Below are 72,089 nucleotides of genomic sequence, written 5' to 3' on the forward strand. Positions count from 1 at the left end.
TATATATATATATATATATATATATATATATATATATATATATATATATATATATATATACTGTATACATACACACACACATATATATATATATATTGTGACGTAATTGTGCAGATTACGATCTTTAAAGAAAGTATCAATCGGACTCTTCACTTGACACAGTGACTTCGTGTCAATCCAGAGCGACTAATTGACACTCAAAATTCTTTTATATGACTGAACCTGTTAATATTATTAACGGTTCAAAAACACCCGAGGTCATTTATTTATTTTGGAGCTGCACCTCGTTGGAATAGTTTTAATTCGTGTAGGAACAATTTGGTTTCAACCTTAGTCTAACTCACGGACAAAAGAAACTCTGTTGTAATAATCGAAATACAATAGTTTAATTTAAGTCAAACAAAAAAAAAAAGAAAATGATCGTAAAACTCTTAAGGAGATAACTTACAATTGACAAATAAAGCAAAATGTGTTTTCGAGTTTATGGTTAATAAATCAAGAAATGATTACAGTAAAAAAAACGAAAAAGACAAAACTAAGCTTAATTCTCTCTAGCAATCCAAATACATTCAGATGCACAAATAACAATAAAAGAAAGAAGGTATCACTTAATTTCTATTTTCCGAAATCACTCAGTAAAATAAACTGCAGAACATAAATGTCAAATGAATAATTATGGTAAAGAAAAGTGCACTGGTAATAGCGTAAAACAAAAGAAAATAATGTTGGCAATCTGTCTATGTGCCCCCGACAACAAAAGAAAAAACCCTCACTTCACACTTCAATTTTTATACAACAAAAAAAAAGAAACTGTTGTTACTTGAACATAAGAAAACTTGTAACATAAAACAAGAAAAACAAAATGATGTTGGATGCGAATAGGGTGTCACATTATTACGAGAAACTATTCCCCACAATTATCCCTCAGCTTCACTCCCTTGGAATTCCCATCAATGTAACTTGATAACTTAGGCACTTTTCTTTTTAATTCTCTCCCTCGCACAGGGGTCAGTACTTAGCTTCTAAAACTTCGGCACAGCAGGTGTTCTTTGGGACGTCAACGCAGATGGTTCCTTTCTTCGTCCTGAGTGTGTTCTTTGACTCAGACGGAGTTCGAGCCTCTTGGAGGTTTCAGGGGGAGAGCCTTTCCTGGGGGACGCAGGCACTGGCTGGCTCCTGGGACTTCTTGTTTCTATAGCCTCCGGACTGGAACTGACTTCTTCTCCCCTCACAGCCTTAGGCTCCGCAGTGAAGATTTTTTTGGGCCATCCCCTTTTTCTCTTGATTGGGTAATCTTGACTTCCAGGGGCGGTCTTCATCTTTTGAGGGCCAATGACATCTTGTGACCCCTCCTTTTTTCCCGTGTGTTGGCCAATCATGACCAGGGGTCTTCTTCTTTGTGGACTTCGATGCCCCGGTCTATGAGAACCTTTATTCTCACATCTGGTGTATCTCTTGTGGCTGACCTGGGAAGAGGTGAGAATTAAGCGCCTTGACAAGTTAATGGCCAAGGAGGTCTATGTAACGCAGTCCAGACCTCCTTTGTTAGTTGAGGCTTGTTCTTAAGTTACACAGACGAGGAAATCCATGAGAGCAAAGCTTTTTACCAAGAAAAACAAACAAAAAGAATTATGACTGTTAAGTTGTCCTTTGGAGGGTAGAACTCCCTCGCACAGGACTTCACACTTCCCCCCTTAAAAAAAAGATTTCCTGCTCAATGAAAAGGAAATCGTCTCCCATCTAATCTGTAACTGAACTCACAGCTTGGCTCTCACGAAAAAGGTGAAATTACAACTAACAAACAAAAAAAAAGAAAACTGGAAAAAAAATAATCAAATGACAGTTATAACTATTCCCAAATTACTTTCATACGCCCCAACTCTAATTCATCCTTGAAAGACAGTCTGCTAGCATGTTCTGAGTCCCTGGAATATGCAAAATGTTCAAATTTACTTCTTGTAACCGTAGACTCCATTTGAGTAGTCTGCGGTTCTTGTTTTTCATTGCATGCAAGAATGTTAAGGGATTGTGATCTGTAAAGATGTTAGTGGGCAATGAATTAGATTGAAGGTAAATAGAGAAATGTTCTACGGCAAGTACTAAAGCCAATAGCTCCTTTTCTACAGTGGCATAGTTCTTTTCATGCCGGTTAAATTTCTTAGAGAAGTATGCCACAGGGTGTTTCATGTTTTGATCATCTTCCTGCAATAAGACTGCACCAGCCCCATGATCACTGGCATCTACTGCTACTTCAAATTCTCTGTCAAAATCTGGTGCTTTCAGCACAGGTGATAGACTTAGCAACCTCTTCAGGGAGTCAAATGCATCTTGACAATGGTTAGACCAAACATACTTGTTATTCTTCTTGAGAAGATTAGTGAGAGGCAAAGCAATGGTAGAGTAATTCTCACAGAACTTTCTGTAATAGCCGGTCATTCCCAAGAACCGACGCAATGCTCGGCGGCTTTGCGGGACTGGAAATTGTTGGATGCTCTCAACCTTTGCCTGTACTGGGCGAACAGATCCTCGACCTACTATATGACCCAAGTAGGTGACTGTCGCCTGTCCAAAGTCACACTTGGAGAGGTTGATTGTCAAGTTGGCCTCTGCTAAACTCTGGAAAAGGGCTTTTAGTCTCTTCAGGTGTTCTTTCCAAGAGTCACTGTAGATAACAATGTCATCCATATATGCGACAACACCTTCTATGTCCTGTACCAGACTGTTGATCATCCGCTGGAATGTCGCAGGAGCATTTCTCATCCCAAAGGGCATCACATTATATTCAAATAATCCTTGAGGTGTTACAAAAGCTGAAACCCTTTTGGCTCTCTCAGTGAGCGGAACACACCAATATCCCTTCAACAAATCACACTTGGTGATATATCTAGCATTCCCGATGGTATCCACGCAGTCATCAATACGTGGCAAGGGAACAGAATCTGGCTTTGTGACGTTGTTCACCTTCCTATAGTCAGTACAGAATCTGACTCCACCATCAGGCTTTTCCACTAACACACACGGTGAACTCCACTGTGAGGAACTCTTCCTAATAATCCCATGCTCGAGCATGTAATCAATTTCTTTCCCAAGCAGTTCTCTCTTCTTTGGTGATACTCTGTACGCGTGTTGACGGACTGGGCGTGCATCTCCCACGTCCACATCATGCTCCATTACATTTGTCCGGCTGGGAACATCAGGAAACAGCACTGCGTACTCTTCCACTAAAGCTTGGACATCCTCTTGCTGCTGGGGAGCTAGGTGAGAGACCTTGGTCTTGAAGTCTCTGAGAACCTCCGAATTCTTAAGTCGGGCTTCGAGTGGCATGCCCTTGAAACTGGTTTTTTCCTCTTCTTCCCCAGAAGTATCCTGTTCTTCCTCCTCTTCTTCACCTTGAGGGTTCTGGTCTTCCTCCTCTTCTGTTTGCTGTACCTGTCTCCTTATTACTGATACATGAACAGGCACAGTGACTGGTGATGGGTTTTGGGCAGTGGCATTACCACTGGTATTCCGAACAACATATGGTTTCATCATGTTGACGTGACACACCTGGTGTTCCTTTCTTCGGTCCGGTGTCCCTACCACATAATCCAATTCGCTGAGCTTCTTCACGACCTTATATGGCCCCTGGTACTTGGCCGCTAAGGGACTACCAGGCACAGGTAGAAAGATGAGCACATCATCTTCCACTTGGAATTGTCGTGCTTCTGTCCTGTTTGCTTGGTCATACCAGGCTTTCATTTTTTCTTGAGACTTCTTCATTTCTTCATGAGCCAATTGGCCGACCTCGTGCAAGCGTTGTCGGAACTTCACCACATAGTCTAGCACATTAGTACTTTGTTCCTCATGGGTCCATATCTCCCTCAAAAGTTTGAGAGGTCCACGCACTTGATGTCCAAAGACCAGCTGAAAGGGGGAAAACCCCAGAGATTCTTGCCATGAATCTCGGATAGCAAACAACAAGAACGGCACGCCTGTGTCCCAATCTCGTGTTTTCTGGTCTTCACAGTATGCACGTAATGCATTTTTGAGCGTGCCATGAAACCTTTCCAAAGCACCTTGAGACTGTGGGTGATAAGCAGAGGACATTATGTGCTGCACTCCTAACTCCTTAAGGGTGCCTTTAAAGATTTTCGACATGAAGACACTACCTCTGTCAGTTTGAATAACCTTTGGTAACCCGAATGTGGTCACGAACTGTATCAGAGCCCGCGACACATTGGGACTCGTCGCTGTCCGCAACGGGTACGCTTCAGGGAAGCGCGTCGACGCACACATTAGCGTCAACAAATGGGTGTTTCCCTTCTTTGTCTTTGGCAGAGGTCCGACAATATCCATGATGATCTTGGAGAAGGGTTCTTCCACCACGGGGATGGGTTGCAATGGTGCCTTTCGATGATTTGGATCCTTTTTACCTATCACTTGGCACGAGTGACAACTACGGCAATATTCTGCAACTCCTCTGTTCAAATTTGGCCAATAAAATTCCCGGGAAATTTTCTCACGCGTTTTGTGTACTCCTAAATGTCCTCCCATTGGTTGTTCATGAGCCAACCTTAAAATCTCCTCTCGATACTGTGGTGGCACTACCACCTGATATAGAATGGTCCATTCAGCATCAGCAGGCACTTTCTTAGGCCGCCATTTGTGCATTAGGACATCATCCTTTAAATAGTAACCAGAGGGTTCAGCCTCAAGTTCGCTCAGGGATCCAGCTTCATCCCTTATCCTTGCAAGTTCTGAGTCTTGTTTCTGAGCCTCAATGAGCGACTCCCTCGAGTATTCTGAACATAATAAACCAGGCTGCACCACTCCCCTGAGCATTTGGGGAAAAGTACCCACAAGCGCTCCGGTAGGAACATTATCTCTGTCCTTTTTCTGTTGAGTGGTACTAGCACGGGTAATAGCACATGCTGGATATTCATTTTGTTCAATCTTCACCTCCCCTTCATTCTTGTCAGCATGAATTTGTCAGGATGTTGTGCAACATCGTTGTCCAGCTATGTCATTTCCTAACAATAACTGTACCCCTTGCATGGGTTCCTCATCCACCAAAGCAACTGGAAATGTACCGGAAATAAAAGAAGAGCTTAAAGTCACTGCATATAAGGGCAATTCCTCTCTTCCCTTAATGTAGCGAACCATGACAGTTTCTCCCAAGGTGGACGATTCATCGAAGGGTAAGACTGCTCTGTGCAAGACAGTCTGCTCAGCTCCAGTATCACGCATAATCCTTATCTGTACAGGCTTGGTACCTTGGTCCTGCAGAGACACAGATCCTGCATGAATGAAGGCTTCCTGTCCTTGCCTTATGGCCATGTCTCTCTTCTTCATCATCCCTTGGCATGATGTCTGTCTTCTCATAACCTCATTAACATTAAGTGCTTGGTCGTCCCTCTTGTGATTTTGATTAGAGAACTTCTTTCCCCCTGGTCCATAATTTCCTTTGAGCCAGCAGCAGCTAACGTCATGTCCGAGTTTGTGACAATAGGAACACTGTCTTACTTGGGGAGCCGAAGGGTAGGCTCCATTGTTCTTACTTCCAGTGTTTTTAGCACTGCCATGTGTAGGGTTTCCGCCTACTCCTTCCTCTGATGGAGGATACGATGGTGCCGGCCCCCTGGGGCTCCAATTACCCCGAAATGGCCTGGAAGGCTGGTTTGGCTGAAATGAAGGAGGGCACCATCTTGAGCCAGAAGAGCCCCTGATCTTTTCCCTCAGTGTATACTCATCTGCCAGTATAGAAGCCTCATCAGGGTAAGTGATATGTCGATCTTCGATATATTGCCGAGTGGCTGGTGGCAACATTAGCAGAAACTGTTCTAATCCCATGAGCTCCATTATCCTGTCGAAAGTCTTGTTATTTCCAAGAGAGGCCTCCACCCACCTGTCACGGCTAATCTTCATTTGTCTCCAATATTCTGCATAGTTTTCTGATCCTTTCCTCAAGTTCCTGAACTTCTGGCGATAAGCCTCAGGCACAAGTTTGAAAGCTTTCAAGATCCAGGCCTTTACCCGGCGATAATCGTGCGCAACAGGGTCGGATACCGCATTGTACGCATCCACTGCTTTCCCGGTTAACTTTATGGGCAACAGGCGAGCCCAGGCGTCCTCTGGGATCTGGTGACTTTTCAGTACTCTCTCAAACGACAGGAAGAAGCCTTCAGGATTCTTTTCTTCATAGGATGGAAGGAGTCCCGCCATATCTTTTTCTGAAAATCCTCCCATGGGTTGTGCCCTTGGGGGTCTTGAATCCTGACCTTGTCTCCTCAACTGAGCTCGCAGTGAGTCAATTTCGAGCTCAGCTGCTTTAAATTTCATTCTCGTACTCAACGACTCTTCTGACCTCTGAACTACTTCATGAGATTCAACTTCAGCTGGACTTGAAGTTCGGTAGGCAGTCTGGCTTGATGACATGGCTGATGGTAACATTGGCACTGCTGCTGCTCCTCCCATAACAGAGTGTTCTCGAGTTATGGAGTGATCTTCGTCCCTATCTTCAATTGCTATCTCCAACTCACGCTCTTCCTGACGCCTATTAAATTCTCTCTCTAAGGCCTCTTGAATCTGTTGTTTTCTACCTGCATTTTGGATATAATCTGCACGTGAGCTCACTTCAATTAGCTCTGCTGGGAAGAGTTGCCTTAACAAAAAGTCATTCGGTTCCTCTAGGAACCTATAAACTCTATCTGAATTTTCGTCTCCCATGACTGAAACGATTGAACCTTGAACCTTGAACCTTGAACCTTGAACCTTGAATGTACTTACTGCTGCTTGATAAAAGAAAGAGAGAAAGAAGAGAGAAAAAAAAAATCAAGACTTCTGGTCAGCCAATTTTACACTATGAAATCAACAGAACACAACAAATCAAGTTGCATAACAACCGAGATCAAAGATCACCACACTGATTTCGAAATCAAATTTCCGACCAACCAAAGAAACTCCGAAACAAAACTGTTTCCGGAGCAATTAGCAAAAGCTAAAACAAACTATATTCCAACATAAAAGAAAATGAACAAAAGTTACGTAAAAAAAAATATATCCCGGACACAGGCCCCCACTTTAAAGATGTGACGTAATTGTGCAGATTACGATCTTTAAAGAAAGTATCAATCGGACTCTTCACTTGACACAGTGACTTCGTGTCAATCCAGAGCGACTAATTGACACTCAAAATTCTTTTATATGACTGAACCTGTTAATATTATTAACGGTTCAAAAACACCCGAGGTCATTTATTTATTTTGGAGCTGCACCTCGTTGGAATAGTTTTAATTCGTGTAGGAACAATTTGGTTTCAACCTTAGTCTAACTCACGGACAAAAGAAACTCTGTTGTAATAATCGAAATACAATAGTTTAATTTAAGTCAAACAAAAAAAAAAGAAAATGATCGTAAAACTCTTAAGGAGATAACTTACAATTGACAAATAAAGCAAAATGTGTTTTCGAGTTTATGGTTAATAAATCAAGAAATGATTACAGTAAAAAAAACGAAAAAGACAAAACTAAGCTTAATTCTCTCTAGCAATCCAAATACATTCAGATGCACAAATAACAATAAAAGAAAGAAGGTATCACTTAATTTCTATTTTCCGAAATCACTCAGTAAAATAAACTGCAGAACATAAATGTCTAATGAATAATTATGGTAAAGAAAAGTGCACTGGTAATAGCGTAAAACAAAAGAAAATAATGTTGGCAATCTATCTATGTGCCCCCGACAACAAAAGAAAAAACCCTCACTTCGCACTTCAATTTTTATACAACAAAAAAAAAAAGAAACTGTTGTTACTTGAACATAAGAAAACTTGTAACATAAAACAAGAAAAACAAAATGATGTTGGATGCGAATAGGGTGTCACATTATTACGAGAAACTATTCCCCACAATTATCCCTCAGCTTCACTCCCTTGGAATTCCCATCAATGTAACTTGATAACTTAGGCACTTTTCTTTTTAATTCTCTCCCTCGCACAGGGGTCAGTACTTAGCTTCTAAAACTTCGGCACAGCAGGTGTTCTTTGGGACGTCAACGCAGATGGTTCCTTTCTTCGTCCTGAGTGTGTTCTTTGACTCAGACGGAGTTCGAGCCTCTTGGAGGTTTCAGGGGGAGAGCCTTTCCTGGGGGACGCAGGCACTGGCTGGCTCCTGGGACTTCTTGTTTCTATGGCCTCCGGACTGGAACTGACTTCTTCTCCCCTCACAGCCTTAGGCTCCGCAGTGAAGATTTTTTTGGGCCATCCCCTTTTTCTCTTGATTGGGTAATCTTGACTTCCAGGGGCGGTCTTCATCTTTTGAGGGCCAATGACATCTTGTGAGCCCTCCTTTTTTCCCGCGTGTTGGCCAATCATGACCAGGGGTCTTCTTCTTTGTGGACTTCGATGCCCCGGTCTATGAGAACCTTTATTCTCACATCTGGCGTATCTCTTGTGGCTGACCTGGGAAGAGGTGAGAATTAAGCGCCTTGACAAGTTAATGGCCAAGGAGGTCTATGTAACGCAGTCCAGACCTCCTTTGTTAGTTGAGGCTTGTTCTTAAGTTACACAGACGAGGAAATCCATGAGAGCAAAGCTTTTTACCAAGAAAAACAAACTAAAAGAATTATGACTGTTAAGTTGTCCTTTGGAGGGTAGAACTCCCTCGCACAGGACTTCACAATATATATATATATATATATATATATATATATATATATATATATATATATATATATATATATATATATATATATATATATATACACACACGCATATATATATATATATATATATATATATATATATATATATATATATATATATATATATATATATATATATATATATATATATACACACATATATATATATATATATATATATATTAATATATATATATATATATATATATATATATATATATATATATATATATATATATATATATATATATATATATATATGTATATATATATATATATATATATATATATATACATATATATATATATATATATATATATATATATATATATATATATGTATATGTAAATGTATATATACACATGTATATATATATATATATATATATATATATATATATATATATATAACATGAATGTATATACAATTACTAGATCATCATTTATATCATGCTTATAAGTTAGATATTATAGCCTCTGAGATAAAACATATATTAACATAAAGTATATAATGAAGGCTGTAACAATTGAATACGTACAAAAATAGCAGGAAGACGAAAATAAAATATTTACATAATATCAGCCCTAACTATTTTACTGCAGAACAAAGGCCCAGACATGTCTTTCGACCAGGGTCTGTTTATGGTCTTTCTGGACCAGTGTACACCACAAACTTTCTTAGTTCGTCAAGTTATCGTCTTCTGTTCCTTCCTCTTCTTCTTTTGCAATATCTAGGACCCATTCTGTTATTCTTAATGTCCATCTATTGTCTGTCAATCTCATTATATGTCTTGCCCATGTCCATTTCTTTTCTTATGTGTTTATAGAATATCCTCTACCTTAGTTTAATTTCGTATCCATGTTGTTCTTGTTCTATCTCTTATTGTTATTCCCACCATTATTCTTTCCATAGCTCTTTGAGTTGTAACTTGGTTATGTTCTAAGGCTTTGGTAAGGCTCCTAGTTTCTGATGCATAAGTTAAGACTGATAGGACCATTTGATTAAAGACTTTCCTTTTAAGAGAAAGATGCATTTTACGTTTCATAATTTCATTTTGTTTACCAAATGCTCTCCATCCTATGCTTATCCTTTAATCTAGGTCTCGTTTCCTGGGGAATCACTTACAGTCTGTCCTCAATAAATATTGTATATCCATTAACAATCTCTATAACTCATATTTGATGTGTGTCTGCATTTTAATTGGACATTAATTTTTACTCATTCATATTCAGACCTACATTTCTGCTTTTTCTATTTTAGATCTTCTATCATCTCTTGTAATTCCTCCTATGATTCACTAAACACATTTATGTCATCTGCAAATCTCAAGTTGTTAAGGTGTTCCCCATTAATAGTAATTTGTAAATTTTCCCAATCTAAAATCTTAAAAACATCTTCTAGGTATGCTGTGAATAACTTAGGATAGATAGGGTCCCCCTGTCTAAAGCCCTGTCCACACGATCGTGCATACCCGACGGGAAAAGAGTGATACCAGACCAGAATAGTTAGTAAGAATGAGGGTTAATGACGTCAGAAGCGTGAAAACCACAGACAGGGATCTGCCATCATAGAGTGTTGCCAGATCTCTGCCTTTAGTTTTCTCGCTTCTGACGTCATCAACCCTCGTTTTCACTAACTATTGTGGTCTGATATCACTGTTTGCCCGTCGGGTATGCACGATCGTGTCGACAGGGCTTAACTCCTTTCTGATCACTATCATTATGTAGGTTTAGGATTGCTGTACTCCCTGTATAGATATCTTTAAGTGTTCTAACATAAGGGACAATGACATTGCCCTATAAAGCAAGACAATGCCCTAGACTCTGACCATATATCATATGATGAGCGACCAAGCCCCCTCTCCACTCAAGCTAAGACCAGGGAGGGCCAGGCAATGGCTGCTGATGACTCAGCAGGTCGACCTAGAGGCTCCCCCAAACCCCCTAACTGCTCACAAGGATGGTAAGGCTGCAGACACTAATGGCGCTAACAACACTGAGCGGGACTCGAACCCCCGAGTGGCAAACACCAGGCAGAGACGTTACCAATCAGGCCAAAGGCTTCAGTTGAAAAAGATAAACTTAAAATAAGCTTCCTAATAGTAAGGTCTAAACACCTTCGGAAACCCTTCTGAGATGACAACCTATGATCGAGGGGATGTAAAATCTATACATGGATCCCGTAACTCAAGTGAAAGCATAATATTGTGCAGAGTGTTTAGGTAAAACTAATATTAATGTGCTTTCTAAATTCTTAATTTTGGGGGTAATTTATCCCCACGATAATTTGGGTCCAGGAATCTGCTCCTTTGGGAATATCAGACTCGATTTCTGTCTGTGTTTATCAGGGTCATTTAAGGTTCAAATCAATACTTATATTCACCAAACTTATTCAAGATTATTTTTCATACCAAAAATAGATCTAGTATTCATATGGCCTGAATATGAACGCTGAAATGCATTATTATTATTACTATCATCTATTATTATCATTATTATTATTATTATTATTATTATTATTATTATTATTAGCTACACCACTCGTTGGAAAAGCAGGATGCTATTGGGCCTAAATTTCTGTAATAGGGAAAATAGCCGAGTGAAGAAAGGAAATAAAAGAAACAGATAGAATGGTGTGCCTGAGAGTACCCTTAAACAAGAGAACTCTAATCAGATATAAAATGATAATCTATTTTTCACTTCCTTCTTGAAGAAGCTTCTCTCGAAGGTGTTACTCCTCCGGGGCGTGAGGGTGCAGGACCTACGCCATTCCTCTGCACCCGCATTGTGACCAGCAACTCTCGACCCACAGTCAGATACAGAAATGCCTTTTAGAATAAGGCTGACTCAGTTATTTCAATTCTTGTGACAGATTGTGCTAGGATAACAGTGACCTCATTCAAGATATAGAAAAGAAAATCCTATAGACACAAAAACGGCTAAACCTTAATGAGATGACTTGATTGTATCTTGCAAAACAATCTTCTGATTTGACCTCGTCTGAAGTTGGTCTAGGGAAGGGAATGACGATATTCTATTTCGGTGGAAAGGAACCTGAAAAGAAAATGAAGGTTCAGAAGATAATGAGTCGCAAAGAATTCTTTGCAAAAGAGAAAATCTAAATCATATATAAAAACAGCTGAGTCACTCAGTAAGAGAAAGAGGTGTTGGGGGGAGGGGGGCCAGTCTATGCGTTCGGACAGGTAAAAAGGAATTTCTTTCGTTGTGGAAGATGAAAGAAACTGAATTAGATAATTAGGGTTTGTTAAACGAACATTCAAAGGAAGTTCCCAGCAGAGAGAAAAGGAAGAAATTTAGCGCTGGAAATTGGACGGAATTGAAAGGTCCATAGTAATTTGGTGATAAAAATCTTGTAAAAATATTCGATTTCTTAGCTCGATGAAGTTCTGTTCGGTATAGTTTTCAAATTATTTCGTATAGGAAAAAGATAAGGAAATTTGTTGAAGAAATGGCGTCAATATTATTCCAAGATTTCTGAGAAGAAATTTGAATGTCGTTGGGTAACCAGTCCTGTTTGGGGCTACCATTTATACCATTTATTGGTATGCTAATTCTGATAATAAAGACGAGGGAATATTTACTTGTTTGTGCAAAGGAACAAGATGATTTTTAGGGACACATTTGTCACTGGTGAAATCAGGTAAAGAGGATTTGAAGGATATTCTATTGGTTGGAAAATCGATTTGATATCTGAAGTTGAAAAGTCAGTGAACAAACAAGGAAGGACTATGTGGAGATAGGAATAAAAACACAAGTTTGTTATTCCAGGCAACAAGTTACAAATATAATGTCTGTGAAAGCGACTGAAATGTCATAGTTCAAAATGCATAAACAAATATAGATAGTTAGAAGCGTGTACATCCAGATTCGCATTTGGCAAAGACGGGAGAAATATATTCATATTAACAGCAGAAATCCTTGTGATAAAATGAGTAATATCTGTATCAGAAAATATATTATGTATTCACATGGTTAATAAACTCTATAAGTAACTTAATACTAATAGTATGAGGGTATTGAAATCAAATTTCAGATTCGGCCCGCGATCATTATTGGCAGCATAGTCCGAACATAAAACCAACCAGTCGGTTACTCATGGTCTCCGCCATCTTGATATTTTTTTTTTTTTTTAATAATTATGATGTGGGTGCAACAAAAACAAAAACAACATCAAATATAAGAATAAACCCCAGTGAAGATAAAAACACAAATTCTATAAGATTTAGAATCCATTTTGGAGTGAGGCGATGATATCTCTTGTGCTTCTGCAAATACCTATTTCGGTCTCACTTGCAGACGACCTTTGCAAAAGATGACTCGTTCCTATTTATAACTAACTGTCATCCGTAATTGACAAAGTTTCAGGTGTTGACTTCATTAACTTTCAAGAAATTCTTTGGTCCAAGTTCCTCTGCAAGACTATTAATGTTCTATAGAGTTTTGAGGACAGTTCGATATCGTGCATCTCAAAACACCTGGATTGGAAAAGTAACTGCACAGGGTAAAAGAGAGAGAGAGAGAGAGAGAGAGAGAGAGAGAGAGAGAGAGAGAGAGAGAGAGAGAGAGAGAGAGAGAGAGAGATGGTGTGGGCAGTTTTTACTAAAGTCAAGGATCTACTTGGTTTAACAATTACAAATTATACCAAAAATAAACATTGCTAATTTTCACCTAAATTTCCTTGTGTCTACCTTCTAGTTGTAAGTGTTTTAAAATATAAATTTTCTTACGTATTTGTCAAGATCTGTCAATTACTAACCTGATAGATTTTTGGTTAAAATATCAATATAAAAAAATAAGTTTTGACTCGCGGTAGAACATGAACCAGTTTACTAAGTAAGAGAGAGAGAGAGAGAGTGAGAGAGAGAGAGAGAGAGAGAGAGAGAGAGAGAGAGAGAGAGAGAGAGAGAGAGAGAGTCCAAGCACGCAGGCAGTTCTCCACTTGTTAACAAGCACTCCCATTGATTTGAACATTAATAACCTGAATGACCAACCACAAGATAGATCCACTCCAACTCCCTCCCCTCCCACCCCCCCCCCCCCTCCCATCACTTACTCCGTCACCAATCCATTACAACTAGTCTTCGTTGCCAAGCTACAACACTAGTTGCAAAAGTAAGATGCTATAAACCCAAGGGCTCCAACAGGGAAAAGTAGCCCAGCGAGGAAATGAACAAATTAACAAAAAATCCTTCTAAAACAGTGACAACTTGAAAACAGATATGCCATATATAAACTATGAAAAGACTTATGTCAGCCTGTTCAACATAAAAATGTTTGCAGCAACTTTGAACTTTTGAAGTCCTACTGATTCAACTACCCAATTAGGAAGATCTATCCACAACTTGGTAACAGCTGGAATAAAACTTCTAAAATACTGTGTAGTATTGAGCCTCATGATGGAGAAGGCCTGGCTACTGGAATTATATGGACAATCTATCATAGGACACTATTTTGAGATATCATTAACTAGCGTTTTTTTTCCACATTATTATTGATCTTGAATCTAAGTTTTTTTTAACGCAATATATTTTTGGTGAATCAAGGCATCATACCCCTGAGATCTGTTCCATGCAAATGTGTATTTGCGAAATATGATGAATTAGAAATGTGTGGACTGCTAGAAAGTGTGTGCCAATAAAAAGTCAAAACATTATTTGACAAACCATGTTTCCACCAACATCTCTGTTCTAACAGAAGTAAGACAAACATATCAGGAATATTCTTAGAATGAAACGAATTTTGCTTCTACTTTTTTCTTAAAAACATAACAGAAGTAAAACATTAAGTCTCGCATTCGGCGTATGAATAACATCAAACACCCCCCCCCCACCTCCCTCTCTCTCTTTCTCTCTCTCTCTCTCTCTCTCTCTCTCTCTCTCTTGCAGAGTACCTTTGACAAGCGCAGATGTTGAAACACACACACACACACAAACACAATATATATATATATATATATATATATATATATCCCAAGCACACGTGATTTCAATCAATGTAAATATCAACCACGAATGGCATTTAATACCGAATTCTATCTTGGGAATATACTTCCACTTGGAATTCATTTTTATGGTAACAGCTTCTGGCCGGGTGGAGATTCGAACCCCCATCTGTTCGGCTGGAAACCATGCCTGCAGGGACACTACCGACTGAGCTATCTCTCCTGATAGCTCAGTCGTTAGTAGATAGCTCAGTCGGTAGTGTTAATCTGTTTGACATAAACTTAGGCGATTTAACTGCCTGGTGAGGAAGATTGTTCCACAGTCTGGTCACAGCTGGAATAAAATTTCTAGAATACTTCGTAGTATTGAGCCTCACGATGGAGTAGGCCTGACTATTAAAATCAATGGCATACTTGATGGTAATGTTTTGGAAGATCTGAATGCAAAGGATGGTCACAGGAGAACAATACTCAAACCAAGGCAAAATGAAAGAACTGAAACACTTCTTCAGAATGGATTTATCACCGAAAATCTTAATAGATTTCCAATAAGCCAATTTTATATGTAATCAAAGAAAGAGCCGGCCGAATGAGTTTATCAAAAGTAAATTAGCTATCAAGAATCACACCTAAAATTTCAAATGAACTGTTTTAAAGTTAAAAAAAAGCATCATCAATGCAGATATGGATGTTAAGGAGCAAATATCCTCGATAAAGTTATAATAGTTTTTTTGTATTTGTTTAGGATTCAACTTCCTGCCCCTTAATTTTAGCTAGATTTCTATACGGGAATCGGCATCCATTAACCTACATTCAGGAGATGAAATTGCTTTTGTTAATTGACTGTAAAGATTTCCTTTTCTTTATTAATAGTTTGAATGGATTTTGTTTATAAAAGAAAAAGAAGAAGAAGAAGAAGAAGAAGAAAGTTTTCAGGATTCTCTCCTTCTCGTAAATGCAAAATAGGAAGACCTATTGGTGTAAGGATCACTTGCTAAGGAGGCACAGAACATTAATCGGCGCCCGATCTTCCTTCCACCCAACCTAGGACCAGGGAAGGCAAGGCTAATATTAACATGAAGAAAAGGACCGAAGAAATGGAGGAGAGGTATATATTTCCCCCTGAGTCTGACCGCATGTGTGTTCATTTCAACGACAGCCGAAAGGAAGTGACGAAAACGCGGTCTTCATGGGTTAATTTGAGGGGAGAAGATTAAGGGCAGACTCAATAACATGGTTTATTTAAAAAAAAAAAAAATGAAAGATGTTTATGGCCCAAGATGACCAGAAATGGTTCATAATCCGCAACCAAATCTCCCAAAATGGTTTCTAATAACTGAGGTCTTTTGAAATTGATATTTAAACGATAACCTTCAATGGGTCGATAGACGTCAAATGAAATGAAGGGATCCGACCCCGCTAAAGAGACTCTGATTCTCTGTTCTGTGTTTCAGTGTAAACAACATCAATCTCACTCAACCTTTAACTGGATTGCCTTAGCAATGACTGTCAGACAGGAAAAAATGTTTCTACTAAATCTTTGAAACTGGGAATCTGGATTGAAGAAGAATATCTCGGTTATGTTAATGTTGTCAGATGTAGGGCGAAAGAGAAGGTGTAAGGAATAAGCCGGACTATTTGGATATGTGTAAAGAAAGGGAAATGAGCCGTAACCAGAGAGGGACGCAATGTAGTACTGTTAGGTCAGTCAAAGAACCCTATATCTCTCTAGCTTTAGTATCCCAACGGATGACTGGTGCCTTGGCCAAGCTAATATCTACCTACAATACAATGGAATAATCAATGTCACTTTTTATATATTTACGATTTATATACAGGTTGAAGTTGCAGTTTTTCATTTGGATTTACAGTTGATAGAAAAGTGAAACCACATTATGAAAAACTGTTCTCCAGAATCATAAATTTTGAAGAACATTTTAATTTTCTTTTTATTTTAGAAATGCAATTTATTTTTATCTAAGATTGTTTTCTTAATCATTTATGAAATATTGACCAATAAACCTTTCTTTTTAGATTCAAAACTGCCAGTTAATTTAACATTGTATTTTATATTTTGTCTATTGTAAAGCATTGTCTGTTCAATAGATTCGACGATAGGTAAAGTCAATGAAGTATAGCAAACATTTTAGTCACTGGCAATATTTGCACACTTGCAGTAACCTGGGGGGGGGGGGGGGGGGGTGACACCCCCATGGCAATCTTCCAAGTAGAGGTTTCCAGAGAAGTGTTTATAACATCACCCAAAGCATATTTCTTTCAGTGAATGCTCTCTCCCATTACAAGATGCCCCTCCACTAAGCTAGGCGCATTTTTTTAACAGAGTGTGGTAAGTAAATTGAGAGAGAGAGAGAGAGGAGAGAGAGAGAGAGAGAGAGAGAGAGAGAGAGAGAGCGATAAAATTATTGTCATATTCTCATTTTCAACGTGAAACAGCTGAGATAGGATAACTTCTTCTGCCTCAATATTTCAGGAACGTCAAATATGTAATATCTTCTGATGCAGATGAAGGAATCATACTTTGTAGGGTCACTCAATAAGACTTACAAATACATGAATCTAAAATCACGTGATAATGAATAGTGCATCTAGAATGGTATGAGGCATTCACTCCTCGGGGCAATGTTTACCTTAGAGAGTTTTGCTCTCCTTCTATCGAGGAAACTCGTTTTAGAATTTCAATATTTAATCCTATAACCAATGTGACCAGCCATATAACAGCCTCAGGATGTCAGACAACAACAGAGTTGAAGTGAAACAAATGAGGCAAAAATAAAATTCCAGGTTTGTTTATGTGCAACCTGAGTAGGTAGGGAAAATAATAATAATAATAATAATAATAATAATAATAATAATAATAATAATAATAATAATAATAATAATAATAATGATAATAAATCTAGAGTCATCTTTTCGAATTAATGATGACGTCAAGACTTTTTTGTCAAAGTCCATTATAGTAATGAGTTCGTATTAATCCTTCTTTGGGATGAAATGAATCCACAAGGAAATAGGGACCTTAAGAGAGAGCCTCTAATCTATGGCGAATTGTCTTTAACAGGTCATTTAAGATCTTAATTACCGCTGATGGCCTTAATGGGTCGTTAACATAATAATTGTGGTCATGATGAATTGTTTTAAAGAATCGTGAGAGAGGGAACTGTGTATAATGATAAATGAAGGAAATATAGGACACTTTCTTCTATTTGGAAGATAATGGGTTGTGGAGGCCTATTAAAAATGTCCCGGCTTGCCAATCTATTGGACTTGGATTCGAAATCTACTCAAGCTCGATAGTTTCTTGCAGTGTCTGCAACCTCACCATCGTTGTGAGCTAAGGCTGTGGGGTTTAGTGGGAGCCTGTAAGTCTACCTGCTGAGTCATCAGCAGCCACTGCATGGCCCTCCCTGGCCTTAGCTGGATGATGTCCAGGTGGCTATGGGGTTGGTAATATGTCTCTAGGGCATTGTCCTACTAGGGCATGATCAGTATCCCTTGCCTCTGCCATTCACGAGCGAGCTTTGAACCTTTAAATGTCATCTCTCGTCTTCGGAGAAGTAGATTTGAAAAAATTCAATAATGAGTTTTCACGAGATTTCGAAGACTGTTTTCATTCCATGAATTATAATAAGGGTTTAGGATGATGGTTATTATGATGACAAGGAAGAGAGAGAGAGAGAGAGAGAGAGAGAGAGAGAGAGAGAGAGAGAGAGAGAGAGAGAGAGAGAGAGAGAGAGAGAGAGAGAGTACTTTAGTAGGAATCAACTGTGCGTGAGATATCGCTCGTTAAAAACTTCGTTTCTGGATAGATATTTGCAGTTTCCAGGACACTTTTCCTTTCCCGTAATATGAAAATTGCTTGTTCCCTGATATTAGAGCTTAAATAATCTCCTATACTAGAATGATTTGGACCAGATATTTTTACTGAATCGTATAAGAATGCAGGGCTTAGATACTCGGTTAGAGTATTTTTGCAAATGTTATTGATATTTATATGAAGCAAATTATTAATCTTCATATTTTTTATGGTATAATTCCTAACATCTAACAGAAAGATCTTTATCATCGATAGAATTTGATTGTAATTTTCAATTTAACTAAGTAGCACAACGCCATATGGTGCCTAACTATTACCAAAGGAAATTATGATAATAACAATGTCGAACTTGATGCAAAAGTAGGCAATCTTAAACACATTGAGTCGGGCCATCGAAGTCAGCCACACAGTGCAAAAGTTATTATTGACCTTGGAACTTAGAACCAGAAATTAATTCCATAGCTTTCCAGAATTCCCAGTATCCTGGAAACTTATGTATCCCTGAGAACACTGCGGAAGAGTCCTGGTGCTTTTGCTTCCAGACATTTTGGAAAGTTTTCCTTTGCTGTCTTTGCATAAACATTGGAAGGATCCAAAGGAAACTCTAGAACTTTAGCAACTGATGCAGATTCGCTTGGAAGAGTAAACGCAAGTCTCATCTTCCCACGCGTCTTTATGAATGAGTAGGTTTGTGCGTGTGTAAGTGTTAATAGAAGCTCTCTTACAATTCAGGGAATAAATGTGGTCTCTTTATTTTCCATAAAGCAAGTTTATGGTTCAACAAAAAAACAATGCATTCATGTACTCATATCCTTGTTTATAAACGAAAACAACTCTTGGGCAATGGTTAAGGAGATTTGTGGGTTGGGACATCGGCAGCCACTGCCCGGTCTCCCTTATCCTTACGTGGGAAGTGCATGTATGTATGTTCGATCTCTCTGACATTTTACGACATTTTTCGCTCATGGGAGGACTTTAAAACGACATTAAAGATTTAAAGGAATGCGTGTTTGCTTATCATATTTATTTTTAGTTCATTTGCAACTATATTATTGTACCTATAAACACATTTGCCCTCATATAAATAGGCTACACACAACACAAACTCATACATAACAATGGTTTGGACAATCAAAGAAAGTTGCGAGAGACGAAATACCTCATTTGTGTGTCTTTATCAAATCTGCGCATTGCGCTGCAACAGAGACTCACTGGAACGCGAGGGACCAAAACACAGGGAGAAAAGTTTATCTCAGTTGGTGAAGTATTTCATATTCATCTGAGATAACTTCATGAAAATGCTTCCAAAACTTTAGTAGACAAAACTTCCACAAACTGCTACAGTCTTCAAAGACTTGAGGATGAGAGTCAAAGATGTCAGCCAGCATAATTGGATTGTGGGTTGTAGAAAGAGAGAAAAAGAAAGATTTAATGTGGTAACAAATTTGCCAACTATCAGCTTAGTTTGAAAGATTTAATGTAAAATGCAAAAGAAGAAGCTGAGAAGATTCGTTGACGTTACTGTTCTTAAAATATTATATTGTTACTGTTCTTAAAATATTTCATTTTATTTCTTATTTTTTTCATATACTTTATTTATTTCCTTATTTCCTTTCATCTTCCCTCTTGAAGCCCTTGGGCTTATAGCATCCTGCTTTTCCAACTGAGTTTTAGCATAGCTAGTAATAATAATAATAATAATAATAATAATAATAATGAGACTTCTCTATATAGTCTTCTTCTACTTGGCACCCTTCCATATAAAATGTAAATTCACTTGGACGATCTCTCTCTCTCTCTCTCTCTCTCTCTCTCTCTCTCTCTCTCTCTCTCTCTCTCTCTCTTAGCAGGGGATAACTATTTACTAACAGCAAAGAGAAAGAATGTGGAAGGTTATATGAAAAACATAAGCAATTAACCACAAATCTCTATTCAAAGGAAACATCATTTGTTAAAATCTCTAATCAAACAAAATGAACATAATTCCATTGTTATCTCTTTCCTTATCTCCTCTACATTCCTTTTTCTTCTTTCTCCGAACTTTATTTATTTTCATTCTTTTCTTCTTTATCTTCCAATGTCTCTAATCTCTTTCCACTTCCCTCCCTCTCTGACCCCTTCTGCATTGCTTGAGATTCTGCATCCCTCCCTGCCCCCTCCCCCTCCTTCTACCTCCCCCCCCCCCATTCCCCCAGTGACTCTCCCTTAACCCCTTCACCCAAATCCGTATCATTGTTCCACTGGTTCTCTTCTATCCCACTTTAAGCTGAGGTTTAGCGAGCTCTACTGGAGTATGCAAACTGAATATTCTAGACAGGAGGAGTCAAAGTCTAGTTGAAGAGTACTCAAGACTGCATCTCCTTGGCGTCACATTGACAATGTCCTTCTTGATCTTTTCAGGATGATGATGTCTGTTTTTTTTATATATATATATATTTTTTTTTTTTATTTATTTAATTTTAAACCTATTCTGCTTTAAACGGGTTTTGCTACTTTTAATTATGATAAAACTATTGAAATGATATTTTGTATATATTCCATACCATTATGCAAACAATTATACAGTTTTCATTGTTTCTAAGCCTAAAAATATTTTTCTTTCATCATTAGTCCATAACAGCTCAAGATAAATAGAAGAAACACAGAGATGATGAGAGCAGAATATGCCATGGAAGATGAAATATCATTGGAAAGAGAAAGGATTAATGAGGTGAAGTTATTTAATTATTTAGGAACTATGATCTCCAATACAGGGTCTTTGGAAATAGAGTATAGTGAATGGTTGAAAAATAGCAAATCCGACAATGGCTAGGTTAAGTAAAATTTGAAAACCAAATCGCTTGAAATTACATATAAAAATATATCACTTAAGTGAGATCGGTGTTACTGTATAGACATGGGTCGTGGAATGACAATGAAACAATATCCATCATATTCAGCAGATTTGAGAACAAAGCCCTCAGAAGGATATTTGGGAGTTAAATGAGAAAGGACACGATTAGAAATTAAACTATAAGAGAGATTACTCGAGTGTCATATGTGGATGAGATCATGGTGAGGGGTAGATGGAGATGGTTTGGGTATGCTTTTCGCACTCCCCAAGAGAAATTAGTTCACCATGCTTTCAACTGGGCTTCATAAGGCACTAGAAGAGTTAGAAGGCCCAAGCCTACAGGGCTGAGGACTATGAAGCGTGAAGTAGGAGATCATGAATGGAGAAGTATTGATTTGAAAGCTCAATAAAGAGACAACCGGCAAAATCTAAGCGAGGCACTTTGCGTCAATAGGCTTAGTAGGAGATGATGATAATGATTCCAATTAGCTCCTAAGCAACGTTTTTCTCATATAAAGCCTTACACGAGAAGATGTCCCCTAAAAGTCCAAAAGTAATACTTAGAACTCCCTCTTGTGCTGTATTATGTAAATAACCAAGATTCTCTTGAAAAAGTTTCAAATCTAGAAGGGATAAAATCTCATAGTATTTAGTTATAGTTGACTGACGAACTCCTTCTCTCATGTCATAACTTTAGTGAATATTAAAGACTCTGGTCATTAAATGTTTTAATCAGCTTCAGTATAGACATCAGAAAAATAAAACAGTTATGGCCAATCATCAGATAAATCTGGGATGAATAGGAAGTCAAAGAGGGAATCGTGGGAGCCAAACGGGCTTTGAGAAATCAGGAAACACTCTCTCTCTCTCTCTCTCTCTCTCTCTCTCTCTCTCTCTCTCTCTCTCTCTCTCTCTCTCTCTCTCTCTCTCTCTCTCTGTATGTGTGTGTGTACTTTCGATGCAAGACCAGTGTAAAAACTGTTAATTTCTTTTATTGTTGTTACGCTTAAACCTCCTTAAATCTTTATCGAAATGCGTCCCTGCCAACTCAACCTCTTCATCTCTAACACAAGTCAAACTTATAATAGTTACCTTTCTGCTTTCCTGATTTGGAAAGTTTCCCAGCGATGGTGAAATTAAAGTTTTATTATCATATCTAAAAAGGATCTGTTTGATTATTTCTCTTTAAAATCATTTCATTTAAGAATCCTATGGAATGAATGTACCATCTTAGTGAGTAAATATATCAGGAACACTACTGGCATTATTGTTGTTTGCATAGTTATGATTATTGTGGTTGTTAGTATGATATTTAACGTAAATAAAATTGTTGTTGTTTTTGTTACTGAAAATAAACCAAACTTCAAAATGTCAACCGTGGTAGACCTTAAGAGTATCATATTCATTGTAGCAATGTTGCATCATCGTGTTATTCGAGAAAATGGATTCTCGTATTATGTAGTTATGTCCTGAATATCTCCTTTATCTTGATAAGAGGGTTTCAAAGGCAGCTAAATGTCCAAATGCTTTCTTGCCAAGGACTGGTTGCAGTGTTAATTAAGGTTCATTATAAGGAATGACTATATTTTTGCATCATCTCTGCCTGTAGGGAGGAGTTATTTCGGGTCAAGGAGATATAGTACGTAGAGAGAGAGAGAGAGAGAGAGAGAGAGAGAGAGAGAGAGAGAGAGAGAGAGAGATCGTTATCAAATCTCTACATGGTTTCTAAATTATCTTTCCATTTTCCTGCATATTTTGAAATCAGATAGAGTAAGATACAATAGTATCAGAACGAGACATTTTGCCACTTTCCTAAAGCATAGAAAATGTAATAGATTCCCTGTTCGTCCCTTGGCAGAGGCTCATTACCTTTCATTGTCGCTTTACTCTGCTATACAAGAATTTGATGATTTGAATGTAAACTTTGAATCAAATGAAACCAAAAGGCAAAAGATGACAACTGAATTCTCGCGAAAACCAAAATATTGATGGGTCATTGTGTGTAGCATAAAAGACTCTTTCATTATCTAATGGAAATAATTAAAGTCTGATGTTGATAAAACTTTCTATAGAATCTTAATTAGCAGTCTGTCTATAACAGCTGTTCTTGATGATGCTATTGGACCCACATTGGGAAAAGATGGATTAAGAAGTTTCCTTTGAATAATGATGCTGAAAAATCCTTCAAGTTTAAAATAAGGATTTTGGAAGAATGAAAATCTAAATCTTTTAATGTATTAGAAATACAGATGAGTAGTAACATAAACTCGAAAAAGGATACTTGAAAATCATATGACGATAAAAGGAGAAAATTAGATAGAAATTTGTTTGCTTATCATTCTAAATGAAATTAAGAACTAATATTTCTTGAGATTCCTACATTAGATAAGAAGAAGAAATGGGAAAAGTTGGAAAAGATCGTGAGGCTTTAATTAGAAAATCTTTCGCCAAGTTACTCATTGTGCAAACTCTCAAAGAAATCAATCTGTTCTCAATGGGTCAACGTAATTCAACAGAAACCTCCACAACGTAATTAACACTTGATCCTGATATCATATAGGGAGAGTTCATTTCAGAATTTACACACGTACACACACATTTATAGCCTCTTCGACACACACACACGAATGTATATATATATATATATATATATATATATATATATATATATATATATATATATATATATATATATATATATATATATATATATATATATATATATATATATATATATATATATATGTGTGTGTGTGTGTGTGTGTGTGTGTGTGTGTGTGTGTGTATGTGTGGGTACGTGCATTTTGCAGTTGGATCAAAATCTTTCAGGTTTTACTGCAATCCGATGGTTTTGGATATTTGACAAAGAAACTTTTTTTCTGCGAGACTTTCCACATCGTGGTTCTGATCAAATGAATTTTAAGTTACCGAACTCTGATGGATTGCAAAGGTTCCTCAATACTATTTGGCTACAGATTCTCTAGAATGTCCCCTTGAAGAACAAGTTGTAAATTATAACACACTCATCCTTCTTCACCAGTAAGAGGACCTGGGCTCATACACGGATAATGGAAGAGATCTGGTACCGTTTGCTCAAGCCTGGTACCCAGTAGACTGTACTCAGTTGTGACCAGGATTGTAGAGAGGGAATTGGCAGGTAAGGTCACATCAGGGCTTCATTAAGGTGAGGTAGAGAACGTAATATTCTATATTCATGAATATTACCTTCTGTTAAGAATGCTTGATTTGATTAGTATCCAAAACCTAAGGCATTTTTCACATTACATCTGCTTGCATACGAAATAAAAAGAACTCTAACAAACTTTCTTATTTAAAAGTATTGACCACATAATCAGATCCCTACACGATGTAAACATCAGTTATATCAATATCAATAGATTTTCTTGTGCAGATTACTTTGAGAGGATTATTTTGTGGATCTTAGCATCACATAAAAGTGACTACAAGAGATCCTCGTCAAATCCACATAAATTTTTCAGTGTTTCTGAATCCGAAAAAAAACAAAAAAAACTTAATGGTGATCAGTCTATTTCCCATCTAAATGAATTCTTAACATTTTGCAAACCCTTTTCGCTTTTGAATATCATTATGTCGTTCTGTCAAACTCTCTTAAAAATAAGAAAAGAAAATCACAACCCAACAATACATAAATTATTATCAGGAATTATTACATACTTCTAAAATAAACGGTGAGTTCTTCTCTCCCTCAAATATGAATGTGATGTTCCTTTAGATATTAAAGGAATAGAATTTGACAGCTGTCTAATAATATATGCAGTTATTCAGATCTCCCGAATCACTTCGATTTTAGAACAGAACTCTACAACATTTCAGAGAATTAAAGGAATATTTGACATTTTCTATTTCGCCTTATATTGTTCAGTCTTGACTTGAAAATTCGAATGATTTCCCTCATATATAACGGGATGATAAAGCGCTTGTCATTTCGTATCACTTCTTAAATCCCAGTTTTACTTTAAGTTTAATCTGAGAATTGAGATTTGCAAAAGCTTTGATTCGTCAAGTTCAAAACTCGTCAACGAAATTCTATTACTGCAAGTGTTACATCAGGAGAGATACAGAAATGGGGTGTAATGTTAAAATAACAAAAGCTTAATAAGGAGAGAGAGAGAGAGAGAGAGAGAGAGAGAGAGAGAGAGAGAGAGAGAGAGAGAGAGAGAGAGAGAGAGAGAGCGTAAATAAAATTACAGATGAACTGTAATGAAAGTTTAAGAGATTACAGTGTTCAGACTGTTCAGAAGCCTTAACAACTAAAAGAAAGTTCGATCTGCATCTAATGGAAATTTGATTCCTACAATGAAGGCTCGACAAGTTTCCTGTCACAGGTCCAAATACGAGTTTTTGACTCCTAAGGAAAATCCATCGATCATTTTGGGAGGATATTTCGGTCAGTAAGTGAATAGGTGTAAATGTATCCAATTAAATGCAAGCATCATTTTCCTCCAATTATCAAACATCTTAATTACGTTATCTTAATTCTATTTCATTCGTTTACTTGGACGAAACTCTCTCTCTCTCTCTCTCTCTCTCTCTCTCTCTCTCTCTCTCTCTCTCTCTCTCTCTCTCAGTGATGTTTGCTGTTGCATTATAACAATATACTGATATTGGCTCTCCCGATTTCATGTAAGATTAAAAATGAAAGTGTCCAATAAAATTAATTTTTATCGATACATAAATTTGAGAGAATCAATGAATCCTGAAAGGCCAATTTTTTTTTTTTTTTTTTTTTATCTCGAGTGAAATATTGGTATGAATTCCTTTGAGTGAACCTCGTGACAGGAAATCCTTTCTCCCCAGAAGCGAAAAAGAGCGAGATGACTTAGTGTCTCCTTATTCTTCTTGGAAGAGATTCAATCAATTCTTGGAGAAAGTGATTTGAAGACAGATTGCAATTGAAGGTAGGTGACGGTTTTATTGGTCCTTTCTTGTTTCATCAGGATTTTCTTCTTTGCTATTCATTTTTTTCTTCTGTTTTTTTATTTACTCACTGCATCATTATTCTTTTTTTTGAGGTAGTATAATGTAATCAGAGTTTCGCTTTTTCAACGTCTGTCCAGTTTTTTTAATGTTAGCAAAATGTCCCGATTCTTTTTTACTTTTGTGAGTTTTGTCCCGCTTTGTTTACGTTTGTCCTACTATTTTGTGCAGCAAAAACAAAACTGTCACCATCCGAATGAAATATTACAGATATTTTGTTTAATTCTGCCATTTTCCTGATTGGTTACTTCTATCGTCTTCTCCAACTGCTACAAGACCGAATGAAGTTAATTAAAAGACTATTATAGACTAGAAAGTGTATAAAGTGCAACACTGATATGATGGATATACATATATATATATATATATATATATATATATATATATATATATATATATATATATATATATATATATATATATATAAAATATATATATATATATATATATATATATATATATATATATATATATATATATATATATATATATATATATATATATATATAATTGAAATACCCTGCCTTTAGAGAAAAAATATCAGGTCACATTGAGTGTACTTGAACTGTTTATGTCATTTAACCCTATTTTAAACTATGTATACCACGTATGAATCCATCAGCATGGGATGAAGAGCATTTGGTAAACAAAATGAGATTATGAAATATAAAATGCCCTTTCTCTGAACAGAAAGGCGTTTAATTAAATGGTCCCACCATCATGAACTTGTGCATCAGAAACTTGGAGTCTTACCAAAGCCGTTGAATATAGCAAGTTACAACTCAAGGAGCTAAGGAAAGAATAATGATGGGAATAACATTAAGAGACAGAAAAGGAGAAACATGGATACGAGAGCAAACTAAAGTTGGGGTTATTTTAACAACTTTTAAGAAAAATAAATGGACGTGGGCAGGACATATAATGGGAATGACAGACAATAGATGGACATTTAGAATAAAATAATAGTTCCTTAGAGAATGCAAAAGAAGCAGGCGGAAGGAAGAGAAGAAGATGGATTGACGAACTAAGAAAATTTACTGGTATAAACTGGCATAGAAAGACTATACACAGACGCAAGTGGAAGAAAGAATATCACTGAGGACTTTGTTCTGCAGTGGACTAGCAACAGTTGATGACGATGATAATATGTAGATATTCATATATATACATTCATAAACACACATACACACACACACACACACACACACACACATATATATATATATATATATATATATATATATATATATATATATATATATATATATGTGTGTGTGTGTGTGTGTGTGTGTGTGTGTGTGTATTTACACAACTTTCAGTTGCCTACAGCAAGTATTGATAAGTTATAAGTAAAATAATGTTTTCAATAACGCTGGTGATTTTATATAATTTATTCCTATGTTTAGTATAAAATATATTGATAAATAGATATACAAAAAATATCAAATTGAGAACAGCGACGAACAAAAGAGGAGAACTGATAAAAACTTTCTCCTTTTTTGTTAACGGTTATGGGGCAACACTCACCCCTCTCCTTGGCGCTTCCTTTGCCTTCTTCTGCAGAGTCATCCTATTGCCCTCGAAGGAGCTCATCATTGCCTCATCCTCTTCCAGGGACCTTTGACCTTGATCTCTGGTGCAATTAATGTCCCTTAGTTAAGAAGTCATTAACTGACCTTTGTACTTTGCAGTTCTTCTATAGTCTGTCCTTGGTTCCTCAAAGTCTGTTCCGTGTAAATGGCCAAAATTCATTGTTGATATTATTATTAAGTCAAGATTTTGACTAATGTAAGAAACCACACCAACAGAGGTTATGGTACTTCTGTGTCTACACTAATTACCCTCCCAGCAACACTAAGTGTCTATCACTAACAATTACTATAGCTTTAATCTATTTACTGCCAGCAGACACTTTAGTACTACAATTATCACCAATGATAATTGTGGTACTAAGACTGTTATTATCAGCACAATGTAAGTATTAGGTCTATCAACAAAAAACCCTGTGCCACTAGGTCTATCACCAAAGCATTTTACGGTACTAGGCTTATCACCAATCAACACATACTATGGTATCAGATTTTTCTTCAAGACACAATATAATAACAGGGTTATCCTCAAGACAAACTGTATGGTTCTAGACTTATTTCTAATATACCCTAGGATACTATATTACCATAGAAACACCATATGGTAGTAGGTATTCTATGGCACTGGGACTATCCCTAACATACCTGATGTTTCTAGGTTTATCACCAACACACCTCATGGTAATGCGCCTATCACCAATACACCCTACGGTACAAGGATTGTTACCAATACACCAAGTAATACTAGGTTTGTCACCAATATGCTCTATGGTACTAATCTAAACACTAATAATCCTCTGATACTAGGCATAGCCCCAACACAACCTATGGTTTAGCACCAACACAACCTTTCGGATATTAAGTTGATCATCAACAGACCCTTTGGTACTAAGTTTGTCACCAACAAATAATATGGTAGGCTACTTGGCGTATCACCAACCAGCTTATGGTGTAATGTTTATTATCACCAACACAACCTAAATTCCAGTGTTCACCAACACATCGTCCGATTCTCCAACAATAGCTACCGAAGCCCCTTCAAAATGCCCACTCCTACGGCCTCCATAATGGTGAAGATGACTATTTCAACCAAACAAAAATCAAGCGAAACCAATTCTAGTATAAAATTCACTTCACTCCTTCCGCCATATTGAAACAAACTTGGAATACTTCACCTCTTCTGTTTTCCTAATCACGTTAATAACATCATTGTTAGTTGTTACTCTCCTCAAATATTCTTGCTTTAACCCAGAACATCACTGTCACTCGATGCCATGTTTCTAGTGATTAATTAACAGTTCAAGCTGTAATAATCACAAAATAATCATCATCATCGTCAAAATCAGCGAGATAAAAACGAGTTATAACTTGGTGGGACTTTATGCGACATAACTGGATTGAGAAGGGTGACTGAGGGCTTCTCGTGTGCTGATTGGCTGAACACGGAGACGTGGCTGGGTTTGCGGGACTCTGGGTGGAAAAGGCTCATATAGTTCTCAAATAAAAATCGAATTATTATTATTATTATTATTATTATTATTATTATTATTATTATTATTATTATTATTATTATTATTATTATTATCTAGTTCAGTACATTTGCTAGAAGTTATTTCAGTCAAAACAAAGTCTAAAGTTGGTACCGTGGAAACCACAGTTAAAATATCCTCTTAAACACAAATCAGTCAGTTTATACATCCAATGTCCCATTACCGTTTGGAACAGAAAGAAACACATTGACCCCTTTTACTAGCCATTGGTATTTTGCAGAGGTAAAATGCACATACTACAGCTCAAGAACCCCTTTAGGGTGGAACTTTCTGGCTAAAAATGATTGGTTATAGATTTGCCTTTGTTTGTTAAAGGACACAACAAATATTACTTCCTAATACATCTCTTTGCCTATAAAAGTAGGGACTTGATCATTTTCCCAAATGGCCATTGTGCGATTTTATGGACGACATGACCAGATGAATTTGTGAAAGGTTATGATGGATTTTACAAAGTTTCAAATCTCATGATTCCATATATCAATGGTGTCAGATCCGGTTTGAAGGACCACTAAAAAATAGAAGTTAAATTGATGTGTGGGAAATGATTCCAGGAAAATCTCCCCACTCTGATTTCCAAATTCCGTGCTTGGAGAAGTACAGCGCCAACATTCTCACATTCAACAAACCTGAGAGATGTAACAAACACTGTTTGCTAACCATACACACGTTTCTTAGAAATAAAGATTTAATCATTTATATCTTGAAGGGCAGCATTGGGATAAGTTTATATTTATTAATAAATAAGTTCACATTAGAGCTGTTAATATAGATATCTTTAACTGACAAGAGTTAAGTGATTCCTTTTGCAATGATGTAAGTCGAAATAAGAGGAGTTCATTTTCCCCCTGAAATCAACTTGAAGGTTTCAAGACACTGAGAGGAAAGAAAAGAGATTCAGTTATAAAACCAATTGCAAACAACAAAAGAGATATTTTACATCTATTACTAATAGTGAAGCCGATTTGTAGTAACTGACTACATCGATGTAGGCGAGAGGTTTCATTCAAAAAGAATCTTAAGGTTTTTCTTATACTTCAAAGTAGATTTTATTCCTTACAAGTAGATCAATTGGAGACGCATCATACACTGAAGGAAGGAACCCAATTGTTTCCAAGACCTTAAATTACTTGAATTGGAATCAAGCCAAAATGTAGAGTTCCCAGTTAAATCCGGTTCTCTTTAGGATAAGCAATATATCACAAAGGATTTTGCAATATGGAGGAGGTTTTGGAAGTTATCATCGAGAGATGGTCAATTAACCTTGTCCGACTGATTCAAGTATATAAATATCTAGGTAGGCTACAGACAGTGTTGACATTTCAGGATGATGTAATAAGTTGCAAGCTCAATACTTTAATTTTCCTCTTTGATAGAATTTCTTTGAACTATTTTTGTTTAGCTACTTTGTGAATCTTATTTTGACTTACAAAATTCCTGTCGGATAGAGATATTTATGTTAACAGCTCTAATTTGAACTTATTTCTTAATAGATGTAAACTTATTTCAATGCTGCCCTTCAAGATATAAATCGAACTAAAACTTTATCTCTAAGAAACGTGTCTATGGTTAACAAACAGTGTTTGTTACATCTCTCAGGTTTGTTGAATGTGAGAGTGTTGGTGCTCTATTTCTCCAAGCCAGAAATTCGGAAATAGGAGCTTGGAGGTTTTCCTGGAATCATTTCCTACTCATTAATTCAAATTCTAAATTTCAGTTGTCCTTGTAACTGGATCAGACACCATTGACTTGTGGAATCATGAAATTCTGGACCTTTGTAAATTCATTCGTAGCATTTGGTCAAGTCGTCCATAAATCTCGCACACTGCCCATTTTGGAGAATGATTAAGTCCCTACTTTTATAGGCAATTGTATTGGGAGTAATATTTGTGGTATCCTTTAAAGTAAAAAGGCAAATCTATAACCAAGCATTTTTAGCCAGAAAGTTCTACCCTGAAGGTGTCCCTGAGCTCTGGTATGTGTGTTTTAGCTATGCAAAATACCAATGATTAGGAAAAGGGGTCGTTGTGTTGCTTTCTGTTCCAAATGGTAATGCAACATTGGATGTTTAAACTGACTGATTTGTGTTTAAGTAACTCCTTAATTTACTTACCTCATTAATTCTAGCTTGTAATTACTAACATTTCTATACCTTTTTATAGATGTGATTACCTAGAATTATTAACTGCAACAACAAATGAATGACACCTAATTCTTTTGTATGTATTTAATTTTCATGCCAGACGGTAGGATTTTCTTTGGAATTGGTTTTACCTGGAGCTGCAAGAATACTGTTGGTACTTATATAAGCATCATTCAGAACCTACGGAAAAAAACAAAAATAGCGAACAGAACCATTTGCTCTCTCTCTCTCTCTCTCTCTCTCTCTCTCTCTCTCTCTCTCTCTCTCTCTCTCTCTCTCTCTCTCTCTCTCTCTCTCTCTCTCAATCTAACAGAATTGCCATTGTAAATAAGGAAGGAAATAATCTATAATTATTATAGTTTTTCACAATTTGCTATCTTTTCTTTCTCCCTCTAAATCTGATATTAAAAATTTGTGAGATAGTTTTCGTAAATTAACTGTTTTTATGGAATCTTACAACAGACTAGAAGAGCAGATCTCCCTGTTTCCCCTTAAACCTAATTAGAAATAGATCAAAAGTCATTATAGAATAAGAAGGATAAAAAAGGCAACATTTATTAACATAGAAACTTAGATAAAGGGATGAAATAGAATTAGATTTCATATAGTCCCCCTCGAAAGCAAAGACAGAAACGAAAGAAAACTGTGTTGCCAGTTCTTCTATTTTCTGTAAAATCTATAGAAAATTACATAAATTAATCTTCATTATAGTCAACAAAAATAAAATTTTCACTTTTGTATTCTATCTTTCAGTTTCTTTCCTTATTGAATACTGATGGAGCGTGAAAGGCTTCCTCCAATCTCGGTGAACGATTATTGTTATGCAAATTCCTGACGAGTTTAATCAGATGGAAAGATATTTTATCTTCATGATGATGTATTTTTTAATATTTCGGTTTATTCAACGTTTTACGATAATTTTTTGTGTTTATAATTATTGTTGTTAAATTTGAACGAAAATCTTTATATCATGTGGAAGATTCAATAAAAATTTACATAAATAGTTATAGAAAAAGAAATCAGAATTTTAAAAAGAGCCTGGTGAAATTGCTTGGGTTTAAGGTTACTGTCATTTCTATTGTCGTCTTGTTACTATTATTGAATACCCTCTTGACTGAAGGGTTGACAAACACCTATTCTAAACGTGATTGTTCAATTCTCTCGTGTATTGAGCAAATCAACGGAGATGTAAAATATATTATCAATTTAAAGTATGTACCCCCAATGCAGCTCACCCTTGGGTAATCTCCGAATGTAAGAACTATCTAGTTTACCCCAAAATAAGAAGCAAATTTTTCCTTGCAGTAATCAACTCTATGTGAAATATGTATTGTATATACTATAGTACCAAATGGTTACTTTATACATTTTAGTTGTATAATAAAGGTTTATTGTATCAATATACTGATAAATTATATAGAAAATACACGTATTTAAATAAAGTAATTTAAATATAACTATCATTTGAACTTTAAAATTTTCTTATATAAAATAAATCTTGATTAAAGTTTACTGGAAAAAATATAAGCTATTAAAGAAAATATATAAAAATGTTGGTGATTTCTTTAATCAATTGTAAACGAATGAAATCTCGAAGGTATTTTTAAAAACTTGTTTAGTAAAATATGAAACAAAAGAATATTCATCTTTTAGCTAATTCATGAATGAAAACACCTTTACAATTTCTCTTTTTACATTTGAATAACATCACTAATCTATAATTTTATCTAAATAATTCTATCTGCAATTTTCATCTTGATGTTTTATGAATGATAAAAATTTAAATATCTTGTTTCGTACTGTAAGTTTTTAGATCAAAATCTGCCACCCCCCCCCCCCAAAAAAAAAAAAAACTATTAATTTTTCTTTTGTCTGGGTCACCAATACCAGTTTGGCTTCCTGTGAGCTATCAGACAAAATTCTCGCTCCATCACCAATCCGTAGTTGGCTAGTGGTGATGAAAACTGTCCTAACCCCCAGACATGATTAAGGGCATGTCTGAGGCCTTTGACCTGCAGTGGAGTACAAACAGCTGTGATATATATATATATATATATATATATATATATATATATATATATATATATATATATATATATATATATATATATATATATATATATATATATATATATATTGTAAGTCAGCGCAGCTCAATTAATAAATCATGCTCACTTTTGCCTTATTATTATCATTGACTTAATTAATTTATTCTTGCTTTATGCTTTTGTTGCCAGTTATTTACCGTAACTTTGTAAGGTATTTACAGTAACTTTGATATCAGAAATTGATGATTTTTGGTTTCCACTCTGATCATTTAATCACCTCGTTTAGGAGGTTGTTTCCTGATAAGATTGTTGGACCCTCTCGTCGGTGTATGTTTTTTTTTGTTTTTCATATTTGCGAGAGCGAGTGGGCGTGTTCAGTAGTTACCAGTTGGCGATATGTGCTTTCGTCGAAGGGGGAAATCCACTAGACAGGAGTGCTGTGTGTGGCCTCCTGACAGCAGGATTCTTGGACGTACGGTGCAAAACTTACAGCAGTGTCGGCAACTGACTTACTCCCTTGTGTGAGGGAAAGGAGAAAGAGATTTGGTGTTTCTCCTTGGCCTGAGTGAGACGGAGTGCTCAGGTGTCCGTGCTTCAGTGATAATCGCAGGAGACTGTTGATAATTGCATGTTGATGCATCGCCTCTGCCTCCTCCGCCAAGTCCATTACATTCTTAAGGTCGTTATTTTGGCTTCAGCTACAAAGAAGAGTAAGCTATTCAACCTTACTGTAATTGTACAATTTTCGGGATAAAAGTCGTGTTGAAGAGTTTTGCTGACGGGTCAGCTCGAGGAAGATTGACTCTATATTTGTGACCCGAAAGGTGGTAAGAATCCCTTAGCTACACCATAGTCTCGACGCATTAATTTTATTGATTCGCCTGTCTGCTTTAATTATTTACGCTGGTGAATGTGCGTGTTTCTGATCAAGTATTAGATTCTCGGAATCGCCGTGTTTGGCTAGGATTAAGGAATCTTTTTCTCGGTATCCTTTCCTGTCGCATAAATGTGGTTTAATAGTGGTGTTCGTGAATTCTCATCTCCTCCTATCACTTTATCTCCTACTGTCTGTATGAACGTTAGTTAGGAGATTGTGTTTTATTTGTAATATGAATGGTCTTTCCTTTCTAAGGTGATTATACAATTATAGTGGTGCCCCTATTTTGTGAATAAATATATTTTTGTAATACACATGGTTTATTTCGACCTCCCTGTTGATGTTTGAGTTATTTTTTGCTGTTTCGAAGGCTATCGCTCCACTGATTCAGGAGTAGATAGTTATAGGATGGATATATTGAAGGAACCTAGTGACGTGAGAAAAGAAGGTGTCGTAATATATATATATATATATATATATATATATATATATATATATATATATATATATATATATATATATATATATATATATACATATTTCTTACCGCTACCTCGACAATAAAGGCACATTCTCCTCTTCTATTAGAACCTTCTTTCTGGAGAAAGGCAGTCAAATTAGACTTTTACATCCTTAATTACTGTATATATTCACAGTAAGGAGTAGCCCTTTTTCCATGCTATCTCTCCCTCTCTCCCTAGCTAGCATGCCGGCAACATGCCGGCTGAACTACTGTATATATTATACAGATAGCCAGTATATCTGCAGTATAGAATACACTGCAGATAGAAAACTACTATATATTTTATACTAGTAGTTATTCCAAATATATTTTGGATATCCAACACAGGCATTTGTTGAGCCCAATCCTATATTGAATGAATATGATTTCTTCAATATCCTGATTGGAAATCAGTATTAGGATTACCCTACAATATTAAACACTTCAAGGCAGGAGTAATACATTCCTAACCCTTAAAGGGTAGAACCTTTATCCTTGAGTCTCCCTGATTAGGAAACTCTATATTCTAATATAGTAGGAAGACTACAGCAAATAGGCTGAGTGGGATATACAAATATATGTCTTTATTTTCCTAGTCCAACTGGCTTCATGCTAGATGGACCAGACTGTCATATGCTACTATGAAGGCAGCATAATGACTAGACTACAATACATGATGTACAGTAGCCAGTAAATTGCAATATAGACTTACTGCAATTAGAAAACTACAGCACCATTATACAGTAGTATTTTCTGACATACCTTGGGTACCCTTGTACGAGCATTCCGCTGGTACCGCTCATATATTGAATGAATAGTTTTCTTCAATATTCTGATCGAGAATCAGTCATCCTGACCCCACAGTATTGACATTATTTTGGGACAGTGATTTGATACTTCTCTACCCCTAGGGGTAAGAGCCCATCTACTTGAAGTTACTCAATAGAGAAATCTCCATGTAGTTAATACTGAGGGGAGGTAACAACATTTGCTCACAGGGGTACACAAGTATGTATCTCCCAGTATCCCTTTATAGCTTACTATCCTAAGCTACTCTATTGTAAAGGACATTTGCATGTTGACTGTCAAGGAGATAATCCATTGTATACTCATTTGGTTTTTCCTTTCTTTACAGGAGGAACACCAGATACCTTGTGCTGTAGTCCTCTGCAAGGCAAGAGTAAGTATTTTTACGGCCATAATATTTGTAGGCTTCATGCCCCCTGCAATATTATTTCTGGATCCCTACATTATTGGAACCCACAGGTTTGCAATATGTCGGACATTAATGTCTGAAAGTTTTGAAAATCCCTAGTCTACGGAGACTAGGGATACAGCTCAATATAAATTACGCAACTGGGTGAGAGGCTTTCAAAAGATCTCTCCGGGACCTTTCCTACCTAATGATAGGATGCGTAAGCTACTATTTCCGGAAGCAAGTGAGGAAATAGTAGTGCCGCAGGAGACAGCTACATCCCCTGGCAGCCAGAAAACCTTTGGGATTGAGGGCAAGAAGAGAAAAATGTTGTGTCAGAATTTCCTCCGCCTGTGCCGGCTATAGAGCCATCGATGTCGACATCTTCGTCTTCTACCCCTCTATTGGATAATGTGATACAATTATGTATCCAGCTGAAGAATCAAATAGAGAGCTTTCTTAAACAAAATGAAAAGCAGGAAGTAAAACACAAGATAGAGCCTCGTAAAGCTTCTCTTGTCGCTTCCCAGGAGTCAGTCAAACGACCCATGAATCAAGACCTACCAACATGCTCCATAACCAATCCCTGGAGGTTTGCAGAGCAGATGCCGATTTCAAATGCCAATCTCTACATCTCAGAGAAAATAGGTGCTGTTCCTTTGGACAAAATTCAATTTTGGCCAAGCTTTGAGGCTTTCCCTAATTGTTGGGTTCGACTGAAGTACGAACCAAAGTCAAGAAAAGGAACGGAACCAAAGGAGGTCATGATTCTCGAACATGATAAGGCACAGACTATCCTTTCAGGTAGTCTAAAAAAGGCGGGTTATTCAGAGTCGAAGGTATTCTCACTGAATAACAGACACCCTTCCTTTCTTGCTCCTACTTCACTCTCATTCCCCTTTATGGGAAAGCATTTATTTCTGTTGCCAAAGCGGTAGAGGCGGGTAAGCCCTGTCCCACACTCGATGAGTGCAAGCCTTTATCACCAGCTTTCCCAGGACAGGGATAGGATTAGAAGGAAGTACATTTGACATTTTCAGTAGGAAAATTAGACAAGGATGTCGCAAGTCGACAATTCAAGGTATGTCTCCCTAAATTGTCTGAGTTGCTCTTGTATAATGAACATGAGTCAAAGGAGAGACTTGTGACATCCCTTTCTCTACAAAACTACATAGAGTTGTGTTCAACCTACGATAATACCTTAGACATGTTCATGGTCATAGCCAAAATGCATATGGCTACTCTGGTAAAGGACCTTTACGCCTTTATGAAGGCTAGGAGAGCATGTAGAGAGTTTATGTTCGCTGCTGCAACAGTGAAACACGAAACAAGGAAGCTAGTATCTTCCAACATCTGGGGTAAAGACCTCTTCCCACAAGAGATCCTTAAGAAAGTAATCAAGAAGGCCACCATGGAGAACATAAGTGTTCTCCAAAAATGCGGCATCCTTTCTAAGAGAAAATCTTCCATGGTTGTGGGTCCCCAGCCTAAAAAGAAGATCGAAAATGCTAGAAATATCCGGGCTGCTCAACAACATCCCACTAGTGCATTTACCACGATGCCACAGGCAGATGGTCAAAAGTCTATACCTACTGACTATTCGAAGACGCTTCTGATAGGAGGAACATTCCTTCAGGATCGCAGGACCTTCGATCCTTCGGTCCAAGGCCTATTCAAGATGAGCCCTTGATGGGAAACAGAAATGTCCCCACCATCATTTCCTTACCTTCTCCTACAATTCAAAATCCTCCTGGAGGAGTATACCTGAGAGCTATAGAGCATACAGGTGGTAAGAACTATAGCCCATCGAGTTCCAGGGAAGGCTGTTTTGTGTTCACGAGAAGGAATCAAGAAATCTCCGAGTCATTCTGAACTTATCGCCACTCAACAAGTTCATAGAAAACAGCGAGTTCTGAATGTTAATCCTTCCGAACATATGGACCTTGTCCCAAGTAGGGGTGTTTGTAGTCTAGTCAGACCTAAAAGGTGTCCTGCGGAACCTTCCAGTCAACCACCCGCCTTCCTCCTATCCAGAATTCAAGTTACAGATAGTAACATTCATCCTAGTAAAGATACGTGTCAGACTCACAGTCCTAAGTATCTTCATAGGATTGGCAAACTTAGTCACGTCAAAGTCAAGCCTAGAAATGGTTCAGGCATTTATATACCTGAACGAGAGGCTGGGGTGGGCAGCACCCGAAGTGGCTGGCCAAAGCTTCTAGAAGTCTCGACTTTCTCCAGCTCAAGGGTTTCATTAGCTGAAAAACCATTGAAGCCCACAGTCACATCAACTCTCCTTTCCCTTGGGGATATAAAAGGAGCTCGCGAAGTCTGTCAAGAGACTCAGGTAATCAGTCAGATTTCCAAAACGCCAACAGGAACAAGCTCTAAACTTTCCCCAGTTCACAATGGTGACAGACCTAGTGCAAAGAGCACAGCGGAAAGATGGGTTAAGAGCCTGGAGAAAATACGCATCAAACGCTTGAAGATTTAAAAAAAGACTGATATCGGTTCACCTTTAATCGCTTCTCTAACAAAAATTAAAGCACGAAAGTCCCAAGACTCTGCTGGTCCTATCATGAGTGGGGAAGCCTCCTCCATACAGATCAGACTTCCCACTCCTGGCATCATCCAGCGTGCAACAATAGAAACACTTTCTGATCCCTGCAATGCGGAAAAACATTTTAGAAAAGTTAATGGTGACTTTTAATTGATGTGTTAGAGCATTTAATATGGTTTCTATTTGGTGGATTTGACAAGTGTAATTTAGAGGTTAATATGTTTAATGTTAAACCTCTTCTAAATAATTTGTTTGTATAGGTCTTAATGGTTTACATTTGCTGATACTGAAAACTTTATCATAAAGATAAAATCTAGATTAGAAGATGAGTCAATAAGGATATTAACTTACGAATATGGAAATTATTCTCATTTGTCTTTCCTATGTGTTCCTATTACTGTTTATGTTAAGTGTAACAACATTAAGAGATTCTAACAATTCGAATAGAATTTTCCTGATTGATACGAAATAAAAAAAATAGAGAGAGAAAGAGCTGTTTAACGTTTGGCTGCCCCATTCACTCACTGTAGTCTGAAACTTTACATCTGACAATATTGATGTTCTTCCATTAAAATCCTTGGTTTCGTCGTAGTGAGTTGTTCCCCTGAAGTCTTTACTATGAAACTTGTCTCTCGTAACTCATGAGATTCTTGTTTATTGGACTTGATCGTTAATAGCCCGAGCTGTAATGATGGAAGTTTGACGGAGATTAATGCATTAGCAAATAGTTACTTCAGTTGCTTGTAGAATTCGTGTTTCGATAACATGACGAAAATGAAAATGAAAATGATATAATTTAACCAAATGGATTGCTGTCTCTCCTCGGCGTTGATCGAGGGCAAAGAATGTATCAATGGATTGAAAGTCTCTGAAGTTTATCTAACTTAAATGAATAACCTTATGAAAGATTAAGGAAAAGATATGTTATTACATATATCGAAGACAGAGAGAGAGAGAGAGAGAGAGAGGGAGAGAGAGAGAGAATGGCTTCTTTGATGTTTTGTTGATATCGACAACGCATGATTCCCAGGAGAGTCAGGCTGTATGGAGTTTCCGTTGACTAAAGTACTGAACCTCATACCTGGCCGTCAGTTGACTACGGTGCATCACAGGAGAGTCCTCAAGACTTGCAAGTTCGTCCTCCAAATCTGCTGAATACCGAAAGCCTAATTTCTAAGGACTTATTATTATTATTATTACTATCCAAGCTACAACCCTAATTGGAAAAGCAAGCTTCTATAAGCCCAGGGGCTCCAATAGGGAAAAATAGCCCAGTGAGGAAAGGAAATAAGGAAATAAATAACTGAAGAGAACAAATTAACAATAAATCATTCTAAAAAAAGTAATGTCAAAAGAGATATATCATATATAAACTATTAACAACGTCAACAACAAATATGTCATATATAAACTATAAAAAGACTCATGTCCGCCTGGTCAACAAAAAAGCATTTGCTCCAACTTTGAACTTTTGAAGTTCTACTGATTCAACAACCCGATTAGGAAGATCATTCCACAACTTGGTAACAGCTGGAATAAAACTTCTAGAGTACTGCGTAGTATTGAGTCTTATGATGGAGAAGGCCTGGCTTTTAGAATTAACTGCCTGCCTAGTATTACGAACAGGATAGAATTGTCCAGGGAGATCTGAATGTAAAGGATGGTCAGAGTTATGAAAAATCTTATGCAGCATGCATAATGAACTAATTGATCGACGGTGCCAGAGATTAATATCTAGATCAGGAATAAGAAATTTAATAGACCGTAAGTTTCTGTCCAACAAATTAAGATGAGAATCAGCAGCTGAAGACCAGACAGGAGAACAATACTCAAAACAAGGTAGAATAAAAGAATTAAAACACTTCTTCAGAATAGATTGATCACCGAATATCTTAAAAGACTTTCTCAATAAGCCAATTTTTTTTGCAATTGAAGAAGACACAGACCTTATATGTTTCTCAAAAGTAAATTTGCTGTCAAGAATCACGCCTAAAATTTTGAAAGAGTCATACAAATTTAAAGAAACATTATCAATACTGAGATCCGGATATTGAGGAGCCACCGTCCTTGACCTACTTACAATCATACTTTGAGTTTTGTTAGGATTCAACTTCATACCCCATAATTTGCACCATGCACTAATTTTAGCTAAATCTCTATTAAGGGATTCACCAACCCCAGATCTACATTCAGGGGATGGAATTGATGCAAAGAGAGTAGCATCATCTGCATATGCAACAAGCTTATTTTCTAGGCCAAACCACATGTCATGTGTATATAGTATGAAAAATAATGGGCCAAGAACACTACCCTGTGGAACACCGGATATCACATTCCTATACTCACTATGGTGCCCATCAACAACAACTCTTTGAGATCTACTACTTAAAAAATCAATAATAATGCTAAGAAACGACCCACCCACTCCCAACTGTTTCAGTTTGAAAACAAGGGCCTCATGATTAACACGGTCAAAGGCAGCACTAAAATCAAGGCCAGGCCAATCGTACGAACTTCCCGACCACAATCAAGGGATTTCTGTACTGCATGGGAGATAGTAAGAAGGGCATCACATGCTCCAAGGCCTTTCCGAAAACCAAATTGCAAACTAGGGAATAGATGATTACCTTCAGCAAACCTATTAAGACGTTTTGCCAGAAGACGTTCAAAAACTTTAGATAATATGGGAGTTATGGAAATTGGGCGGTAATCAGTGGGACTTGAGCTACCACAAACACATTTACATAGAGGAGTAACAATACTAATTCTCCAACAAGTGCTAAAAGCTCCTCTTCTTGCTAACTTGCGTAAAATAACAGATAACTTTGGAGCTAAGAAATCTGCTGTCTTTATAAAAAACAAAGGAAAAATACCATTAGGGTTTACACCTCCATAAGCATCAAGGTCCATCAACAGAGCTTTAATCTCACGAGATCGAAAAGCTAAACTAGTTAGTTTAGCCTCAGGAAAACAGGAATGAGGAAGTTCAAGTTTTTCATTACTCTGTTTACTGTCAAAAACATCAGCCAAAAGGGTTGCCTTTTCCTTTGGACAGTGAGTGACTGAGCCATCTGGTTTAAGTAAAGGAGGAACTGTTACATCTACACCAAAGAGTGCAGATTTAAGGGTAGACCACCATTTATGTTCCTGAGTTGTACCAGAGAGGGTTTCTTTTATGATTAAATTGTACTCCTTTTCAGTTGAGGCATAAACTCTCTGAGCAAAAGCTCGAAGCTGAGTATAGTTGTTCCAGGTCAAATCTGATCTGTTACCCTTCCAAAGGTGATAGGCCTCCTGCTTCTCCAAATAAGCACGTCTACAATCATCATTGAACCACGGTTTGTCCTTCATTCGGTACCTTAGCACACGAGAAGGGATACGCCTATCAATTATGTTGACTTTTGATTATATAAGGATTTCCCTCAATAACTTATATACATCATTTGTATTTATAAGCCTCTCCGCTACTATAGATCATATAATATAACTATATAAAAAGGATTCATTTAACAGCTTAAACAGACAAAGGATACACATGAATTCAAAGAGAATAGTCCCAAAGGAACATTATTTCCTCAAGTATCTTATTCTCTGGACCCATTACAGCGAAAAGAGTATTTGTATCCAAACGGAAGCTTTTGGGACAATATATTTCATGAAAAGTCTTTAGCAAGATGTTATGTCGTTATATACATGAATAAGGGGATCCAGGTGGACATTACTTCTTCCCTGGATAAGGATTTATTCTGATGATGTGATATTGAACCAGACTCACCTTTAGTATTCAGAGGATGTTCCCAATATTTATCCGTTTGCTTGGAATTTGGAATTTAACTTAACAGGACCGTAATCGTCAAAGGGCCAAAAGAGGATAATGTTTTAGAATTAATTGGTCACTCATAATTTCTCTACTGATGAAAACCGTTCTCTTCTTAGCGCACTAAAAAGTAAAAGTAAATAAGTAAAAAATATATGTTTCCCTATTTATGTCAATAAAGTAGAAAGAAATATTATAGAAACTAAAAAAAAAAGAAAAAAAAAACCGATTCTTTTCCATGAGACTTCCCCATTTTCGACGAGATAATCGACTTTGCTTTTCCATTTTACAAGGCAGGGTGATATGGGGGAGGATATATCAATCTATCTTTATATCTTATGTCACGGAATCAGTATTCTATTGTGATCCTTCCAAAGAACTATGCTTTTAATCTTCATTTACTTTTCTAATAATGATCTGCAAGTACCTATAAATCCCTTCCTCATGCACAAAGAGGATTACAAGACTGTTGAGGACACAGGTATCATGAATAAAGAAAAAGTAGAAATCTTGCACCCAGTGCCTGGCCCCAGTGCAAAATCTCATATAAAATCCTTTTCGAAAAATTTCCCTTCTTCCTTCTCGATACATTTTGAAATATGGCGGTGGTGCAATAACTGTCATTTCTGTTCCGCTTTCCCCGTGTAACCAATAATCTTTAATCCATACGTTCCAATTTTCTCATTTTATCTTGTGCGTCTTCTACCCTACATACACTCTCTCTCTCTCTCTCTCTCTCTCTCTCTCTCTCTCTCTCTCTCTCTCTCTCTCACATACGCGCTGTATTGAGCCAGCGAGGTCAAAAGAAAAATGAAGGCTGATATAACCGAAAGAAATTTGTGCCCAACTCTTCCTGAATGGCAACAAAAGGCAGCTAAATACAACGATTAATTTTTGTCTCTTCTCTTACTCGTTGGGAGAGAAGAAACATCAGCTGTTTTGGGATGTGGAGTCAGGGCAGGCAGGCAGATCCCCTCCTCCTACTGTGGGTAGAAGCAATACCTAGATTGACCCCAAAAACCCCTCCCCCCACCCACGCTTCTACCCCCTTGGGGTCATTTCTTGAAATATTTCGGGTATGATGGTCTGGAGCTTCTCTTCTTACCACTTTTAACATTGTTTAAAGTCATTGAATAAAGTCCTTGGCTTATTAGAAACAATTTTGTAAGAGGCTCATCTTAATGACCCCTGATGACCCAATTGGGCTAATTAGATATTTCCTTTAATGAAGTTCCCCAGTAATAAGAAATGACTTATTCAGGGATCTTCTCTTGGTCCTTATAAGAGAGAGTTGGGATTCAACCTCCTTTCGTAGTTAATCAAATCCAGATGGAAATCTGCTCAGTTGAATTTTCTTATAAACAATAAAGAAAGGAAGACCTCGAGAGAGAGAAAGAGAGAGAGAGAGAGAGAGAGAGAGAGAGAGAGAGAGAGAGAGAGAGAGAGAGAGAGAGAGAGAGAGAGATCAGGGTCATTACATAGAGGTATATTATCTAAGAAGTGGTTTTGTCATTCATTATCATGATTATCGTTGTTCTGTTCTTCCTCTATTTATTAAATCATGATGCTGTTGTTGTTATTATTGTTGATATCATTATCAACTTCTGTGATGAATATCTTTAATCACTCGCTCATATTTACCACAAAAAGCTATGACTAAACAATTCCCGGTCCTTTGGAATGTCGAAATATTTCGTCATCATCATAATTGCGCGCAGCTGAATTTTAAACATCCAAAAGTTCTGAGAATAAAGCCTCTGTGAACTTTGGCTACAAAAAAAAAATTTTTTTTTTTTTTCAAATTATTCTATTCCTTGTCATGAATTTCCCTTAATTACTTGTGAACAAACAAGAAAATTTTTTGTTGTCATCTCATTACCAAATGGTCAGGAGTTTTAAATCTGTGTTTTATGGATGATGTTATTTTCATTTCAATAACAAGAGAATATAAATTCTATTTCTTTGCAGTAAACGATTCCGCTAGTAATTAAATATGTAGGATTTATGATGTCACTTTTATGTTATGCGGAAGAGGATTTTGTATAATGAGATTCCATGATATAAACACTGTAATGAATTCATGTTTATCTTTAAAGAGCAATGCAGTCTGGTTTTTCAGAACAACATTAACGAAGCCAGAAATCTATACCCGTCTACCGCATCTCAAGTAATGGCGTCAGGTTTTGGGGAATTTCTTGGTAAAACTAATAGAAATCTGATAGAAAAGAGAAATGGAAGAAACAGACCCCGATGATTAAGGTGTATGAAGAGAAGTTACGAAGTATCCAAGAGAGAAATGAGCCATTTTAGATGCTGAGGGACAGTCATTATAGAGAGAGTGGGATTAACCATTCTATTTCCACTCACTAAAACAAAGAGGAATAACTTGTAAACATTACTTTAATTGATTTCCATAAGTTAAGTCTTAACTATCGTGTGATTATATATCTACTGTAAGTTCTAAGAGCTCATTTCCTGTATATATTCATCAAGCAAGCAAAAGTGAAAACATTAATAGTTACAAATAGAAAAAAAATAATTACTGATTAATTTCTTTTGCATAACAAGGAAAAGCAAGTAAGTGAAAATCGACGTTCTTAAGGAACACGAACATTTCGACCATAGCAATACATTCTGGGTAAATTGAATTTGGACACTTACTTGTTATAACTGAAAATAACAATAATTGGAGATTCCCGTGCAATGATGATTTTAGTCATTAGCTTAAATTAGGGTAATAGGAAATGCACTAACATTGATGAAGAAAATAAGGGTATTAGCATCAAAAATGTTTTCACAAAATCAAATGAATATGAGGACATTTCTAATTCCAAACAATCATTACAGCATTCCTTTACGGAGAACATCACTTCTGTTCAGCAGGGATCTCACTCTAAGCACAGCTGCAAGTGCTTGCAGCAGCAGCTGTTTACTTGTCTGAATGGCTTCTATACTAGATGAGCTCATTTCCTCATTAGGGCTAATTTTTTCCTTTCCTTCTAACAAGACTCAGGTCGTAACTTTGTGGAACACTTCATTCAGCAATTAGGCCTCAATTATTGTCTTCTTCCAGGTGGATAATATTGACTGGAATATTTCATATTCATGTTACAGACTTGGCTTTGAAAGTCTCCTCACTTAATTCTAATATTAGAATTAGTAGCTTGTAAGCATACGAAACTGTTCGAGAGAGAGAGAGAGAGAGAGAGAGAGAGAGAGAGAGAGAGAGAGAGAGAGAGATGGGGGGATAAGAGAGAGAGGGGATAAGAGCTATTGATTTAAGAGGGGAATAGGAAAAGTGAAGAATAGAAAAGCAATGTTTTTGAGAGGATTAAATTATAGTCAGAAGGTTAGCCAAGGCACCAGCCATCCGTTGAGATACTACCACTAGAGATTATGGGGTCCTTTGACCGGCCAAGCAGTACTGCTTTAGATTCTTCTCTTTGGTTACGGTTCACTTTTCCTTTGCCTACACATACACCGAATTGTCTGGCCTATTCTTTACGGATTCTCCTCTATCCTCATAAACCTGACAAAACTGAGATTACCAAACAATTCTTCAACCACTGGGTTAACTACTGCACTGTAATTGCTCAGTGGCTACTTTCCTCTTGGTTAGGGTAGATTGGGACTCTTTAGCTATGGTGGGCAGCTTTTCTAGCAGAAGGACACTCCAGAATAATAATGATAAAAAAAAAAAAACATTGTTCTCTAGTCTTGAGTAGTGCCTTAGCCTCTGTACCATGGTCTTCCACTGTCTTGGGTTAGAGTTCTCTTGGTTGAGGTTATACTTGGGCACACTATTCTATCTAATTTTTCTTCCTCTTGTTTCGTTAAAGTTTTTTATAGTTTATATAGGAAATAATTATTTTAATGTTCTTATTGTTCTTAAAATATCTTATTTTTCCTTGTTTCCTTTCCTCACTGGGCTATCTTCCCTGTTGGGGCCCCTTGGCTTATAGTATCCTGATTTTCCAACTAGGGTTGTAGCTTAGCAAGTAATAATAATAATAATAATAATAATAATAATAATAATAATAATAATAATGCAGAAGAGGAACATAAGAAAGAATTCTCTTCACCACTGAGGTGGGTCACGTATCTAGAAGTGACTCGTTGTCCCTCCTACAGGGACCTAATTGCATTGCATCTCTCTTCCCCAAACACACAAAGTTGACAAAGCCACATCACCACCTCGCAGCAATTCACTCTCTCCTCTCATAATGATTCATGCAGCAGCTCTTGTATGGAAACTGAAGGAGGAATAGGATGCAGTGTTTCCTTCAGTCACTCCTTCGTTAATTAAGTAAGGTCCCGACAACAGCAAAAGACTCCTTTTCTCACCAGCAGAGTATTACCTTATCTATCTGATATTACAATTTCTGATCATTGCCGAATCTTAGGTAGAATTTGTTAAGCTTTTCCGAGAATGTAATCGAACAATTCTTTCTACTACAGGCTCATAAGTCAGGGATGACTTGTGGTGAAGTTGCCCGAGAATCAAAATGGGACATTATCAGTTTTTATGTCAAAAAGGGATTATATTTGGGTATGTCTGCTTCTAAATGAATTCATAAAGCGTTATTCCGCCACCAAAAAAAAAATGTCTGCACGTTTGTGCTATGTTATTTTTGCGTATACATACACATAACACAATATGTACCTATTGGTAGATCCAACAATTCCTCAAAACACACACAAAAAAAAAATGAAATATGAACAATATTTGTTGCTCAAATACTCACTGGAATTTTTTACAGAATTAATTATGACATTCCTACACATCAAAAAGTGTGCAGCATTTGGACGACCAATATTTGTGAGCCAATCACGTATACAAGAAATAGATAATAAATGTAAATAAACAATGTGGTCATTCTTTTATTCTATTCATTTGGGTCCATTTTTGGGATGAGCAGAATACCCAAAATAGGCAAAGGAATTTTGATTGCAGGACAAAAGTACAACAGGTCAAAAGAAATTTAATTTTGGGCCTCCAAAATCATGGAGTCAAATAAGGATTTTTTCGATGGTATGGAGACTCTGTTGATATAAACGTTCTTCTCTCAAGGGCTTAACTACTGCACTGTAATTGTGCAGTAGCTTTACTTTCCTCTTGGTAAGGGTAGAAGAGACTCTTTAGCTACAGTATAGTAAGCAGCTCTTCTAGGAGAAGGACACTCCCAAATGAAACCATTGTTCTATAGTTTTGCGTAGTGACATAGCTTCTGTACCATGGTCTTCCACTGTCTTGGGTTAGAGTTCTCTTGCTTGAGGGTACACTCGGGCACTCTGTTCCATCTGGTTTCTCTTACTCTTGTTTTGTTCAAGTTTTCATTGTTTATATAGGAAATATTTAGTTTAATGTTGTTACTGTTCTTAAAAAACTTTTATTTTTCCCTGTTTCCTTCCTCACTGGGCTATTTTTCCTGTTGGGGCCCCTGGGCTTATAGCATTCTGCTTTTCTAACTAGGGTTGTAGCTTAGCATTTATCAATAATAATAATAATAATAATAATAATAAAAATAATAATACAAGTATTTGCTTTCATTTATATCTTTTAGTATAAGAAAGTCTTATCAATATATGCATCGTAATATAAATACATATTCGTATATGCTCTACATATCAATATATATATATATATATATATATATATATATATATATATATATATATATATATATATATATATATACACACACACAAATAAGTAGAAACAAAGCATATACGCATATTTATATGCAATATTTTTACATATATGTAAATGGAAGCTTGGATCCGAAAGATTAATTTCACATATGCAGTTATTATCTGGGGTAGATAATCTTTTAAGCAAGATACCAAGTGTCACTTCGGTCAGGTCTGCATTAAATAATTAAAGTTTTTCTTATAATACTTGCAGATCTCTTTGCTTACAAATGCATCGAATTTGTAATTTCTCCAATAAAACTGGACTCTATGATGTTTCTTTCTAATTAGTTATTTAAATGAACTAATTCTTTTCAAATGGGCCATTAATAGAGTGATTCTTATCTCTAATATGGACAAACATTGCATTGTTATCTTGAGTATATGTGAGATATCGAAAAGAGAATTGAACAACATGAGATAAGTATCAGTTTGGTGTATGCGAATTAATGTAGCTGCCAGAAACGACCTGATGAGAATAGATGGGTCAGAGTTCTAGCGGTGCTGTTGCCAGCCTTCCCAAGCCAAAGGTTTAGCTCCATGGTTATTCCATGAAATTCTAATTATCTTCCTTTCGTCTAAGAAAACAAACTCCTTTCTAGATAATTAACCAAATGTTATTGGTTGTAAGAAAGGTGGAATAGAGCTTGAGTCCTGCAACCTCATCCCGAAAGGTTTACCAGAAATTAGAAGGAGAAATTACTTAGTGAGAAACATATTTTGAAGCAGAACACAGGGACACATTCAGCAGGCCAGCTTGAAAAGGATTAATTGATTGATTGATTTGGAATTTTTTGGCATCCTACCATCGAAGGTCATTGACGCCGTCAATATCTGTTATTATAAATGAAGAATAAAAGGAAATTCAATTTAAAACCATAGAAGTGAAGATGTCTTTATAAATGTTAAATAGCTTTCTAAGTTAAAGCTAAAAGTTCTGCATATCAGGATATCTGTAAATTTCTCATTTACCAAATCTACAGGTTTTTAGTTCCTGGTACATCGAAGTTCAGTTTCCATTTGAAGTTGCCAATAATCTTGCGATGAAGTTTATATTTTGTTGCCTCATTTCAACCACTTCCTTCTTGCACGTTCATCGTCTCTCTTTGGATAAACACTTTTAGAAACATCATTTAATTAAACTCACTTAAAGTTAAGGAAAGAAAAAACCTCCCCAATATTTATTTGGAGGGGATAAGCAGGAGGAATACTTATATGACTCTGGGGTATAAGACCAGGCACAGGGGTCAGGAGGCCATTCATCGCCATGGTGTAACTGGGCGTTGCTTATTTTCTCCCTAATATCGCGAGTTGGTTTAAGAATTGCAGCAAAAACATTCAGAATAAGTTGAAAATTGTTTTGAAATTTTAACGCAAAAACATATAATATGGCTAATGATGAAATAATCCCTTCAACTTTGTTCACCAAAAAAGAAAGTTTCCTTCCAAAGCAAAGTAGAAAAAATTAATTTTCATAAACTGCGTCATTTCGTTCGATGAAATTCCCATCAACATCACTTAGGAACTCCTGACCATTTGGTAATGAGATGACAAAGACAAAAATTTTCCTGTCTGTTGAGATGTAATTACTGGTAATGCGAGACATGGAAGGAAAAACACTTTAAAGCAATTAGTCGTTTTGTTGTTAGAGTTTCCACAGGTTATATTCGTTGACCTTGGAAGTTGGGATCCAACTGCATGAGTGTGCTTGGAGTTCGTATAAAACATGTGTGTGTGTGTGTGTGTGTAATTTTAGTCTATCTGCCTTCCTTTCCTTAAGGAATGAAGGTAATTGTAACCGGGATCATACTCTACTACAATGATGTAGTTTATCCCTGGCTTTGAAAGCCAATCAAATCTAATCTCCTCATATGGTGAGATCATGGTTGAATGGCCATCAATTACTTGGGGCTATTGCGATTGACGACTGGGAAAACTCCACTCATCGGATCTAATCCGATTAGGAGAGACATCAAGATTGGAAGAGCATTGTAGATCAGTGCCATCGATATCTTCTAATAATGAATAGAAAATCTTTGGAGCTGTGTCTTTGATAAAAAGCAAATAATAGTCAGCAAAATCCTTCCTTCCTTGAGAAAGGTGTTTTCTCACCTCAGAGTAAAGGAGAAAAACTAATATTAGATTCAAACACAAAAACTTCTTTAGTAATGGAAAGTCAATACAAGAGACAAAACTCAAAGGAAATATTGTTGTTATAACGCAGTTTCTAGTCACATTGAGTCAAAATCATTATTATCATTACTAACATTATTGTTATGATTATTACTAAAGCCACAGTAACTTGATAGTTGCACACATTGATATTTTTTTTTGTAAGTTTATGGAATTTTTACCTTATCTTTTTTTTCTCTCTCTTTTACGCGTATGTTCGAACTGGGAATTTTTTATAGCTAAACAGTACAATTTATTCATTTGATTTATATACAAAATGTGGGTTAGTTATTATTGTTTCAGGATCAATTCACGATCCAATTGAAAAATCCCAGCCCGTGTCTTACATAAGGTAAGGCAATTTACACACACACACCAACCGTGGAACTAACTACTTCTGTGGAGTTCTCGAATGGACAGATATCTGAATTCGGTCGATTCCAAATTGATGTTTTAAAAGAAGAAGTCAAGTCTTGCATTTTGTTTCTTTTACAGAACATCTGAATTTTGGACGACATACGATCAACAGCTTATTCATGACCCTTAATTTTCACATTTGTTTATTTCCAATAGATTGACAAAAGTGGATCCCATCCTCTGTTTAGTCAAATTCATTGAAACCTAAAAGAAGAGAGACATCTCTTGCTTGAGGATACACTCTGGCACACTATTCTATTTTATTTCTCTTCCTCTTATTTTGTTAGAAATTTTATAGTTTATCTATGAAATATTTATTTCAATGTTGTTACTGTTCTTGAAATATTTTATTTCAATTGTTAATCCTTCTCTTATTTCTTTTCCTTACTGGTTTATTTTCCCTGTTGGAGTCACTTGGGCTTATAGCATCCTGCTTGTCCAGCTAGGGATATAGCTTAGCAAGTAATAATAAAAATAATAATAATAATAATAATAATAATAATAATAATAATAATAATAATAATAATAATAATAATAATAATAGCGGAGTCAGAACACCTTTAGCATCCTCATAAGGATAATGACATAATAGGATTACTGTAATGCTGAATATGTTATAACCAGTATGCATTACCTCAGGTAAGAACTCATTGCACCCGATACCACCTGGGTAAAAGATACACATAAATCTCAATTCACTCAGTAATTCGTCCTTTGCTATTTACTGGATCCTGAGAATATAGTTTTCCTCTGGGAATATTGTATTACTCCTTTGACAATATTTACTTCAAATCTTGCATTGAGATTTAATGCATATCCATGTTTTATAATATTGATATTTATGACATTTTGGGAAATAAATTGGATATCAAAATGCAGTTACCATAAACGATGTCCTCTGCATACCCTGGAACCCAAGGGGAATGCATATATATATACATGCACACACACACACACACACACACACACACACACACATATATATATATATATATATATATATATATATATATATATATATATATATATATATATATATATATATATATATATATATATATATATATATATATGTATATATATATATATATATATATATATATATATATATATATATATATATATATATATATATATATATATATATATTATCATCAGCCATAACTTGTCCACTGCAGAACAAAAGACTCAGATATGTCCTTCCAATCGTATCTGTTTATGCTATTTCTATGCTATTTGGTCAATCCATCGTCTTCTTTTCCTGCCTCTGCTTCTTTTATAATCTCTAGGGACCCATTCTGTTACGCTTGATATCCATTTATTATCTGTCATTCTCATTATATGTCCTGCCTATGTTCATTTCTTTTCCTCATATCTTAGAATATCCTCTACTTTAGTTTACTTTCGTATCCATGCTGCTCTTTTTCTGTTATTCCCAGTATTATTCTTTCCATAGCTCGCTTAGTTGTAAATAATTTATGTCCTAAGGCTTCAAGTTTCTGATGCATCAGTTTCCGGTTATTACAGTCTACCTGTGTTAAAACGTACTTTGAACGTGTGTGTGTATGTATGTGTGTGTTCCCGCGTAAGACGTTAATTTTAATCATATTTCATCCGGTACTAAATTAGCTTGGATTGTGCAGCGAAGTGACAATCAATCAATTTAAGATTCATTTCTAAATCATTTGTCTCCTGACGAAAGAAAATTGAAACCGGACAAAATCGGAAAAAGTCAAATCCTACGAGAGAGAAAATTAATGATTTCACACAAGACTTATTTTGATTGATGATTTACAAAGCATTTTTCATTTCTTCCTTTTATTCGAATTTTCCATCTTATTGACTGAGATAATGACTTTTAAAGGATTCCATTCTATTCTGTTTGTTAATTTGAAGACGAGATAAAATTCCAATCACAAAAAAAAAAAAAAAAAAAAAAAAAAAAAAATAATGATAATAATAATAATAATAATAATAATAATAATAATAATAATAATAATAATAATATTAATAATAATAATAATCAAAATAATAATAATAATAATATATAGATGTATTTTGTCGAAATGTTGTGTCAATCTAATTTTGTTGGAGTGAAGAATTCTTTGGCCTGAACTTGACATTGGAATTCACTCTTCACTTGACTTCTTGTCGTATATACAATATATTCGTCTCTGTCCCTTTGTCAAATACTTGACAGAGGGATGGATCCAATAGATGCAGATTCCCTCCCAAGAAGGACCGAGGTCCTTTAGACATTCATATGATTTCATAGTTATATTTCATGGATCAATAAAGATATTACGCATCAGTTAGTAACATAAAAAGATTGAATTAGCTGTTCGTATTCTATGTATCGGGATGTCTAGAGACAGGTGTACGTACTCTTCTCTTCCCAGGTGTCTACATGAATTGGTAGGTTTGTGCGTGTGTACGTGTCAGTGAAAGTCCTCCTACAATTAGGGGTTTAGTTATGGTCTTTTTAGTATACATAACGCAAGTTTATGGCTCATGTAATTATGTATTTATGTCCTTTTTTCATTAGTGGACACAACCCTGTTCTCCTTGGGCAATAGTTGAGGAGGTTTGTGGGTTACCATGAGTTGAGACATTGATAGCCACTGCCTGGTCTCCCTTGTCTTAACATGGAAGTGCAATTATGTAAGTTTCGTTTCTATGACATTTTGTTCATTTTTCGCTCATGGAAGGTTTTTAAAACGACATCAAAGATTTAATGAAATGCGTGTTTGCTTATCATATTTATTTCTAGATTATTTGCAACGATATTATTGTACCTATAAACACATTCGCCTTCATACACAAAGGCTATACACAACACGGACTTATACATAACAAGAGTTTGGAAAAATGAAGGAAAATTGAGAGGGACGAAATACTCTATTTCTATGTCTCTATCAAATCTCCGCATTATGCTGTAATAGAGACTCACTGGAATGCGAGGGACCAAAATACGGGAAGAAAAGCTTATCTCAGTTGGTAGAATATTTCATATTTTTCTGAGACAACTTCATAAAAATGCTTCCAAAATTTTAGTAGTCAAAACTTCCACAAACTGCTACAGTCTTCAAAGACTCGAGGATACGAGTAAAAGATGTCAGCCAGCTTAAATGGATTATGGAGTAGAGAAAGAGAAAAAAGTGAAGGAAAGTATAATGTGGAAGCATATCTGACAATTACCGACATAGTTTGAAAGATTTAATGCAAAATGCAAAAGACGAAACTGGCCAGATAAGTTGACGCTATGAAGGACCTTAAAAAGTCCCCAAGTGACAGGACATTTTGTTTGTGGATGCCCAATGAATCATTATCATCATTATTACTAGCTAAGCTGCAACCTTAGTTGGAAAAGTAGGATGCTATAAGTTCAAGGGTTCCACCAAGAAAAAATAGTTTAGTGGGGATGGGAAATATGGAGATAAAGAAATTTTATGAGAAGTAATGAATTATGATTATAAAATGTCTTTGGACCGGTAACAATTTTAATCTATATACTTCTGTAAAACCAGAGAGAGAGAGAGAGAGAGTAAAAGTAATAAAAGTAAAGTAAAGTAATTGGAGATAAAATGAAAAAAGTATAATTCTTAGAAAATCAATAATCTTGAAAATGGCCATTAATATAAATGCAAACGACAAAAAAAAAAAAAAAAAATATGTCTCAATTCTCAAAGACGAAATATCCAATGCAAAATAATGAGCGTCTGTCCAAAACTAAAGACTTCGATTTTGACTCGTTTCTGTGAAGGGATCACCTGAAGATAAACGACCCTAAATAGGTCTCCGGAAGATAAAGAACCCCAACTACACTCACCTGAAGAAGAGAGACCCTGATTTTCTTCACCTGAATATAAGCAACCGCAGCTTATTGAAGTCTCCAATCTTCAGGTGATACATTTTGGCTTAAAATGCTAGGAAAAAAGGAAATATATATATATATATATATATATATATATATATATATATATATATATATATATATATATATATATATATATATATATATATATATATATATATATGTATGTAATGTATGTATATATATATATATATATATATATATATATATATATATATATATATATATATATATATATATATATATATGTATATATATATATATATATATATATATATATATATATATATATATATATATATATATATATATATACATATACTGTATATGTATATATATATATATATATATATATATATATATATATATATATATATATATATATATACATATATATATAGACATCTAGATAGCTTCAGTGTAGGATTTCGGAGCACATGCGGAGATCGGTACGAACCAAAATACCGTTAAGTAAGAAACCAATTTCCGCTATCTATGACCACGCATTTAAATCTGGTCATGCCATTTCTAAGGAAAATTTCAAAATTACGGACAGACATAGTAACGTCAGCCAGCTGAGAATCTTGGAGTCTTTATATATTTTTAAGACAAAACCCTGCTTGAATGAGGGCTTACCTGTTCAGTTACCGGTGACCCATTGATCCGTATGGTCTGTGGGTTGCTGGTCTGGATGGGTGGTCATCATCTCCTGCGGGTGACTAGGTATATCAGTTATCAAGTCTTTTATATAGTTGTGTGTAATAAGTTTTTTTTAAGGTTTTATGTTCCTTGATTGGTTGATTTTAGAACTAGTTGATCAGTTCATGAAAATGTATCTTCCTAACTATGTACTTAGTATGATTTTATTAATTTTATTAATTTTACATATGATAATATCAGATAGGCTGAAGATGACGTAAGTTATGTCGAAAGCTCCCGAATAAAGATGATAGCAGCATTGACTATTTTATTCCTACTTATATATATATATATATATATATATATATATATATATATATATATATATATATATATATATATATATATGTATATATAAAGATATATATATATATATATATATATATATATATATATATATATATATATATATATATATGTATATATATATATATATATATATATATGTGTGTGTGTGTGTGTGTGTGTGTGTGTGTGTGTGATGCTCTTACAGCGACCACTTTCCAATTTAGGAGTTGATTAAACACCAGAAAATAGTCGGAATTATTTCTCCAACATTAATAAAAATACAACAAAATCTAATGGATTCTAAAAGCATGCATGATTAGGTACTAAAGGCATTTTAGGTCTCTTGATGGGAAATCAGCCTTTAATGGAATTATATATATCGTTTTATAGATCAAAGGTTTGAATAATTAATTAGAGAGTGTGAATCATGAATCATGATAATGTTAGAAATTTCAAGTGAATATTCAATCTTGATATATTAAAGCCTATTTGTATTCAAACTGTATTTTATGTGTGATATCTTTTCTATAAAGAGTAAATCGAATAAAAGATGACAGACAAATTATATAATGCTAAATGGCCGTATTTACCAGAATATTTGTTTAGAAAGACAAGTCAGATATTGTCAGATAATAACTTTTATTTGAAGGAATTTCGTATGTAGATGAGTAGTATATATTTGTAATACATTTATTCATGAGTTTTATTCATTAATAAGAAATAGAGAGAGAAATGATTTTAGAAGTAATTATGAAGGAATAGAATAAATCGCAGAGAGACGAGAGAGTAAATGAGAAGTAGGTGGGTGTTGTTGGAATTTCGCTAAGTCTTTATGAATTGGAGCCAAAACATTCCGCCTATTATAGTTCTAGATCATTCGTATTGCTCAGAATGACTCATTGGGACGCAAACCAGAAGGCAGAGAATTTGAAATCATTTGTTTTTAGAGGGTTTTTTCCATTAAATAAGAGTTAATCCAGGAAATAAGATTAAATGTGAAGCTTCATTCTTACTAGATATTTTTGAAGACTTCACAATATCTATTCTGAATATAACAAATACTGGTTTTACACTAAAGTTACTTTCTTTCAAATAAAGTAATAACATATGCCACAGGAAAAACTAATGTGATGGGATAATTTGGCAGATTTTTCATTCCATCAATATGATTGAGAAATTTAGATATTAATCTGGTCTGAAGAAAATGAAGTTATAGGAGAAGCTGCCAGAGTTTATAATGTAACAGCAGAGAATAAGTTAACAGCTGAAAGAATTGGTCTTAAATGTAGTTGCTAAACTTTAAAAGTTCTATTACTCTTCTTATTTGAGGTGATAAAGAATGTGACAATTTATGTTATATCTAATATTGCAATATCCAGTTGGTCTCTCTCTCTCTCTCTCTCTCTCTCTCTCTCTCTCTCTCTCTCTCTCTCCCTGCCAGAAAACCCATCTCCCAACAATATAGGATTTCTTTTTATATTGCTGACAAATCAAATCCCCTTTCTCATCGTTTCCATGGAAGGCTCGATTGAAACACCAAATAAATTGCCTCTCTCGATTTTACTATGAAACATTAACTGGCCCTAAGAGAGAGAGAGAGAGAGAGAGAGAGAGAGAGAGAGAGAGAGAGAGAGAGAGAGAGAGAGAGAGAGAGAGAGGGGGGATACTGGAAGCCAATTTAATTTTTCCTTAATATTTTCCCTTTCCCTTAGGAGTGACAAAGATTTAAAATTCCGGTTATTTTCTTGTGGTTTCTTAGAAATGACATTTCCTTTCTTGTCATCTCCTTTCAATAAAATAATGATTCCCGCAATAGAATAAATAGAATGATATTGATTCATTTACGAAACTAAATATCCTAACTCATGAGGCAAAAGTGATAAATATATTATCTTCTTTAGCAGTAATAACATTTTTTGATATGAAACGCTTACCTGAGCATTGATTGCAGGCATTAAATATCCGTAGATTGAAAGGAACATTAATTTAGTTAGTAAGAAATAAAAATTTCTTTTGAAAGTCATGTGTTTGAACTCGGCAAAGAGAATTTTATTCAATTAATCATGTAGCATCACACAAATTAAACGATCTAGTCCCCCCCCCCTCTCTCTCTCTCTCTCTCTCTCTCTCTCTCTCTCTCTCTCTCTCTCTCTCTCTCTCTCTCCCTTCAATGGCTATCGAATTTTTCCCAATCGCTTAATCCTTTCCCAAACATCTCTATTGGAATTTGAACTTCCTTTGAATGAGACGACTCAGCTTTAGAATGTAATACGTGAGAGGATCAACTTCATTAAAGTTACTAGATTATTTCTCTAATCAGAATAATATTTGCGAATGGCAATAGTCATTACCATAACGAAATCATTAACATTCGTTAAGAAAATAATTACCGGAAAGTTTTAAGCTTTGGATATTTCTATAGGACTCACACGGCACTTCTTCTTCGATAATTGGTCAAACATAATGGTTGATTGATAGATTATAGGTTGTTTCGCATCTTTATCTTATCTATTTATTAAGAGAGAGAGAGAGAGAGAGAGAGAGAGAGAGAGAGAGAGAGAGAGAGAGAGAGAGAGAGAGAGAGAGAGAGAGAGATTCATTACTATATGAAGGGCATAATCCCTCATTTACGAAGCAGTTCTGTTTCTAATTATCATAACGTCAAAGAAAGCTGGATGCAGAATGTATTCGTCTGCTAAGATTAATTCCCAGCAGCACTTCAAGAATGAATAATAATCACAAATACCACTGAAATTCATGAATGATGAATCATAATGAAGAATAGGCAATATAGAATCCATCTTCCTTCATCCTGGAATCGAACTCAGTCGCTCTCAATGGAGGATTGAGTGTTGCTGCCACTAGACCCTTAAGTTTTGCATTAAAGATATTTATGGACAACTGAATCTTCTTCTTCTCCTACTGTTGTTGGACCAAACTGAGAGACTCACTCTGTGACTGTTTCTTTATTCTTCTTGAAATTTCTTTAATTCCTCTCCTCACTGGGCTTATAGCATCGTGTTTTCCCAACAAGGGTTGCAGCTTAATAATAAAAATAATAATAATAATAATAATAATAATAATAATAATAATAATAATAATAATAATAATAATAATAATAATAATAATACATAGCTTCTCTTGCAGCGCTCATCAAAATGGTTCAATTAACGACATTAAACTGCTTCCTGACACATCAGGTCAACCACATTTGAAATGACACAAATGATATTTTGTAGAATTTCGGCGGCTTTGTATCGGATAAAAGGTTAATGGTATAATTGTGTGATATCACAATTGTACCTGAAGTTATAATCCAATTATTACATCGGTGAATAACAATAATATGATTTAATACAATCGGAATATTGATAGCGATCATTAGCATCTATTGTTATCATACTTGAGAGGTGGAAGATTTGAATTTGAAAATACTTCTGTTTAGGGAGATAGGATAATATATACATTACTGGAATCGTTATTTTAATTTCAATTGTAATCTAAATCTGTTGCTTGAAAATATTAATATAAATAAGATTAAACAAAAAAGGTATAAAATAAGATTTGTGTGAAACAGCTAAAACGGATTCCAAGTCTCGCAAATTATAAAAATAGAAAATATATAATTAAAGAGAGTGAAGCACAGTCAACCCCACCCCCCACCCCCCTTAATCCTCCATCGAGAGCGACTGCGTTCGATTCCTGGATGAAGGAAGGGGGAGTCTATGTTGCCTATTTTTCATTATGATTCATCCTTCAAAAATTTCAGTGGTATTTCTATTCATTATTCATTCTTGAAGTGCTGCTGGGAATTAATCTCAGACGTATACATTCTGCATCCAACTGTCTTTGACGTTATGATAATTAGACACAGAACTGCTTCATAAATGAGGGATTATATCCTCCAACTAGTAATGGATACCTCTCTCTCTCTCTCTCTCTCTCTCTCTCTCTCTCTCTCTCTCTCTCTCTCTCTCTTACCTTTGTTTCCTGGGTAACATCAATTCGTAATCAGTGATTAAAAGATTAAATTCATAAAGAGAAAAGCCTCCCCCCCCCCAAGGAAATACAGGACACCTATGGGATATATTCCAGATTCCAGAGATCATAATATCTGTTACATAGATTGGTTAAATAAGAGCCTGAAACCGAGTGTTCCAGATTGGCTACATTAATTAGTCCACATGAATATATTATGTGCGATAGTAATAGAGATTATATAGTTACACACATTAATATGGTTTTCCTTTTTATGTAATGTTGTAGATTAATGTTTTTATATCAAATTATGTATATAAAAATGGTCAATTGATATACCAGGTCTTTTCAACCACCTTTTACTTAAAACAGTTGGTAAAAGGGTTAACATTTGGAGAAAATTGGGTTCAAACATTATATGTCAGAAATATGATATAAGCATGAATCAAAACGACCTATGATATTGAGGAAATATTCAGAAACATTATTATCAGCTTATCAGATATTTTCTTATTATCGCTCCAATGAATGTTCAGTTGCCAAAAAGGATGTTGTTTTACTTATTCGTAAGTCATTAATGATATCATTACCGTTATAATTAATAATATGATAATCATGCTTCACGGAGCATAAGATTTGATGAAAGTGTTTTTTATTAACCTGTTCAAATCTTTAATAATAATAATTAATGTTAAGAGTTAACTGTGAGAATTCATTTAATGTTTTGTTATTTCCTCCCTCATTTATCATATCTTATTGGTTGTTATTATAATTTCTAATCTGAAATAACATCACTTCAATGTTGAATAATACTTTAAAAATCCTCAGCTTTTCCTTGCAAAAAGATACTTAAATCTGTACCATAAATATTTACTCCTTTTGACAGAGTAAGATGAAATAACACATATCAATAATCATTATCAAAGTCTAGCTGGAATACTGGATGGAGAAACAAAGTGGCTCAAAGTATTCTAGTTTAGAATTGAAATGGTTAGGTAAATAATATATTAGAAAAGTAGAATAACCAAATATATAACTGCCAGATCTTTGTTCAGACAACCTCTACAACGTTTACAGTGCTTCTAGAAGGATATAATTACATTGTGTCCCTTTTATCTTCTCTATTAATCGAACGCCTGAATAAGTGTAGCAAGGCAAGTAACGTTTCCCTCTGGAAGTAAAAAAACCTGATATGAAATTGACAGAAAACTTGTCAGACCCTTGATTATGAAGATAAGAGAGAGACAACAATACTATTGGCTTTTAGGAAGCTAAGTTTTACAGAGACTTGATCATCCATCCAATCACAGATAGAGTTTTGCTGACAGCATGCAATGTTTTTAATATTACTTTTGACATTATCCTAATATTACATCCCTTGCTCATGCACAGAGAGGTGTCATTAATAATAATAATAATAATAATAATAATAATAATAATAATAATAATAATAAAGTATTCAAACAACTGACGTAAATCTTCCTCTAAAATCCCATCCAAAATCTCGGAATTTTCTTTCTTAATACTTTTTGAAATATGGCGATGGTACAATTATCAGATCTATTCTCTTTTCCCTTTTTAACCAATACTCTCTAATCCATACATTCCCTTTTTCTCATTTTATCCTGTGTGTCTTGTACTCTGCAATGCCTCTCTCTCTCTCTCTCTCTCTCTCTCTCTCTCTCTCTCTCTCTCTCTCTCTCTCTCTCTCTCTCTTCCTTAATTTACCACCAAAATGTATTTCCTCCCATTATATCAAAAACATTGTTGATTACCATAATTATTCATTAGATAGTGGACCATATGAAACCATACAAACAATAAATAAGACAATTTACTAATTGGGAAAATATAAACTACAGAAAACAACACTAGTTGATGAAGACACCTGCGGTTTTATATCGCCAAATCATCAACAGAATAATCGTAATTTCCCAGGTAATATAAATAAACCCCCAGGAATTTCCCATAATGTTTAAAGAGAGGAAGGAAGGAACTGCTATCATGCAGAGAGAGAGAGAGAGAGAGAGAGAGAGAGAGAGAGAGATTCGAATTTAAAAGTCTTTTTAGTGGGACTATTTCAGGTACATAAACATCTTTTATTTTGTCCATAAACAATTTTCCATTCACCCGGTAAAGCATTTCATTGAGTCTGCCCTTAATCTTGTCCTCTCAAATTGACCAATCAAGACCGCGTTTTCGTTACTTCATTTCGGCTGTCTTTGAAATGAACACACATGCGGCCTGACCCATAGGAAAATATACCTCTCCTCCCCCTCTTCTTCCTTCTACTTCTCTTCCTCCTCCTCTTACTTCTCTTACTCCTTCCCCTCCTCCTCCCTTCTGTATGTGACCATTTCTTCGGTCCCCTTTCTTCTCCATCCATTTCCCTCCCCAGTCACAAACAGGCATTGCCTTGCCTTCCCATGTCCTAGCTTGGGTGGGAAGAAGATCAGGAACCGATTATTGTTCTTTGCCTCCCTAGCAAGTGACCCTTACCTATAGGTCTTCTTCCTTTGCATTTACGAGGAGAGAAGGCTAAGAATTTTCGTCTTCTTTTCTTCTTCTTCTTCTTCTTTTATAAACAAAAGTCAATCAGACTATTGATAAAGAACAACGAAATCTTTACAGTCAGTTAACAAAAGCAATTATTTTTGCATCAACTTCATCTCCTGAATATAGAATAATGGTTGCTGAAACCCATATCGGAGATTCAGCTAAAACTATGGAACAGGAAGTTGAATCCTAACCAAACATAAAGTATGATTGTAAGTCTATCGAGGACATTGGCTCCTTAACATCCGTATTCCTGCATTGATATTTTTTTTTTTTAACAATATACAAGATATATGACATTTTAGATGTGAGCCTTCATAGGGAATATGCTATTGATAAACATATTTGATCTGTTCTTTCATCAGTTGAACATAAAATTGGCTTATTGAAAATCATTTAAGATTCTCGGTGATCAATCTATTCTGAAGAAGTGTTTTAACTCTTTCATTCCTCCTTGGTTCGAGTATTGTTCTCCTGTCTCGTCTTCAACTACTGATTCCAATCTTACTTTTTTTGGACAGGAACTTTCGATCTAATAAATTTCTTATTTCTGATCTTGATATTAATCTCTGTCACTGTCATTCAATTAGTACTTTATACATGATGCATGAAAAATTCATAAAACTGACCATCCTTTGCATTCAGATCTTCCCAAACATTACCATCAGACATGTAAATCTAAGTATGCCATTGATTCTAATAGTCCTGCCTTCTCCATCATAAGGCTCAATGCTACACTGTATTCTAGGAGTTTTATTCCAGCTGTGACCAGGTTGTCAGAAGATCATCCTGACAGGCAGTTAAATCACCTAACTTCAAAAGTTCAAACTTGCAGTAGTTTTTTTTTTTTTATGTCAAACGGGTTGACATAAATCCCTTTTTAATAGTTTCTATAGGACGGATCTATTTTATTGTTGATATTGATCTTGAAATATTTTATAAAATTTATTCTTTAATTTTCTTGTACGTTATTTCTTTCCTGATTTCCTTTCCTCACAGATTGCAGTCCCCCCCTTTCTCTCTCTCTCTCTCTCTCTCTCTCTCTCTCTCTCTCTCTCTCTCTCTCTCTCTCTTGCGACTGATATTTAGCTTAACTGACACAACAGAGTTCAATTTACTATTTATTTGTTGTGATGAAACCTGGTGACATGAACGATATGTTATGCGAGTTGGTATCATTATAAACTTGACATGTTATTGATATCAAGTACATTTGCCAGACAATAAATAATAATGATTTATTAGTGTTTCTACACCCCTCTATGTTACAGTTGTTATTACAATGACATATTATATAATTGTAGGCAACGTTATACATACACAATGCGGTATTGTGGTAGTTTGGAGATTGTTCTACGATCAGTGCATTCTCTCTGTGAAAAATAAGGCAATGGTTATAACAGCGGATTTTATTGCAGGGATTTATATGGATGGGAAGATACTTAGAATTTTCAAGTACTGACCCACAATTACTTAAATATATTGAAAGTAGAAGGACAAATATGTTTAATGTGAATAAAATATGATTGAAAACTCCTATTAAAAAAAGTATTCACGAACAGATATATTTTTTTATTTAAAAATATATTTAGATAAATAGTAAAAATGTCACTTGTAAATACACTATATATAGAAATAAAATAAAAATATTTATGTAAATATACTATGATGTGTATATGTCATAAACTGTTAGATTGTAAATGTGTATTTTCATAATAAAATATAAAAAAAAATCTCTATACGTAATGAGACACACATTCGTCAAGGTGGAGATGTAGGGACACTGCTGCTTCCTAAGTGTCTATGTCTGCACACCAGTGACCTCAGTCTTTCCTATAGTGGCGCTCTTCGCCAAATGTTCAGGTTAAAGGTTAATGCGCTCGGGATAAAAGGCCCTTCATGCTTTTAGTTGTAAACACATTTCTCACGCTCGCTCCCAACTCTGTCGTCTAGTCTAGTTTCCTCTCGTCCAAAAGCTATATTATCTATTTCACACGTATAATTATTTCACATTCGCTATCATGGCGAAAACACAGTGTTATTTTCCCTGTTGGGGACCTTAGGCTTTTAGCATCCTAATTATCCAACTGTGGTTATAGGTTAGATAATAATAATAATAATAATAATAATAATAATAATAATAAATAATAATAATAATAATAATAATAATAATAACTCTTTATCTTTAACATTGTGAATCAAATCTTGTTTTTCGAGGGTGTTGACAGACCTCTTATTGTTGCATCAGTTCATTATTGATTCCCTCTTCTTACTTTTCAAGAGTTCGTAGTTAATGATTATCCTCACTTTTTCTTTCTTTCTTTACTTTTTTTGCTTCCTTCTTTAGATCCCCAATGAAGAGAGAATATTAAAATAATAGGGAAACTATACATGTCAGCTTTCCAAGATAAATAAAACTAAAAATATCAATATGACAAAGAGAGAAGAAAAAAAAAAGGTTAAAGGATAGTAGTAACGTTGTGCAACGCTGACAAAATTGGTAAAAATTATCTGATACTGATAATCTGATCAGTGTTATTTTCTTTTGCAAGATAGGAAATATCATTTTCTTAATTCTGTATTTGAGCAAAAGAACATCCTCAAATACTGATATTCATTGAGGCAATGAAAACACTTAAAAGAGTAGGCTATGTGTTTAGAATTTCCATTTCGTTTTCTGCGTTCTTTGCTTGTGACGTCATCACACCACCTGACTTCTCAGTGGCCATCCACCAATCAAGAATACCAGCCTATGAAACCTCAAAAGACCCTTATTTAATTACAGAAAATATGATAAATTAAGTCTTGTTAGCAACCTAAACTCATAATGTAAGTTGATCTGCATTTTATTTGTCGTGATACAAGATCATAATAGCTGTTGAATTGTTCTTTTTATTACTGTAAATATGTTTTTGTTGGTAGCAATATATTCATGCCGTCTATACAGGGTGATTCCATTATTGTTTAGGGGGTTAAAAGAAAGTCTAGCTGCCTTTAAAAGTCATTACCTTTATCACTTGTGACACAATATATCTATAAATGAAGACTTTATAGTAAGCAAACATAATTGCAAATAGTAAACTTTATATAAAACAAGAACTTAGGTGATTATGACAAAAATTACATTTGTCTAACAGCCTTCCTCCCCTACAGATCAGAAATGAATAGCGGTTTCTCTTAGTTGACAACAGATGGTGCTGGAAACTGATTTATAGTAAAAATTGTCGAGAGTTTTCCATAAGTGAATTATGATAAAGAGTAACCACAATGTAGTCGTCGAATTATATGCAAAAGATGGCAAGACAAATACCGACTATAATCCAAATATCTAATTACTTATCATATCCTAATTACATTGAATTGCATTTACTATATGTATCATATGTCCAAACCATATGACATGCAATTAAATGATGTTGCAGAACGATGATCCTTTTCCATAATGATTATGATGATGCATTCTCTGATCATGAGGATTAATCCTAATATTACCAGCATTGTCTCCACTTGACATTTCAAAGAAAAATCTTGTTTAGATCCAGCAATGCCATCTTCAAATGTTCTTCAGATTTCTAAAGCTTTGCCTAATTATAGCTCTCGACATTGAATTATTTTACGATGAACTATAAGAATTATAATCTATGATAATCAATAGTTCAGTTCTGTTTAAGAAACTTTAAATATCGATGCAAATGAAGTTATTAGAAAATCCACTGGAATTTATGGTGTTCCAGTTTCCCCCCTGTCAGGTCCCGGATTTAAAACTACGAAATAATCATTGCTTAGTACATCAATGATACACAAAGGTTATTTCTATTTCAATAAATAGCGATCTACTTCATCCTCTATGAAAACTAATCTACCTCAACTCACCATCTTCATATTTTGGTCAGAGGAAATCGGTTTTGTGTCTTTTCAATCAACCGCTTGAACGAAGAGGCTTTGAATACTGTCATGTAAGTCAAACGGATCTTGGCTCCCTCTGACAATCAAGTTTTGTAGGGATTACAAGCTCCTACAGAAATGGCTTTTACATGAGAGAGAGAGAGAGAGAGAGAGAGGAGAGAGAGAGAGAGAGATTCTAGGAAGCCAAAGTGTCAATTGATATTTAAGATTCCTCTCCAGGAATATTTATACTTCACTGGCCAACGCTGTCCATTATCGCACATTTTTTTTTTTCACGAAAGTAAATTTCCGTTTTATTTCGAGACAATAAATTTCCCTTATATTAAGTTTACGGAAAAGGTGAATTGAAATCTGAACATTGTTGTAGTCAAATATTTCTTAAGCTTTGAATCAGTGAGAACTATTTATGAATAAATTCACTATCAAAGTAATACGACTTGAATGATGATGATTCGGTGAAAACTCTGAAGTATGACTTGAGGACGAAATGAAAACTGATTCTTCTAAATGGTTTTGAGACAAATAATTGGTCTCAGATTACAATAATGGAGAAGATGAACAGTTTGTCATTTCTCTAATGTGGATTGAAAATAAGTATCAGAATTTAATACAAGTTTATGAAATCAAAAGAAATGTCGATTTTTTTTAGTATAATGTACAAAAAAAAAAAAAAAAAAAAAAATCTGCAGAGTTTCTAGGTTAAGGTGGAAGTATTTGTAAAAGCTTCACCAAAAATCTTAATTTCCTTTCTTGAGAAAATGGCTTCCAATGTTTATATCTTCCAAAGGTAACTGAAACAATGATTTCTATGGGTTGGAGCATAACTATATCTTTTTTTCTTTAGAGAGAGAGAGAGAGAGAGAGAGAGAGAGAGAGAGAGAGAGAAGTACATAAGTAGAAGGTGATCTGAAAATCCCTTTCTCTCTTCAGAGCCAATTTGCAGAGTCCCTTTCTGTGGGAACTCTCTCTCTCTCTCTCTCTCTCTCTCTCTCTCTCTCTCTCTCTCTCGTTTCATTTGTCTCCAGAGAAATTAAAACAACCAGAACTTTCAATCCAGAACTCTACAAAACTGCGATTTATTGTCTTTTTATGGTATTTCATTTATCTAAACCTCATTGTAATTTCTTCCTTTTCAAAACACAATTAGTGTATTAATAGAAAAATTACGTCCATATCATTACAGGAAAATATTTGACCTGAAAGTCAAAAAATTCTTAAGGCGGGAGAAAACTAGATTTGTTGCTTATACAGTATATAAAATTTTGGATTAAGATGAATAATAAAAAACAGTCCGAATGAAAATAAAAAATACGATTTGATAAAATGCAAACCAAAGTTATATACCATCATACAGAACTGATTTGATTATTAAAAGGTTATGTGTATTTCTATGATCAGGTTTTCATCAACAGCATTCTATTCGGACTTGTCTCAAAGTAATCTAGATTAAAATCGAAGTAGACAGTAGTTGTGTATATTGAATTCTAAGTAAGTAAGATGCGTTACATTTTGACTTGAGGTTCATCGTCTAGTTTTTGCCAGTTTTTTTACTCGGTTGGCTAGAGTAGACCAGGCAGGAAATCTCCTCATTTATCCGGACATCAGACCAGCGAAAAGTTGGACTGATTTGTCCCTCCCTCCCTCCCTTGCACTGGCTGCGTTTCATGAAATTCATTATGTAAATTACTGTAAAACATCAGTCAAACTTTCCATATATCTTAATTGTAATGAATTAATAAGAATTTTTAAATTTTGCTCTTCGACCCTTTTGTTTAGTGATCTAATTCCTTAAAGAACGTAGTCATATTTTTCCATGCTTAGACAAAGAGTAATAATTAACATAGAATACCCATTATGTAACATATTTTCCTTGATCTTAGTTCATACTTCATGTTAATGCTCGTATCTTCAAGTAGCAACCAATTGTCAGTAAATCATAAAAAGAAAATATCTTTGTGCATACAATTCTAAACGAGGCAATGTGAGCTCGCGCACACTCACATACATTCAGGGGCACACTGGGATTGTTTGAGTAGTTCAAGGAAATGCGAAAACACATTATCAAGACAACATCCAAACAATTAACCCATTAAACTTCAAGTCAGAGACTCACTGGAACGCGAGGGACCAAAGAGTAATTGAAAGAAAAAGTACTTTTGCTGCAGTGTTTCTTATTCGTATGAGACAATAACACTGTAAGTACAGGAAAATGATTCCAAAACTCATGATATTACTTCAGTAGCTTGCTAAGCAGTTTGAGTGTCCAGAGAATACGACGTCCTCCAGCACGCGAGGAGGGGAGTTTGGGAGGAAAAAGGCAAATAGGACTTCTAATGTGGAGCCAGATTTAAATTGCAGAGGCAATGTAAGAATGACGTCATACTAAGCAGTTACTTAGCAAACTTGGAGAAATAGAAGTTAACGATGGTGCTGAATGTTGAAAAGTCCTTCAATGTCAATTTTTATCCTATTTTGTTCCCTCCTGAACATATTATCTTTTGAGTATTAATTGAATATAAACTAAAAGTGCTCATATATAAAATAACATTACATAATTGGACGTCATATCTATGATGGAAGAATATTTTCAATACCAAAAAGGATAATGGTAATTACAGGTAGGTGAAGAGAATAAAAAGACGAAAGGGAAGAGAGAACACTGATCCTCTTCCCAAGATGGATTCCTCGAAAGGGTTGAGTTTCAACCTCCTCAGTGGAAGAGACGAGGGAATGCATGTTGGGGGGAGGGGGGGATTTCTTGATAAATCCAGAATGGTCGTTTGTTTTAAGCAAGGAATGGGTATGTACGTGGTTGTTGGTAGCCTGGAGTGCATTGTATATATATATATATATATATATATGTGTGTGTGTGTGTGTGTGTGTGTAAAGAGAGAGAGAGAGAGAGAGGAGAGAGAGAGAGAGAGAAGAATGGATAAATGTTATGGTGAACTAATAAAATTAGAAAGACTTGGAAGGGATAATCTGCGTCAATATCATGAAACCATTCACAAGACTCACACACAAATAAACAAACAAACAAACAGACAGACAAAGAGACAAACAAACATCCACATCTCCATCGCCATATCCAATGTCACTGATCCCGAATCCCTGATAAGGACTTGATCACCAAACCAATGAAGATGAAGAAACTGATAAGAATTATTAAATACAAAATCAACATTTACATCATAAAATTATAATTTTAGCGTCACCAATAGATTCTTTGTCAAATTATGTTCCTCAATATTCTTAATTATGTTTGCTATACACCAATTGATGGAATAGAATCTAAATACTTTTACAATTTGTCAATGTAAAACATATTCTGGTTATCATAGACTGCAAATGGAGATTTCATAATTGCAAACTAATGCAATTTACTTCCTATTATAATTCTCAATGCGATAAATATGTTATGATCTATGGAAAAATATAATTTTGAATTCACAGTTTCTGTCCCGAAATTAATGAACAAATGAACGATAGTATATTCATCGATGAATTTTGAAAAACTAATTACGAAACGAAATTTTTATTTCTGATACATAAAGTGTTCTCATTACTGTAATGAATGACACAAATGACTGATCGTTCAATTTGTCTTTCTTTATCGGTATCACTCCAAAGATATAAGAGAGAGAGAGAGAGAGAGAGAGAGAGAGAGAGAGACTTCAGTTTTGGTTAAATGGTGTTGGGGGAAATATCGGTTCCTTCCTTATCATCAATATCATCATTATCATCATCATCATCATTATTATTATTATTATTATTAATGATATTATTAGTATTATTACTTGCAAAGCTACAACCCTAGTTGGAAAAGAGGATGCTATAAGCCCAAGAGCTCCAACAGGGAAAATAGCCCAGTGAGGAAAGGAAATGAAATAAACTACAAGAGATATCTAAGAATAACATTGAAATAAACATTTCCTATATAAACTATAAAAATTTTAACAAAACAAGAGCCAGAGAAATGATATGGACCAAAATTCCTGATTGTACCCTCAAGGAAGAAAACTCTACCCCAAGACAGTGAAAGACCATGGTAGAAAGGCTATGGCACTACCCAAGACTAGAGAATAATAGTTTGATTTTGGAGTGTCCTTCTATTAGAAGAGCTGCTTACCATAGCTAAAGAGTCTCTTTTACCCTTACCAAGAGGAAAGTGGCAGCTGAACAATTACTGTGCAGCAGTTTACCGTTTGAGAAAAGAATTGGTTGGTAATTTCAGCATTGTTAGGTGTATGAGGACAGAGAAGAATGTGTATAGAATAGGCCAGACTATTCGGTGTATGTGATGTGCAGGCAAAGGGTAAAAAAAGAAAAAAATAATGAGCTAAAACCAGATAGAGGGATCCAATGAAATAGGCTACTGGTTGGCCAGTCAAAGAACCCAAATAACCTCTAGCGGTAGTATCTTGACGGGTGGATGGTGCTCTGGCCAACCTACTACCTATAAAATAGGAAGATCATCTGAATTGGGCCTGTTGCTGTGATAGGGATTCTCTCTAGAGTAACTGGACAATGCCTCTATTCCCATAACACATATAACCATATAAACCATTTTGAAAGATCTCTCTGACTCCAGTCACTCTTTCCCCCGGGATAATGTCTTGTAAAAACATATTCTACTCACTGCACAGTACGCAGAGAGAGAGAGAGAGAGAGAGAGAGAGAGAGAGAGAGAGAGAGAGAGAGAGATATCATTTACTCGTAAAGAATAATTTAACATTTAACTGTCGTTTTAAGGCCAAATCCCATCAAGAATCTCTATGAATTTCCATCCCCCTCCCATCTGGACAATCAATATTCTGTACATTTATGACTTTCGACTTCAGATCTTGAAAGAACAACAGAAAAGAGCAGCAACGGATGAAAGGTTATATTAAAGGACATCTTAGTTATGCTTTCAAAAAGAAAATAACCGAACAACCAATAAATACTGCTACATCGTTAATCTATCAAATATGACATAAAAGCAAAAGTAATTGCAATCGAAACAAAGCAACGAAAGAGCAACAACAGCAGTCATGAATGAAAAAAAAAAACAATAATCGAAATCACGCTTTTAAATGCAGCATAATTGATGACAGTACCGAATACTTAAGTCCAGTGTCTACACCATCTATCTTATATATATATAAAAAAAAAGGAAATTCTGCCACAATAAGAAATTTTCCCCTAGAAAACTCATCGTTGTGTCTGCTGAGTTGAAGCCATAAATAAAAGCAATATACTAAAAACAAAACAAATAAAACAGACCGGTCATTTTCGAAATTTCAATCCCCCGTTTTTAATCTTGCTTTAATAAGCGAACGTTATGAATTCTTGAAGAGAAAGTCTGGCCAAATACATAATATAACCAAAAGCATTTCCTTGAATACTTATCTTTCAATAATTTTTCAATTCTAGTTAGGATAAAATAAGATACAGTGATAGCAAATGCCCCTTTTGTTCTCAAACTAATCTCATGACTCTGACTTGATTTAGGAAAAGGAAAAAGGAAAGAAAAATTAATATTGCTTTTACCATGAAAACGTTTTGCTAGAAATTCTATCTCTCTTCATTAGACCTACTAGTGATAAATGGTATTACGAAAGTAATTTAGTGAATAATGAATGACGGGAATTGTAAGAGAAATTTGCAGAAAAAAAAAGATTGGGGGTGGGGGAGCCACCTTAATTTCCTCTTAATTCAACAATAAAAGTTAAATGGATTAATTAGTGTTTGAAAACTTCTCTCTGAAGTATAGGGATAATGAGATTTTAATATCATGAACGTTAGGGAATTAAATCCCCCTTAGTAGAGGTAGGTACCTACTCAGAACTGTTCCACTATTTTTACCTATATTCTGAATAGATAAGGCAATTGAAAAATCATGTCCTAGCATACAAAC

Source organism: Palaemon carinicauda, chromosome 25, assembly GCF_036898095.1.
Source record: "Palaemon carinicauda isolate YSFRI2023 chromosome 25, ASM3689809v2, whole genome shotgun sequence".
Taxonomy (NCBI): domain Eukaryota; kingdom Metazoa; phylum Arthropoda; class Malacostraca; order Decapoda; family Palaemonidae; genus Palaemon; species Palaemon carinicauda.